This window comes from Sus scrofa, chromosome 8, assembly GCF_054392235.1.
Source record: "Sus scrofa isolate SSC_HxYL_T2T_F1_AM1 chromosome 8, Sscrofa_HxYL_maternal_Yorkshire_Landrace_v2.0, whole genome shotgun sequence".
Taxonomy (NCBI): domain Eukaryota; kingdom Metazoa; phylum Chordata; class Mammalia; order Artiodactyla; family Suidae; genus Sus; species Sus scrofa.
The window spans coordinates 52,265,810-52,337,898 of NC_139390.1; positions in this window are offsets into that span (position 1 = coordinate 52,265,810).

Consider the following 72,089-nt stretch of genomic DNA (forward strand, 5'->3'; position numbering starts at 1 on the left):
CAATTACCTTGGGGTATATTTATCTTCAAAATGGGATCTTAGAAACAGCCCAGTATGCTTTGAAATTACGTTGGGTAATAAAGCCATGTGAACCTGACAATTAATAATGTATCAGATCTTAATATCCCTAAAGATTGCACTGAAAGAAAATCTAATAATTCTCTGAAGAAATTTGCGTTAAAGAACCCTTACAAAACTTAATCATTTGCATTTCAAAAGGAGTTTTTGTACCTTGAGGCTACTTGAGGAGGATACACTGTATATGATGAGCAGTGTTAATGGTCACTTAATGCCTGCAGAGAAAAACAAGCAGATAATATATCTACAGTGTAGCAGCAGAAAGTGCTTGTAGCTTCTTTCAAACTTGATTTTTATTCAGACAGTGGGAGAGTAAAAAAGACTGAATTTTATGATGATAGCTATGGAGACAAAGGCAAATATTCATATACCTTTGGCTCAGAATAAATAACAATAATAAGACCAAAGAGTTAATTGACCAGAAATTTTTAAGTAAATGTCAAATTGGATTTTAAATCATTAAATCAAAATGCACAGCTAGATTCCTGGCCCAGGACAACGATGGAAATGAAAACACAGTTCCATTCAGCTAACACTTCTACCAAATTTAGGGACACAGAGTTTTATCATTTACATAATTGTGGATGTTAAATTCATGCATTTAAATAACTTTAACATTTCAAACAGATTTGACTTCCAGTTTTTAAAATAAAGCAAGATGAACTAAGAATTTATATTCAAATGAAATAGTCCCTGCCACCGAAAATGACGGAAAAATAATAGCTGCCCACGAAGCAAGAAATATGTTTTTAGAAGGCGAATGCTACAACAGAAAAGTGTGACTAAAAATTCATAATCTCCAAGTGGGCCATGAAAATGCAGTGCCCAGCTAGTGTCTGGAATGCTTCATGCATTTTCTCCAGTTCCCCCCAGTATTTCCTGCAAATCCTCCCCAATATCCCTTGGTATGACACCCATCTCAACTGTGACCATGTTTCTCTGTGAAAAAACATGCATCATCTATGAAACCCTACGCCTTTCTCTTAATACCATGCTATGTGATAGTGACTAAGGGGCTTTATCACTTTTTCTTTACCTCTGATTTTATAATCTCTTTAGGGCCAATCGCTGTACAAGTGCATGTGATTTCATCATCTTTTGCCCGTGCAGTGGACTCACTCCACAAATTACTTCTCTTCTCTGAATATCATCCTCACTATATTCCTCCAGATTAATTTCTTAAACTCAGCATACAAATATATTTGCATTTTAATAGGGGTATTAAAAAAAAAAAAAAAAGAACTTGCTGGAGTTCCCGTTGTAGCTTAGCAGGTTAAGAACCTGACTAGTATCCATGAGGGTGTGGGTTCAATCTCTGGCCTTGCTCAGTGGGTTAAGGAACAGGCATTGCCATGAGCTGTGGTATAGGTCACAGATGCAGTTTGGATCTGGCATTGCTATGGCTGTGGTGTAGGCCGGCAGATGCAGCTCCAATATTCAACTCCTAGCCTGGGAACTTCAATATGCTGCAGGTGCAGCCATTAAAAAAAAAAAAAAAAAAAAAAGAGGTTGTGCCTGCCTCTTCCTACATCTAGTCCTGAATATCCATTCACCTTCACTTCCACTCACGGCCCTGGTTCCACATGGAATAGTTCATACAGTTTATGCTATGTGCATAAACTACTTTATGTTTATATTTATGTTCAACCTTTCTCATCTCCCCCTTTCATATCACTACATTTCATTCTTACTCTTGCATCTAAACTTCCTTTGCTGGAGTTATGAAGGAGGCCTAATGGCCAAGTGCGAATTCTGCAATCCTTTCTTTCATGTCACCTTCTTACATTTAACAACCCAATGTCTAATTCTCAAAACTCCACTCTCCTCTACCTTCAGTGACTACACTCTCTTTCGGTTTTCCAGCTACTTTTCCAAAATCACTTTCCTTAATTCCTCTTTTTCTGACTACCTCTTCAACAGTAGTGTTCTCCAGGGTTCCATTCTTAACCACTCGTATTTTAATTTAATTCTGTATTTCCTCTACCTGTGGTCATATTCACCTCCATCCGTTTAACAAAGGTTAATAACTAAACTTTAGCCCCTCACTCAACTAATTATAAGAGTTATTGTTATGCTCTCTATCACTAACTATTAGAGATTCCTAAAATACTAAAATTCTGCAAATTAATGTATAGAATGCTTGCTTATTCTGTCACTCCCAATTTCAAGGGGACTAATAAAACCTGAGTGTAATACGTATATGTGCCTGTGTGTGCACGCGTGCATGCATGTAAGAGTTACATAACTTTAAGAGCAATCTGCTGTTGTACAAACTTAGGTTAAAATCTTAGGTCTGCCATATAGAGTGAGCAGTGTGAGCCTCAGCTTAAGCCTCATTCCCAGTTTAAATCCCCTCATTTGTCCAATGGGTCTAAATACTCCATTGAGGTGAAGGTTATAGATGTACTTAATGAAGTCCCTGGTGTTCAATAAATTTTCCAAAAAATGAAAAATAAAATGTCAAGCTCCTAATATTTTCATTTATCATTTCATCAGGCAAATCTGGCACTTAGTACAATTACATTAGCTATGCCCTGAATGTAATGAACTTCAATTTTGGTGGCACATTGAAAATGAAAGAGAAGGGGGTCAGAGGCAGAATCACTTCATTAAGAGGCTCCAGACATGGTGATTCTTTTGTCAAACAAAGACCCATTCAGACCAAAGGAGAAGTTCTTGGAAGGACTCTTGGAATAGGAAGGAGTGATGATAGCCATTGAGAAAATGCCCCACCCATAAGACCTGTGGGATTTCCAAAGACTAGGCACCTGCTATGAAGAACAGTATGGAAGTTCCTAAGAAAACTAAATATAGAACTACCATATGATCCAGCAATCCTACTCCTGGGTATTCATCCAAACAAAACTATAATTATAGAAAACTATAAATCAAAAAGATATATGCATCCCTGTGTTCATAGCAGCAACTATTCACAACAGCCAAGATGTGGATATTACCCAAATGTCCATCAACAGAGAACTGGATAAAGAAGATGAGGTACATACACACAATGGATTATTACTCAGCCATAAAAAGAATGAAATAATGCCATATGCAGCAACATGGATGCAACTAGAGATTTTCATACTAAGTGAAGTTAAAAAGAGAAAGGCAAACATCATATGATAATATTTATATGTGGAATCTAATAAAAAAAAAAGGATACAAATGAACTTATTTACAGAACAGAAACAGACTTAAAGACTTTAAAAAAACTTATGGTTGCCAAAGGGAACAGATTGGGGTGAGGGATGGACTGGGGATTTAGGACTGGCATATGCCCACTGTGGTGTATGGAATGATTGGCCAATGGGAACCTGCTGTATGGCACAAAGAACTCTACCCAATATTCTGTGATAATCTATGTGGGAAAAGAACCTGAAAGAGAATAGATGTATGTAAGCATATAACTGAATCACTTTGTGGTACAGCAGAAATTATCACAACATTGTAAATGAACTATATTTCAATGAAACTTTAAAAACAGAAAAAAAAAAAAGTCTAGGCAGAGAAAGGTTTTCTCTTAAGGGAAGATTAGACAAGAAGAGAAGAGGCCAGGCATGGGGTAGCTGAACAGGTAGTTGGTGTGGTGGGATAGTTGAGCAGCAAGTGTTAGCTTTGCTTCAAATACTAAGAGTTGTTTCTCATTCCAGTGTCTGCTTAAGCTCCCAATTCTTGGTTAAAAATTACAGGGGGTCAAAATTAGCAACACTGGGAGGAGAGAAGCCTTGCCAATATTTGATAACCACAAGTTAAGGGACATTTTGTCCAGATTGATCAGCTATTCTTTCCTGAGAAAAAGACAGGGATGGGCATCCAGCCTCATCCAAGGTAAACAAGAGGAACATCCCTCAGTCCTATCTAGAACATACAGCACAAGTATGGTTCTTTGCAGTAAGTCTCTCCCCCACACACAGAGTGGGGGAGATTCCTTAACCATCCCTATTTTCCTGAAGTATAGGGCTTAGGTACAGTTCAACATTTACCTGACCTGTACCAAAACCTGTTGCATGTTTGCTGCAGTGCATTCCATCCCAGGGGCAGTGGCTGATCCAGGCAGGGTAGGGAATCTGGTTTTGCAGGGTTCCTGGAAACATGGTGATAAGAGTGAGGCATGCATTTTGCAGGAACTTATACAATTTTTACTTGAAAGTTTTTGCCTTCTAAATGTTAGGCCCTTGCTGTTGCTGTTCTTATTATTGCTTTTGGGGGATCCACTCTCAGTTATTTGCCTTAGATATCTGTTGCTGTCATTACCCTTTTTGTGTCCTTTTTTTGTATTCTTCTAATTACTAGAACTGTCACCAGCTTCAAGTACACTGGGGAAGAAAACTGCCTCTAGACGTGCTCCGATTGATGTTAGGAGTGGACCCTTGTGACACTAGACTTTTCCTTGAGAAATATCTTCATGCCAATCCTTATGGAAAAATAATGATGACTTTCATTCACAGGATTCCTGAATAGTTTATAAGAAATGTATTTGACTCTTAGGCTTTATTATTCATGTTAAATTTCTGCCATATTGACAATTATGCTTTTTTTCCTATATTTCAAAAACCTATTTAATATTTTGTATCCTCCCCCCCAAAAAGGACTGATTAATGTGCCTAAGTAATATACATTAGTAAAACACATCAGAAGTATTGTGAGTTCATTGGTCATTTCATCAACATTCTTACAGAAATGTAATTAACCACATTCCAAAAGTTAAAGTGTGTTACTTACCTCCAGAGCAGCCTTAAGTTTCTTCCTGGCAATCTTCTCCCTTAAGGCCATGACCTCCTGTTCTAATCGAGACTGTTCCTCTCTTTTCTTCCACATGGCTGTCATCCTGTGAATTCTTGCCACTCCTCTTGTGTTGGATATACTGTATCCTGATCTTTCATATTTTTCCTTTCTGAATTTACTCCCAAGTTTTTTGTTTTGTTTTGTTTTGTTTCTTTTTCCTTTTTCATGGCTGCACCTAAGGCATACAGAAGTTCATAGGCCAGGGGTGGAATCAGAGCTGCAGCTGCAATCCTATGCCACAGCCACAGTAACACCAGAACCAAGTCTCATCTTCAACCTATGATCACAGCTTGTGGCAACACCTGATCATTAACCCACTAAGCAAGGTCAGGGATTGAACCAACATCTTTGCAGAGATAATGTCCGGTCCTTAACCCACTGAGCCACTATGGGAACTTCCCCATGCTTCAGGTTCCTGAATAGAGTAAGTGACAGCACCTTTTTCTCCATCTGTCTTTAATAGATGTGCCTACATCAATGTAAAATACTTCCTAGATTATGAAACCAAGATGTGAAAGGGGCCTAGATGATGGATGAGACTGGCATTTAAACTAGTTCTTAGTTGACTTTATTGAATAACCAAGAAGAAGTAAAATAACAATGATAATAATCCTATTCCTAAGCTATTTGGGCTCATGAATAAAAGGAATAAAAGGAATTAAGGAGGCCCCATTTGCTTTGCTCACTTATATACCTGGTGCCTAAAAGTAAATCAATAAACACTTGCAGCTGAATGAACACTCTTCATTAGCTTTCAAAGTCATTTTTGTCATCTGAGGATTCTACGCTATATAAGCTAATCTTCTGTTCAGTTCCCTTTACTGCTTCTTTCTATATCTAAAATAAGTCTTTCCCCACAAATCTTAGATTTGTGGCTTCGTCTCAAACTAGGCATTACTTCCTGATGTAAGTAAATGCTGCTGCTGCCCTTGGTAACATACGTTCTAAGAATTTTACAGCTGCTGCCATAATTATTGTTATTATATATTATAACATAATAACATAATGTATTACTATGATATTGAATATAAAAATATAATACATTATATATTACTAATGATGTTAATGAAGGATGCTGCTGCTGCTGATGATGATAATAATGAGAAGATGATTATGAAGATGACGTAGCATCACATTCTTCTTAAACCAAATTACTCTGCATTCACCTCAAGTACGTTCATGGACTATCCACTTTGCAAAGCCCCCCTCAATCACATCAAAGCCCCTCATATCTACTTTGTTCTCTTTCACATAGACACATGAGAATCATCACGATTCCTTCACTGTTTTCTATACAAAACCTTCTGTCTCTGCTGGTGTCGCACTCTTTCCTTCAATCCCCCACCGGGACAGCCAACACACTCTTTTTGACATCTTTGGGTGAATCTCAACAGGAAAGAGAAGATATAGGAAAACTGGGATCATCTGAACAATGGAGACTAATTACTAAAAGATAAGGAGGTAAGGAGGGTGCAGGAAGCAAAAAAAAAAAAAAAAGGTGGATGAGGAAACAGAGGCCCAAGTAGCTCAGCTACCAGCATCTTTGTGCTAAGAATGAGGTGGGTGGGGTCAAGAGGAAGAGTGGTGGCTAGAGCCTTGGAAGAACCCAGGGACTTCAATAAGGTTAGGGCAAACTCTCAGGACAGGAACCAGAGGAATAAGCATCTTCCCCACCCCCCTCCCTCCTCCTGATCCCTGCCAGGGCTTCTCTGCCCTTCAACCCAAACTGTTGCCAGACTGCACAGAGCTTGCTGTGTACCAACGCAGATCAGGATCCCCGGAGAGCAGGGCAGGAAGTGGAGACCATTGTAGTGAGGAAAGCTGTCTGGAGGGTCTCATCTCAGTTTCAGCCTCCATTCTCTTGCATCCTTATTGTTCATGAAGCTTGAAGCGTAGGTCAGCTTGAACTATGCTTGAACCATTTCAGGGTCCAATCTTGCTTTGAGATCCATTCAAACCTGAACTATATGTCAGCTGATAAAAAAAAAAAAAATTGGGAACAATGTGTCCAAACGTGGTATAAGTTGCTTCTGAATCCCAAAAGTTTCCCCAGGCACTGAGCCACTTCCCTTCATGATATGCTAGCAAATCCATCTGCTCATCTCTCACTTTGTTTTTATTATTATTGTTACTATTATTATTATTATTATTATTATTGTTATTATTTATAGCCACACCTGTGACATTTGGAATTTCCAGGCCAGGGAGCAGATCAGAGCTGCAGATGCTGGCCTACACCACAGCCACAGCAATACCAGATCTGAGTTGCCTCTGTGCCCTACACTGTAGTTTGTGGCAATGCCAGATCCTTAACCCACTGAGCAAGGACAGGGATCAAACTCACATCCTCACAGAGAAAATGTCAGATCCTTAGCTTGCTGAGCCATAGTGGGTACCCCTTCATCTCTCACTTTAGAAGCTCTCATCTGACAAGCACAAAGTTATAAACTCTTCAAACTTCACTGACAGACCAAGTTTCTGGATTTTCCCAGAAATTATTTTCAACCTTACAGCACATATATCTCACTAAAGCATAGATTCTTGCTGCTTCCCCGTCACTATATCTTAGTAGCATAAAGCCATCGTTGTCATGAGACAGCTGAAGTCTTGTGAGAGATCAACTTGACCAAGGTCCCTCTAGACTAGATCATAAAAAAGAATCAAATATTAGGCATAGAAGGGGCAGGACATGAATTATGAAGTCTTATCAGTGCTGTGTATCTGCAGACTAATTTTGATTTTGAGTACTGACTGTGGGAGAAAGGAACATAGTTGACAAGTACATGGCTAAATATCAGGAACCACTGATATTTGGGAACAATGTGTCCAAACGTGGTGTAAGTTGCTTCTGAATCCCAAAAGTTTCCCACTAAAAATATCACATGTTTAAGCATAGACGTAAATTACACCACTGTGTGGTTAAGAACACGACCACCTGAGAAATGCTCCATGGTGCATCTGGAATTTATTTGCCGACCAAAGTGATACATAAAGTGTGTACATGTTAGGAATCACCATCCTGCATCCATGGACTTTGATCATGTCCCTGACATCTGTGCTAATTTTAGGATTGTGGTATAATTTTTGGTACACTCTCCCTCTGCCGGTGAGGTTCTAGGAGCCTTAACTTGGCATTAACTTGTAGTGTAACAGCTCTTACTTTATTAATCAGCTAAAAACTTTTAATATTCTAACCCATACTAAAAATGCCAATTCCAACAATACATTCTGAGACTGTGGAAATAATAACGTGATTAACTATAGTCTAGCACTCACATATTAGTCCACTCCAATATTCTAGATCCACAGTTCTGGAAACTGCTCTCAATTTCAGCATCTTCACTTTCAATATAAAGAGCTTGGGTGGGATCACTTCCAGGTTTAAGAGTCTGTTTGCAGATTTCAGTTCAATCATTACTAGGCATTTTGTCCATCCTCCTCCCAACTAGAAATGCAGAGTAGTTTTAAGAGAACATAAAATATTTATCCCAGTTATTCTACAGAATAGAAGTGTTCTCCTGAGAGTCAGCTTTTCCAAAACTGACTTAGATGATACAAAGTTCCTGTCTGATTTTAAGTGTTAGAATTGTATACAGGCATCTGTATATTAAATTCTGAATTCTCATTTGGTCCACTGTTGTCAGTAAATTTTGAACTATCTCTGAGATGAACACCCCCACCCCTGTGTCTACTACCCACACAGCCTTCAGACATCATGCTCTTAGAGGTCCTGCAGCTAAGGATAGGAAAGATCCTGCAATTCTCTTAATGCTCAGGTTATACATCTCTTCTTGAACCATGAATTATACCTTTGGTTGCTGTAGACCACGCGAGGGTCAAACCCAAGTGTTTCTGGGAATAGAAAAGAGGAAGGTGGGTCCTTGAGAAGTTTTAGGAGCTCAGGAGGCCACTGACCCAGGAGAACTTTAGTGTAGAAGGGCGCTAGGAATCCTCAGATCCAAGAATAGCTTGCCAGCTACAGCCGGAGCATTTGGATGTTCAAGTTTCTCAGCCTCAACTCATTTGCCCAGATGTCTTGGTCAGTGCTCTCCAGTCTCTTTCTTTCCCCATTAGCATCATTACTGGAGTGCAAGAAACTTGTTAGGCTAGCATGTATAACCTTTGGTGCTACTTGTAGACCCTCACAAAGACAGGCTGATTCCCAGCCATATCAACCCTGTGACTACTAGATATAACAAATTTCAACTGCCATGGAGAATGTTGGCCACCATATGTGTTCTCAATTTTAGAGTCTTAGTTTCCAAATTGTCTTTGCTTTGCCATATATTTTCTCTAGGGTGTTAAGAAGGAACCAGGTGATTCCAGAATTGCCATAACCTTTTTTGTTACCATGTGTGTTAGGGGGCCCTGACTATCTCCCGTTTTAGTGATTTTCATGGAAGATTACAGGAGTTTCCTATAGTCGTATAAATGCCATCACGCTTTTACAACTGAAGGACACAAAGCAGCATCAGCAAAGGGAAAAGCACACTGGGTAAATGAGAGGAAACCAGGACCAAGCTCTCAGGATGCCTTTCCCAATGGAGTCATACAGCACCCGCTTAATTCCTCAAGCAAGTTTGTGACAAAACGTGTACAATGTCTCCCAGGGGAACTCATTAGAGACTGAGTTCCCAGGAGTTTTATTGGGGCTGGTCATGTAGGCACTTGCTACCAGCTTTCTAGACTCCCAAGAGAAACAAGGCATTCAATATAAAGTACATCATTTGTACACCTTAAATGCATGCAATTTTTGTCAATTTGCCTCAATAAAGCTGGGGGGGTGGACATTGTACAAGTAGTTTAGGCACAGAAACATATTCTCAGCTATTCCTGGGATGGTACGAACATTCCTAAACCCCAAATCCCAGATGCCAGCTGAGATCCGGACTTGCAAGCAGGCCATGTGAAGGATGCTGCTCTCAGGCCTGCTGTACTGACAGTTGTCTGCAGCCCAGAAACTCAGGGCCTAGACACCTGTTCTCCCAAGATCTTGCTCTCCAAATGAACTTTATCCTACATTCCCCTGGTGATAGTATGAGTAATTCTGGGTTCTTTTTTTTCCCTACTGGCTATACATTGCTTGTGCTTTACTTTCCCCTGCAATGGGAGTTATCCATGTATTCCTTAAATCTACAGCAAATGAAAGTCCAGAATCCAAATTTAAAGATTTTTTTTTTTTATTGGGACCATTTCCAGTGACAGTTATTGTATCAATCAGGGCCCCAGTGAAAAGCAAATGAAATAATAAAACTTTAGTTTACATCAAAGGAGAGGTATTTACAAAGGGCATAATCACAAAAATCAGAGTAGGGGGACACACAGGATCAGATGGAAACACAGGACCACCAGCTGCAGAGATGCCAGCCACCAAGGCACCAGGGGACATTAGAGAGTGAGTTTTCTGAACCCAGGAAGAGGAAGGGTCAGGCAGGCAAAGGCACCCCTAAAAAAGTTCTCTGAGCTCAGTCTCTTACCATTTTTATGCTCTTTCATGGTACTGTTCACTGGCCCAAGCCAGTTAGAGGCCAAAAGATGGATAGCATGGGACCTCATTGATATAACCATACTGGGCAGTCTTCTAGGACATGGGGCAATTTGAAAAAGTTTACAGAGATTGTCCTGGAAGAGCACAGAACAAATTTTTGGCATGATTTATAATTCATTTTTCATTTGCCAAGAGTTCTGCATCCTTTGATTCAAATATTTTCTGACATTTCACCTCCTCAAAGAATATTTCTAAAAATGGATTACAAGTGAAGAGTTTACTTTCTCTCCCTGCCTAAATATTCAAGTCTCATCGCATATCACCCACCAGTGTTCCCAAAATGCACCATTAAAATATCCTTCTGTATTTTAAAAATTTTGCAATTTTAAAAAAATCAGTATTACCTTTTCTCACTTTTTTTTTAGTTGTTCAAAGTGTCTTAATGCCCTTAATAATAATCCATTTTGTACCATATAAAACACATCATGTTTTTTAAAAGCTGTTAATTGGCAAATGCTCTATGTGTTTTGCTAAAGTAACACAATGTATTGCTGGGCATCTGTGCATGTAAATTTGTCATTAATGTACTTCTTTTCCTTGCTAAAATCTAGCTAAGTAAAATGTTTATCGGAGAAGCATTAGTTTATGTCAAGAGACTGGGATTCTAATCAATTCTGCTTGCCAGAAACACATCTTTATCTAGAAACTTCTCTCAATTTGGGCATCTTCACTTGCAATGTAAAGAGCTTGAATGGAATCACTTCTGGTACCTCTTCCAGGTTTAAGAGTCTGCTGATTTCAGGTCAATCATTAGTAGGCATTTTGTCCATCTTCTCCCCCCCTCCCAGCTGGAAATGTAGAGTACTTCAAGAGGACATAAAAATTTTATGCTATTATTCTGCAGAATCAAAGTGTTCTCCTGAGAGTCAACTTGTCCAAAACTGACTTCTGTGATACAATGTTCCTGTGTGATTATAGGTTTTAGAATATAAAACAAACTGGTACCCTTGAAATTCCTGCTGTGGTTCAGCAGGTTAAGAACCTGACATAGTCTCTGTAAGGATGCAGGTTCAATCCTGGCCTCACTCAGTGGATTAAGGATCTGGCATTGTTGCAAGCTGTGTGGGTCACAGATGTGGCTGGAATCTGGTGTTGTTGTGACTGCAGTGTAGGCTGCAGCTGCAGCTGCAGCTGTCATTCAACCCATAGCCTGGGAACTTCCATATGCCACAGGTGTGACAGTCAAAAAATAATAATTAATTAATTTAATTTAAAAAACTTTTACCAATATTGTATTTCCTGATGATCCCATTTTATTGTTTATTGGTTTACATCTGAATGGTAAGATTGTTCTCTTGTCTGGAACTTACTATGCCAATTTTCATTTTTACATTCACACTTATTCTTGCATTTAAACTATGCATTAAATCTTTTAGACTCTATTTCAAATGCATCAATATCAATAGGACAAATTTCAAAGTTCATCATGTGACCCATGTCTTTTTGGCTGAATACAGCTAGCTGCTATTTCTAGTTGAAATGTAAGCAGGCATTATTTTTGCCTATTTATGTGCATTTTTAAAATGTTATCATCTAGAATTTGGTCAAGCCATGTAATACAGGACAGCCCAGGAATGGTTTCCTCTGAGGAATAAAATAAAAGACTGGAATCAAAATCAAATTAAAAAGTGAAAAATACCAAGAAAGAAAGCAGGATTCCTGCTCCTTACCCTTCTGTGGGAGAGAATAAAACCCGGAATGTGGCATCTTCATTCTTCACACATATGAGAAACACCACTCTCTTTCCCAAATATGAAAAACCAGAGTAGGCAGTTTTTCTGTCTTTTCAAGCCCTCACAACACAGTAGACACACATGCATACACATATACACACACATACACATACACACACACATACACATGCCAAATCAAGAATGTATAACATTCAGGAGTTCCCATTGTGGCTCAGGAGGTTAAGAACCTGACATAGCGTCCATGAGGATGTGAGTTTCCTCCCTGACCTTGCTCAGTGGGTTAAGGATTCAGTATTACTGCAAGCTGTGATGTAAGTTGAAGATGTGGCTCAGATCTGGTGTTTCTGTGTGTGGTGTGGGCAGGCAGCTGCAGCTCAGATTCAGCCCCTAGCCTGGGGACTTCCATATGACCCAGGTGTGACTGTAAAATTTTTAAAAAAATGTATAACATTTGATGAAAATAAAAAATATAAGACAGTCTGTGGTTACCTGCTGCCATCAAATTCAAGTAACCCAGGAACTTCATGCAAGTAGATGCATTAATATCTAAAGTGATTTCTCTCTAAAGAACTTACTATTCACTTCACCGGACAACAATTTTTCAGCAGTTGCTCGCTTATTTTATAATGTGCTATGAGTTTAAGATATAAACAAATCAAAATTAAAATGACATGGTTATCAGAGGGCTCATCACTTATGCAGTTAAGATGCGGTTTTTCAATATATATAACTGAGTTAATCACTAGAAAAATTTGTTATAGCAGTATAGCAAGAAGGACACAACAAAGTCTGAGAGACAAAGGAAAAATAACCAGAGAAGAGGCTTTAAGGGTAGATGTAAAGAACAAGTAACAATTAGTTGGCGAGCGAAAGAAGGAAACTCCAGACTGAGGGAACTGCAAGTATGAGGGATGTATAGGTCAATGGCCATGGCTGGAGGAGAGCCACTAGGAGAAACCTTACTCTGGGCAAAGCTGGAGAAATGGAGCTTGAGGCTATGTTAAGGATTTTGGGTTTACTTATGGGAATAAGATTTACTAAAGGATTTTAACAGGCAATACCATGACTTAAATCATCATTTTGACTTCTTTAAAAAAAAAAGTATGAGAAAAAAATAGAAGAAACTAAGATTAAAAATTTTGAGACCTCAGCTAGGAGGCTAGTACAGCAGTTCAAGTAGGACATTGTAGCCTGACTTGGGAATGTGTCCATAGGAATGGAATTAATAGGATGGTTTCAGCAAATACATGGAATATAACATTGGTGGGACTTGCTAATTTATTGAATAGTAGGAGGTGAAGGAAAGAAAAAAGACAGGAATAACACACAGGATTTTAACTTGAGCTTCTGGATGCATGATGGCACCCTGTGTTGATAGTAGAAACAGCAGACATGAAACATTTTTACCCAATGATGAGGGTAAAAATCCACTGATTATGTTTGAAGAATTGATAAGAAGTAACCACATGGAGCGTAGACAAAACTGTTTCAAGATGTTACCTGTGAAAAGCAGTAGCAGGAATGAAAGTGGGACATGTAAAAAGTTTAAATGCAGATAGGAATGTTCAAATACTAATGGAAAGACTGAAGATAAGGGAAGTGAGCGGGGGTCGTACAAGGATAATTAAATGGCTAAGTCTCTGGAATAGAAAAATGAAGCTGTGCTCAAGTCCCAGGGCGAAAACTAGGGAGGGATTATAGATTTAGGTGGAAAGAAATATAACATCCTCCTTGTAATAGAAGTAAAAGAAAATATCATGTTAACATTATTTATAAATTTCATTGTTAAAAATGAGGTGATTTCTCTCCAATCATTTTTCTGTTCTCACTGTGCTATAAATTGTGTTTGAATAATCCTTTGATAGAAAGTGAAAACTTAAAGAAGACAGGCTTATGCTGTAACCTTAAACAGGGTTTGGAGCAGCTGGGTTTAAATGGGGCTTTTCCCTCCAAGCCACAGGAGGCTGATACAGATGATTTACATCCTCAGACAAGGCAGCAGCCTTGTGGTCCAGCACAGGAGTGGCGAGTCTGGGTGCTGGATGGTACTTGGAACTGAGCATGTCATTTGTCTTCCTTCCATCACAGTAAAGTGTACTTTCTCCTGGCCCTATTCACCACCCTCCGTTGTAGAGTGTCTTTACCAGTGTTTACACTCTCTTCCACCATAAGTGGGTCATAAATCTCCATTATTTTCATTACACTAAAAGTGAACAAACCACATTGCTTTCTGTTTCTCGAATGTCTTTGTGTTTGGCAGAAATGACTACCAGGCAGTTGTTGAATAAAGTCCTTAACAACCTTAATAAGAGCTGAGCCTCAAGCTGTCTTGGTGACTAATCAAGGACAAGAGATTAGTGGTACCACTGTGGGGACACTCTGTGCCAGGCCAATACTTAGTGAAAATTTTAATTTTTCATGAAGAAGGATCCAGAATTCCCACTGCTAATCTCACATCCAGATTATTTTGTTTTTAATAAGGCAGTGAAAGTCACTGGGGAAAAAAGGAACACCAAGAGAGAATGCATTTATGAAAAAACTGAAGCAAAATTTAGAAGTCACCAAATAAAGGACCCGAGGAGTCTTCCAGTCATAAAAACATAGGGCAATCTGATACCTAACACCTGCCCCTCTCCTAGCTCCCACAGACATCAAGTGTCATCCTAGAGTTCTTTCTGCTCATCACAAATGTGACCCCAAAAAACTCAAGAAGGAGATTTGGAAAAGTAATTAATGGAGCTGGTATACACGGTGATATTAATTTGCCCTCCTCAGCGAGGTACTCCTTCTTCAGCTGAGAGAAGAAACTGAGACAAGGAAGGAGAGCATGTGACTAGGGCCGGTCTGAGTGAGGGAAGGAGGAAAAACTTGAGCTCATAACCCACTGCCTTTATTGTGCTCTGCAGACCATCCCTGTTCCTCCAACACGGTAGCTGACCTATCTTCTTGTGAGGCAAGAAAATATGAGTGTTATGCAGGAGTTTTCCTAAGGAGGGGGATGAGTTAAGTCTTTCTTAAAGACCAAATTCCCTTTTCTCCTGTCCATTGATTGGCATCTCAAGAATGTCAAACCTGCAGACTGTTCCACTCCATAGTCCAGCACTTTCCTCTGAAATGCCACCTGCAATAACTAAAGATCATGTTTTTGCTTTGGAGAGAGCTTTTTTATATGTATATAGCTTTACTGTGATACAAAGGACAAGTAAAATCATATTATACTGAAAGAGTACAGTATAATGATATGATACGTGTATACCATCTAAAGGGTTCCCACCATTGAGTTTATAAACACGTTTTGGACTATCAATGAGAACATTGTGGTTTTTTATTTTTTTATTTTTATTTTTATTTTTTGTCTTTTGAGGGCTGCACCAACAGCATATGGATGTTCCCATGCTAGAGGGTCAAATCGGAACTGTAGCCACTAGCCTATGTCACAGTCACAGCAATGCCAGATCTGAGCCATGTCTGTGACCTACACCACAGCTCATGGTAATGCCTGATCCTTAACCCACTGAGCAAGGCCAGGGATCAAACCCATGTCCTCATGGATGCTAGTTTTGTTCACTAACCACTGAGCCATGACAGGAACTCCACTGTGTTTTATTATTGAAATTTGCTAAGAGAGTACAACTTAAATGTCTTCAGGAAAAAAAAAGAGAGAGAGAGAGAGAAGAAAAGAGTAAAAATTGCTAGAGCAATATTTTAGACTTCATAGACTTAATTAGGATTTTTATTGGTGTTTATTTGGTTGAAAGCATGGTCTTTGTGATGGAGAAAATGCACATTGCCTGGTGAGAAAGTGAAATAAAATGGAAATGAAAGAACATGGCATTTCAGCATTTTGTTCCACCCTGTCCCCTTTCCAGACCCACCCAAACTAATCCCCGTACACTTAATCCTATGAACACATGGAATGGTGCCCAAATATCTCTTGGGATTGAGAATCTCACGACTAAAGTGGGGCATTCATTTACTTTCAGAATAGTATGTCAGATTGTGAAAATTACAATTTGGCATTGATTTTACTTTAATATAATGTGGGTCTTAATCCACAGGTTTCAGCCTTTGTTGCCAAAACACAGCCTCTGTCTACTGGTGCTGAATAGAAATGCAGAAACAGGGTTTTGGGAGCAGGAGAAAGGAGTAGATTTTATTGCTTTGTCAGACAAAGGAGGCCATAGCAGGCTTATGTCTTAAAGACTCTGCCCTCCTTGGGGAAAAAACAAGGGACATTTTGTCATCTTAACAGAGAAAAACAGGACTGGATATGGGGACTTGGAATCTACTGGAGGGCTCCTAATGGGATCCACTGGACCTGTGGAACCAACTTATGGCCTTGGCCTTCTCCAGGGTGGATTGGCAGGTTCACTTTAGGTTTCCTTGGGCTCAAGGACATCAAGAAAAATCATTGCAATTTGCCAAAATTGATGTTGTGAGGACAGGTTAGGGCCATGTAAGGAGTAAAAGAAAAATAACTTATCTTCTTCAGCTTTGGGAACAGATATGAAAGACAAAGATAAAATGCCTACTAAAACTGTTTGCCTGTCTTGTAAGAAAACTTATTCCAGCTTGCAACAGCCCTTGTAGTGGAGTAAAAGTGACTAAGTACCCTTCTTTTAGAAGAGAAAGAAGGGAAATAAAATTGCTAATCTCCCTTTTCTCCATACTAGACAGACAAGATCAGTTTTCAAATGGTATGGTTATCTGATCAATATTTTTGGTTCCTAGAATGTCTTAAAAGTGTTTCTCTCCATATGGAAGCCGTGGCTAAATTTACTCTACAAACCTTAAATGATAGCCAGAGAAGCAATTTGCCAAAATTGATGTTGTGAGGACAGTGTTTAACTCTTGTTAAACACTGAGTTCACCCTGATGAGAAAGGCAGTTTTATAAAATCAGGTGGCATTGGACATTTTCACTGTTTTTCAGAGAGGACCCTGAGCCATCATCCATTCAGAGAGCTGCACTTTTATATCAGATGAATCAGGAAATAACACCAATTACTTAATGATATGAAAACTCAGGTACAAAAAGTGAATAGTGCAGATGCTCATGGCTCTGAAGTAATGTCTAAAGTTTTAGGTTGGTTTTCCACTATAATAGGCTGGATTCCCCAGGGCATTGGTTCAGCTTTTTCAGGGATAATTAAATTTCTTATCTCAATCCTTATAGGAATGGATATCTATGCTCTGATAAAATTGTTACTATGTTGTATCCCATGCTTATGTAAAAAAACCACAAAACTATCTTTAAGCCCCCATCTCAATGACACAAAAATGTCTGTTCCTTCCATGAGAAGAACCTCCACTCTCATCACCCCTGTTCAGCAGGGAGCAGACAGACAAATACCACATCTATTTCCCTTTTTCCATCAAAATGGAAGGAATGAATTAACAGTGGGGAATTCGATGTGTACACTTTATGCACCTAAAATAGAGAAACTATATCCCTTATAGCTTTTACAAACAACTAGCTTAGAGCTCTGCCCTGCACCTTTTCCTCCCCTGATCACAGCCTGAACAAAATTGCTTGTGAGTTAAAGATTATCCTAAGCACCTGATGTTTTTCTCATACTTTCCTAGTTTTTCATAATCACAAAACATATACTCTTTTGCAAGTATACCTGTTCTAGGAAAGGTCAGGACATGATAACCTAGAAGACCACCAGGACTGCACTGGAATCTCCTGACACCAGCTCTGATGACTAGGATTCTCCAAAAGAAAGAAGAACGTGTGCCTGCCCCAACCCTGATTTTTGCCTAAACACTTGTTTTTGTCTTTTAAGACAATAAAAATCCCTCTGTTTTTCCCCAAGGTTGGCCACAATCTTTAAGGCATGAGCCTGCTGTGTCCTCCTTTGCCTGGCAAAGCAGCCGAAGCTACCCCTTTCTCCTTCGCCCAAACTCTGTCTCCGAGTTTCTATTCAGCACCAGTGGACAGAGACCATGTTTTGACAACATCACCTTGAGTGTCAGCCTTTTAGAGAGTTTTATTATTTCCCTTCTCATTATCAGTCTGAACTGGACCTGAGGAACAGGACTCTGTCTTTGCCAGCTCTCTATTTTCTAGGCATGTAATTTGTTCCGATAATGCAAAGTTTCCCTATACCTTCCATAGAGGTAATAAGCTAGTCACAGCCTATAATTGTATCTCCTCAGATTTTCTTCTAAGTCAATGCTCTATGCTTCTATTTTCTTTTTCCTACTCCATCACGTACATTATGCTTGCAATATGCTGCAAATCCTTTGGAGATTTGAGGGTGGAGGGGATAAATGTTGCTTTCCTTCCAAAAGATTCTTGTCACCCTCAGGCCATCTCTGAATCATGGATATATAAAAATAAACTTAATTGATAGGCAGGAAAGGACTTTTTAAATTACCTATACTCTTTTACAAGTTTTTCAATTTAAAAATAATTTTTATGTATAAGGAGGAGCTTAAATAATTGAGTAATATTAAAGACCAGTAAGATTGAAGCTTGAACCCAAAAAGTAGAAGCTGTAGCTCAGTGTCATCTGATGGTCCCCATGTTCCCTGAGACAGCTTGTGTCTCCTAAGGTGTTCTCACTTTCAAGTGCTAGTGACCTTTATGGTCTTTTCTCTCAATGTATAAGCAAGAAATTTTAATTGTGTACCTGGAGTTTGGAATAAAAGGAAATGTTCATAGAATGTCACAGAGCAAACTGACCTTCTAATACTTTCCATTAAAATTCCTTTTCCCTTCTCGAATTATGGAGAAAAAAAATTACCCTTGGCTTACGTTTCACTTTTCATTCAAAATTCTACTCTCTCACCACCAAAATTCAACTAATTTGTTGGTCCTTATTCAACCAAGTTTTCCATGGGTCTGCTGTATGTCTTAAATTTTGTGTCAGGTGCTATTAACTCACAGAGCAGCTATGGCACCAAGTAATGTATCTCAGAGTCCAGTGTAGGAAAAACTACCAGGTCAAATGCAGAAAGTAGAATGTTCATGTAAGAATTTTTTGGGTTCCCTAAACTCAGGACTCCTCCTCTGTAATGTGTTCTACTGTAATCTTCTAAACCTTGCCTTGTGGGAACAGCACTTTGGTGACTGACACAAGTGCCAATATTCTGGCTACTGGAACAGTCTCTGTCTCTGAAATAGGAGTCTTCCACAACATATGTGGTGCTCTGGAAGCCTAACTGGCTGGCATCCACTTAAAAGAGGAAAAACCAGACCCTTCACAGCTCTTGGCACACAGCAGTTATCTCAGCGTCCTATCCAAATGGAATATATCTACATCCATATCTTATTTTGAAAACACATTTTAATAGAAAATCACTCAAAGTTCTGGCAGTTTATTTATTTTCCTTTTAAATATTAATGTATTAATTATTATAATGAATTGTATAATTTATTATTATATAATTTTTCTTATAAATAGATACATATATATGTTCTTTTACAGATTCTTTTCCATGATAGGTTATTACAAGATATTGAATACAATTCCCTGTGCTTTACGATAGGTCTTTGTTGTTTATCTATTTTTATATTTAATAATGTATATTAGTTCATCTCAAAGTCCCAATTTATTGTACTTACTATTTATAGGGATGTGTTGAAAGTTGTCACACAAAAAATTGAGCTTTCCTTTGTCCCAAACAGGTGTTTTCAATGAAATGGAATGCGACAAGCAAAAAAAGAACAATGGAAGCATTTCTTCAAATGTTCCTGTGTGTTTAGGAACAGTGTTAGATTTTTCCTCACTTATTGGGCATATTTAACTAGCTATTGAAAAAGGATGCAAGAGTTTTATTCCTTAATTGAAGTCCAGAAATGTAATATTTATCTACATGCAGTATGCTCAAATTGTGGTCACAGCTAATGCTTTACAAAATATGGCAAAGCTAAATGTGACCTTCAGGACATTGAACAGCAGGTCATTTGGACATGAAAATGTCAGAATAATAAGACGCCAAAACACAAAGACTTTTACTTTACTTTCTGAAAAGAAAAGTGACTTGAGAAGAAACACAAATATTACTTAGAAGCACTTAAAACAGTCAAAATAGCTTCCACAAAAATTATTGCTGTTCCCATTTTCCTCAGCGCCATTAAATACTCAGTATTCAATTAACTCTAGCTATTGCCAATGAGGTTTTCTCTTAATTTTGTTTGATGGCCCATTCATCTCATGCCATACTTTGATATTAGAAAATTCACTAAAAATAGTGAAAATGATCCCTATTTGCTAAGCTCTTATCCCTTATATGTCTGCTACTTAATCTCTTGGCCTACATAACCCTATCACATACTATGCCGTAGGTATTAAGGGATAATCACATCCTTGAATTCTATTTTTCAAAATATACTGTTTTATGTTCATTGTCACTGTTGGGTAGAGAATTGTGCTAATAACATTAAGCTCAGCTCATGAAGCTCCCCTCAAATGGGTCAGGTAGGTTTGTTGTCCTCCACAGGCAGATATTTCTGCCAAGTACATGTGGATCTTTATAGAGAGGGCAAGAGAGCTTACATGGTCATTCTTGGGAAAGCTTCCCAGAGAGGCCCCACATCCTTGAAACAGTATTGTCAACTGCACTCCTGAGGGGCAGCTCAAATTTTTTTTAATCTTTTCTTTTTTACAGCCACACCTGTGGCAGATGAAAGTTCCCAGGCCAGAGATTAAATCAGAGCTGCAGCTGTAGGCCTACACCACAGCCACAGAAACACCAGAACCAAGCCACATCTGCAACCCACACCACAGCTTTCATCAACACGGCATCCTTAACCCACTGAGCAAGGCCAGGGATCGAATCCACATCCTCATGGATACTAGTTGGGTTCATTACTGTTTGAAGCCACAATGGGAACTCCAAGATAGCAAATTTTTAAAGCAATCAGCATACCTCCCCTGCAACTCTATTACCCTTTGTCATTCTGAGTCCAATAAAAAGTCACAATTCCATAGGGTTCCTGCTATGATCTGGTGGGTTAATAATCTGCAGTGGCTCGGGTGGGTAGCTGCCAAGGTGCAGGTTCAATCCTGAATTTCTATTTCTATACATCATGTGTGTGGCCAAAAAGTATTTTTTTTTTTTTATTTAAGAAAAAAATCACCATTCTGTGAAAAGTACTGGTTGGAAATCAAAGCAGGAAAAGCCAGGATGGGCATATTGCAGCATCTAGATGGGATTCAGGTCAGGCCATGGAACATGAGGGCAGAGGTTCCAGTCACCAAAGCCTCCCCCAGTGTCAGTGTGTCAGGAGTGTAACTGGAAAACAATCCCAGTAAAAACTGGTCAGATGTAAGCCTGCCCACCAGTGATGAGCAGGATTACAGCCCCAAAACAGCTCTATCACTCACCCATTAACCCAGTTCACCACAGCAGGAACTCTAGAATGGGTAGTACTTTTAACAAAAAGACTGAAGGTTTATGTTGTCGTTTAATGTAATTTAAGGTCATTTCCATTTAATTAGTAAATGTGTATGTAAGTTTGAGAATGTTAATTAGAATTATTGTATAATCATCATTTTAAGGGTTAATTTACTTTTTGGATTAAGTTTGGTTGCAGGTGAATTTTCATTGGTAAATTTGATTATTATTTGGAAATGCTCATTTTTAGAAGTAAACAGATATTTCTTATTATCCTCCATGTTCAATCTGTATGTGTACCACCAGGGAACACAATGTAGTGGGGTAAACAGAAAGAGTTTCATCTCTGCAAGCTCTTTACAAGACTTGAAACCTTATTTGCAATTTAATTTACTTGTAAATGCTTAAGAATAGCCATTGTGTAACTTTCACGTGTGCGTTTTCTAAATTTATGGAAAGATATAAAAAAGAATGCTGGGATTGTTGCCAAGTGTAACAGACCATTATTTTTAATGCTATTGGTTAATGGTGCTGTTTGAGGTTAACACTGGTATGAATATGGAACTGAATTTAGGTAGCATTCAGAAAGTTATGGTGATTAGCAGAATTGGGATTTCAATTAACTTTCTTGCTAAAAACTGTATCTTGCTTCAAGTTCTGGGTAAGCTACTCAATGATGTAACAGAATTTGTTTGCTTGAGGCCCGGCAGTGTGACTGAGAGCCCTGAGACCATTCCCCTTGCACCTGAGCATCCTATGGAACAGACTATAGGTACAGACCCTAACCAGGCCTTTCCTCCCTCCCAATGTCAACACTTAAGATTTTCTCAATACCTTGGGAAGCTTGAGGCCTGATGGAAGAGGCAGGTTAAGCCTGGAATGCCAAGCGATGTTTTGCTGTTTCTGTTGGTTTGCTTGCAGCTTAGGAACAGGCTAATGAATAGAAAACAAGAGCCTTCACACCCTAAAATACCAACAGCATGATTCCCATCAATGTTGTTACCAGTCATGTCTATGCATTTTCCTGGGGTCTAGAAATGGAAACTCTGAAGCTAAGACATAGTTTCCCCCTTTTCTTCTTGTTTTGTCCCCAAGCCCTGGCTTCTGCTGACAGTGAGAGCTCTTTCTTATCACCAAGCATAACTGTCCTCTCTTTGTCACCATTGAGTATGGCTGTCGTCTCCCTACTGCCATGGTGTGCCAGGAGAGGACTATGCTTGGAAGACTTGCCCATTATCATATGGTGGAGACTTAACCTGTGGTATGAGACTTTGGGCTCTGTGTGCCCAACTGAATGAGATCAAATGGCTTCCATGCATGTCCCCAGCTGTATGTCATGCAGTTGGAGCATTGCCTGTTGTGAGTCAACAGCCCAGGTCAAGTGGACAAGCACCAAGATGAAACTAGCTCATTTCTGACCACTCATCCTAAGAGCTCAGAGTCCAGTATCACTCATGGCTCCCCTTGCTAAGGATGTCTGAAAAAACAAAGGTAGGAGACTAATGCAGTGACCATCTACACAGTAAAAATGATTAAAGCTACTCGCATCAACAAGTATGAGTTTAAGAATACAGCACTGATCCAAGAAGGAAGACTCAGAGTACAATTCCATTTATATAAATTCTCCAAACTTAACAATATGTTGGGTGCTACACCAAAAGACAGAGGAAGCCACATCAAGATGTGGGTGGTGGGGTTAATGCGGTATAAGCAATCCCATACTCATTGGGTGGTCAACCCACATACTGGAAAGTAAAGCACAGCAGCTCATCCATGGGAGGGAGAGTTCCAAGCCACATGTCAGGTTCCCACGCATGGGCGTTGGCATTGGGAGGAGGAGCCCCCAGAGCATTGGGCATTGAGGGCCAGCAGGACTTATGTGCAGGAGTTTCAAGGGATTGGGAAAAATGTAGAATCTGCTCTTGAAGGGTGAACACAGGCTTTCATGGGCACTGGGTCCCAGAGCAAAGCAGAGACTAAATAAGAACCTGGGTCAGACCTGCCTATGGATCTTGAAAGATCTCCTGGGAAAATAATGGGTGACTGTGGCTCATTGTTGGGGAAGGACATTGTAGGCAAAGGTCTCATGAGTGTGAACTCCTCTGGAGTTGGCCACTTTGGAAAAATCTCACCCTACCCATCAGAGCTGAGAGGCCCCAGACCAAAAAATAAACCAGGTGGGAACACAGCCCCACCCATTAGCAAACAGGCTACCTAAATAACTCCTATGCACATAACCGCCTCTAATAATACTCAGAGACAAAGCCCCACCCTCCAAGAGAGATAAGGAGATCCACCTACTAGTGGGCAGGCAGAAGTCCCTCCCATCAGGAAACATGCAGCAAGCCCCTGTATCAACTTCAGTCACAAAGGAATAGATATCAGAAGCAAGAGAGGCTACCCCTATTGTCTGCAAAAAGGAAACCACACAAAAAATCTATACAAAATGAAAAGGCAGAGAACTATGACCCAGACAAAGAAACAAGAACAAAATTCAGAAAAACAGCTAAGTGATCTGGAGATTAGCAACCTCCATGAAAAAGACTGATGATAGTAAAGATGATTCAAGATCTTGGAAATAAACTGTAGACAAATATTGATAAATTATAAGAAACACAGAAAAAAGAAATAGAATATTTAAAGATTGAGCAAACAGAGACGTAAAATAAAAAAACTGAAATAAAAAATTCATTACAAGGAAACAAAAACAGAATCCAGGAAGCAGAAGACTAGATAAGCAAGGTGGAAGACAGAATGGTGGAAATCACTGATGCAGAACCAACAAAAGAAAAAAAGATTGAAAAGAAAGGAACACAGTATAAGAAAACCCTAGAAAAACTTAAAACACACCAACATCTGCATTACAGAGGTGCTAGAAGGAGAAGTGAGTGAGAAAGTGCCAGAGAAAATATTTGAAGAGATAATAGCCAAAAACTTCCCTAACATGGGAAAGGAATCACTCATTCAAATCCAGGAAGCACAAAGAATACCATATAAAACAAACCCAAGGAGAATCACCTGGAGACACATATTAATCAAACAGACCAAAATTAAAGGCAAAGAGAAAATATTGAAAGTAGCTAGAGAAAAACAACAAATAACACACAAGGGAACCCAAGTAAGGTTATTGGCTGATTTTTCAGCAGAAACTCTGCAGGCCAGACAGAGGGAGTGGTATGGTATACTTAAAATGATGAAAGGAAAATACCTCCAACCAAGATTACTCTACCCAGCAAGGCTTTCATTCATATTTCAAGGAGAAATCAAAATCTTTAGAGGCAATCAAAAGCTAAGAGAATTCAGAACCACTCAACCAGCTTTAAAAAAAATATTAAAGGAACTTTGATAGGTGGAAAATAAAAGGCTACATCTAGAAACAAAAATATTAAAAATGACAAGGTACACAAATAAAATCATACATAGAGTAAAGGAAATTAATTATCCACAAACAAATATGCTACCAAAACAAGAAATCTTGAGAAGAGGAGGGTACAAAGGCAGGATGCTGGAGATGAATTTGCAGTTAAGAGGCCAGCAACTCAAAACAATCATATATATATGATATATATATATATTTGATATATATTCCTATATCAAAACTTTATGGTAACTGGAAACCAAACATTTTAAATGGATACACAAACGAATAAGAAAAAGCCATACAAATACAGTACTAAAGATAGTTATCAAACTGCAAGATGAGGAGTTCTCATTGTGGCTCAGAAGAAATGAATCTGATTAGCATCTATGAGGACACAGGTTCGATCCCTGGCCTTTTTCAGTGGGTTAAGGATCTGGCATGGCTCTGAGCTGTGGTGTAGGTCACAGACAGGGCTCAGATCCCACATTGTTGTGGCTGTGGCATAGGCTGGCAGCTGTAGCTCCAATTCAACCCCTAGCTTGGGAAACTTCCATGTACTCTGGGTGCAGCCCTAAAAAAACAAAAAACAAACAAACAAAAAAAACCCACAAGACAAGAGAACAACAGAAGGGAAGAAAAAAGACCAAGAAAAGCAAATCCAGAAAAACTGACAAAATGGCAATAAGAACATTTATTTATATCAAAAATTAAATTAAACGTAAATGAACTAAATGTTCTAATCAAAGGACATAGAATGGCTGAATGGATACAAAAATAAGACCCAAATATAAGCTGTCTTCAAGAAACTCACTTCAGTTCTAGTAATCATACAAACTGAAAGTGAGAGGATGGAAGAAAATATTCCATCCAAATGGAAATCAAAAGAAGGATGGAGTGGCAATACTCATATCAGAAAAAAATAGACCTTAAAATAAAGAATAAAGAAACAACAATCCAAAACTTATGGCATGAGGTAAAAACAATTCTAAGAGGGAAGTTTATAGTAACACAAGCTGACCTCAGGAAACAAGAAAAATTTCAAATAAACAACCTAGCTTTATACCTAAAGCAACTATAGAAAGAAGAACAGACAAAAGCAAAATTTAACAGAAGGACAGAAATAATAAAGAAAGAGCATAAATAAATAAAATTGACATGAAGAAAACCATAGGAAAAAAAATCAATGAAACTAAAAGCTCGTTCTTTGAAAAGATCAACAATATTCATAAACCCTTAGCCAGACTCATCAAGAAAAAAAGAGTGATGTATCAAATCAATAAAATTAAAAATGAAAAAGAAGTTACAACAGACATCACAGAAATACAAAGGATCATAGAGACTACTACAAGCAACTGCATGATAATAAAACAGATGACCTTGAAGAAATGAACAAATTCTTAGAAAGGTATGACCTTCTAATACTAAAGCAGAAGAATTAGAAAAGATTAGTGAACCAATCACAAGTACTGAAATAGAAACTATGATTTAAAAACTTCTAACAAGCAAAAGTCCAGGACCAGATGGTTTCAAAGGCAAATTCTATCAAACATTTAGAGAAGAGTTAACATCTATTCTTCCAAAATTATTCCAAAAACTTGCAGAGGAAGGAACACTCCCAGACTCATTCTATGAGGCCATGATCATTCTGATAACCAAAACCAGATAAAGACATCACAAAAAGAGAGAGATAATTATACAGACCAATATCACTGATGAACATAGATGCAAAAATCTTCAACAAAATACTAGCAAAACAAATCCAGCAATACAGTAAAAGGATCACACACTATAATCATGTGGGCTTTATCCCAGGGATGCAGAGATTTTTATCTGCAGATCAATCAGTGTGATACACCACTAAATAAACTGAAGAATAAAAACAATATGATCCTTTCAATAGGTGCAGAAAAAGCTTTTGACAGAACCTAACACCACTTTCTGATAAAAAAAAAAAACTCCAGAAAGTGGACATAGAGGGAAACTGCCTCAACATAATAAAGGCCATATATGACAATCCCACAGCTAATATCATTCTCAAAGGTGAAAACCTGAAAGAATTCCCATTAAGATCAGTAACAAGACAAGGATGTCTGCTGTAGCACTACTATTCAACATAGCTTTGGAAGTCCTATCAAAGCAATCAGAGAAGAAAAACAAATAAAAGTAATCCAAATAGAAAAGAAAGAATCAAAACTATCACTGTTTGCAGATGACCTAATAATGTACCTAAAAAATTCTAACGATTCTACAAGTAATCTATTAGAACTAACCAATGAATTTGGAAAAGTTGCAGGATAAAATAGTAATACACAGAAATCAATAGCATTTCTATATACTGACAATGAAAGATCAGAAAAATAAATTAGGGAAAAAATAAATAATAAAAAAATAAATTAGGGAAAAATAAATAAATAATAAAAATTAAATTAGGGAAAAATCCTGTTTACCATCACATCAATACACACACACACACACACACACACACACACACACACACATGCATGCCTATAAACAAACCTACCTAAGAGGCTACATTGAAAGCTGTAAGAAAGTGATGAGAGAAATCAAGGATGACACAAACAGGAGTCCTCATTTTGGCTCAGCGATAAGGAAACTGACTAGCATCCATGAGAAAGGTGGGTTTGATCTCTGGCCCTGCTCAGTGTGTTAAGGATCTGTTGTTGCCATGAGCTGTGGTATAGGTCAAGATGGATTTCAGATCTGGCATCATTGTGGCTGTAGCATAGGCTGGCAGTTGCAGTTCCAACTCAACCCCTAGCCTGGGTAAGAACTTCCATATGCTGCAGGTGTGGTCCTAAAAAAAGAAAAAAGAAAAAGAAAAAAAAGAAAGAAAGAAAGAAAAGAAAAAATTACACAGATGGAAAAATATATGATGTTCTTGGAATGGAAGAATCAATGTTGTCAAAATGACTATATTACCCAAGGCAATCTATAGATTCAATGCAATCCCTGTCAAATTATGAATGGCATTTTTCACAGAACTAGAACAAAATATTTTAAAGTTCATTTGGAAGCACACACAAAAGATCCAGAATAGTCAAAGCAATCCTCAGAAAGAAAAATTGAGCTGGAGGAATCTGGATCCCTGACTTCAGACTATACTACAAAGCTACAGTAATCAAAACTCTATGGTACTTCCACAAAAACAGAAATATAGACCCCAGTCCATCCCTCGCACCCACACCCACCCCCAACCTGTCCCCTTTGGAAACTGTAAGTTTTTCAATATCTCGACTCTGTTTTCTGTCCTGCAAGTAAGTTTGTATTCATCATTTTTAAATTAGATTCCACATACAAGTTATATCATATGATGTTTGCTTTCTCTGACATACTTCACTCAGTATGATAATCTCAAGGTCCACCCATGTTGCCACAAATGGCATTATTTCATTCTGTTATGTCTGAGTAGTATTTCATTGTATATATGAGCCACACCTTCTTTATCAATTCCTCTATTGATGGCCATTTAGGTTACTTCCATGTCTTGGCTATTGCAAAGAGTTCTGCAGTGAACATTGGGTGCATGTATCTTTTGGAATTATGGTTTTCTTTGGATTCATGCCCAGGAGTGGGATGACTAGATCATATGGTACCTCTATATTTATTTTTGACATACCTCCATACTGTTTTCCATAATGACTCACCAGCTTACATTTCCACCAACAGTGAAGGAGAGTTCCATTTTCTCTCCACCCTTTCTGGCATAGCAGCCACTGGTGCATGGGTGACTCAGTGGTAGAATTCTCATTACTCACTTTTCAACTAAATGCATGTATTCATACATTATTTTATACCATATTTCACAATTTTTTTAAAAAGGGGAAGAATTACAGAAAGTAAACGAGCTATAGGAGTTACTTGTGCATACAAAGGATGTGCAATTAATGTAATGTTAATATGATGTATTGTTTCTAAAAGAGAAAGTAAAAGCAGAACAGAGGTTTTAAGAAACTTGGCTTATAAAACAGATTCTAGCCTGCAAGGGAAAGAACACAAGCAGAATATTTGCAACAATCGCAAGTGGTATGTGTTGTTTTATTGCTACTGTTACTGTTGTATTTAGTTGGTCTGTGCTAAATAAAGATAGATTGCTCTGAGCCTTTGAGAAAACACACAGCCTTTCTTCTTTTATACCAGCCATGTTGTGTGTCAGCATGATGTTGCTCTGTGGGGAATGTTTCAGACCAGCCTAAAGCCAGTTCCACATGCTTATTCCAAAGGCCAAGAAAAAACATTCCATAATTACTGAGTTTTTTGGGCTTTGGATATGCTAGCTGGAGGCTTTATGTTATCTGTTTTGTCTTGTTGTGTTCTGACCTCTCATTTGTGTTTATTTGAGAAAATACATACATGATAACATAAGTGTGTTCCCAGAATGTCTGTCATAGTGGATTTAGTCTTGCTTTATGTAAAAAGCACCTGGCCATGTGGAAGAAAGAAAAGAGACTTGTGACTTACAACCAAGTGTGTGGGCTTATTACTACTGGAACAAAAAGTACCCCAAAGTCGACGGCATAGAGGTGAGATAAAGAGATTAGCAGACTAGATGGGGTGGTTCTGTAGGACTTCCTTGGAAGAAACAATGAGTCAAAACCTCAGGACCTTGAGATTTTATCTCCTAACACACAAAGCTGTGGGATAAAGCCAAAAAAAATTTTGTTTTTTATGCCTTAGTATGAAATCTATTTGGTGGGAACTTATCCTGTGCAAAAAGCAGCCCTCATCACACAGATTTATATCCTTTAGTTAAGATGAGCTGTGAATGACTTGTTTCCAAAGGTTGCCAGAAGTATTCTAGTTGTCGTCGGTAGTATTTCAGTTGTGGAAGTGCACCCCCCACCCAAACGTCGCTGCATTCTGTAAACTTCATAGGTATCCTAGTCCTGTAACAGGAGTGGTATTCGGCCCTGAGCCCCAGTTTATAGGACAGTGTAACAAATGAGATATATCTAGGTGGGCTTGAATCTTCTAGAACAGAGTGATGGGCACTGCCGTGGATTGCACTGTGTCCTCCATCCAAATTCCCATGGGGAAGCCCTAACCCCCACTTGACCCTGTGAAAGAGAGACAGGGCCTCTACAAGGTGCATAGGGCCACACGAGGTCATTGGCATGGGAGCCCTGATCCAAGAGAACAGGTTTCCTTAGAGAAGAGGAAGAGACAAGAGAGCTCACTCTCTCTCCATGAATGATGGAAGAAGAAGTCATGTGGGCACACAGCAAGAAGATGGCCACCTAACTGTCAAAAGAGGAAACCTCAGAATGAAACCTTCTCTGCTGGCAGTTTGACCGTGGACTCCCAGAATCCCAAACTGTGAGAAACTCACTTCTACTGCTTAAGCTGCCTGGTCTTTGGTTTTGTTATGGCAGCCTGGGCAAAACCCAAGCTTCCCACTGCAAAATGTGATGAATAATTGTATTTATATTTAGAATGCCTCCCTCCCTTCCTCTGCATTCACTTGCAGTTTCACAATATGTGTCTTTTGTATCCTCAAAATCCACCTCAGGTGACCTCTCTTCCACATCCCTTTCCCAATCTTTCCTTGAAGGTCATCGTGCAAGCCACTGAAATCACCAGCATGTTTTCACCACCCCAACTTGTGTTCCATGGGTCTGTGTGTGTTACATTATCCCTAGTCCTGTTATTATCCTCTCCATAAAAGGCAGTTGCTCAGAACAAAACCTTTTCTTCCCTTCTTATTGAATATGTTCCTAAGTCTTGGCAGCTCTGTGTCAACACATCGCTTGAGATCAACCATGTCATCTCAGATCCATCTGCACCCGTGGAATTTCAACTACTGTCACCCATCACCATTAGCCTCCCAAACACTCATCTTTCTCCACGCTAATTTCTTTACAGTTTAATCTTCTCATAGCAGCCACTGGGATCTTTTAAGAATGTAAGTCATATAGCATCACTTATCTGCTTAACTGCTAGTGTCACCATCTTGCTGCATATCACAGTGAAAAAATCAAAGGTTGTCCTAACTTGGATGACTTAATTGACTTTGATCATTTCAGAAATGAGGGACTGGGAGTGTCAGGATGGGCAAGAAGCAGCCTTAGTCACACCTGACCTGACATACTAACTGTAGAATCGTGAGGACACCTAGCTCTGATGCCATTCTTTTCACACAAAATATAGAGCACAATCTTTCCTCCTGGTAGGGATAAAAGAAAGACACTCTTGGAGAAGGCAGAGATTAATAGGAGGAAGTGCCTAGTTAGAGTGTAGAAATTTGTGATGGGTAATATCTTTTATTCTGGCTTACGGCATCTGAAGAGCATGAGTTTCCATTATGTGTGTTTTTCATTGCAGTTAATTCATGTGTTCATGCAAATTATAGACATGATAATAAATTAACATGAAATTCATTTTCTCATTCATTCCTCAAATATTATTTTATTTTACATCTACTATGTCCCAGCCATTATTCTAGATGTTGGAGAAAAGCAGTCAACAAAACACACAAACATGTGTAAGTTCAGGTAATTAAGTAAAATTATACAAATTAAATGGTTTTAAATTATTATCTGTAAGCAATCATAATTTAAAAATTAATTAGTAATTTATACCTCTGCAATGGACAAAAGCAAGACAAGGGGCAACTGTATGTTCGATCCTATTAAGTGTTAAGAAGAAAATCAAATAGGGAAGAGCTAGGAATAACCTGGGGGAGGGAAAAGAGGTGTAATTTTAGGTCGAGGATCCAGGAAAGTTTTCTACGACAAGTCATCCTTTGACTACAAATCTGAAAGAAATGTAGGAATGAGCGTCAAGTTTACCCAGGAGAAGTAGCTAAAAGAGGAGCCATGCAAAGGCCCTGAGGCATGATGTATCAGTCTGTGTGAGGACAGGTGGGTCACTGTGGCCAGAGCAGACAGAACAATGGGGAGAGGGCACAGAGAGGTGAGGAGAAAGCAGGTCATGTCCAAAGTAAGAGGTTGGTTTGGGACTTCAGCTTTTCCTCTGAGTGGGATGGAAACCCCTGAGGTCCTGGGCAGAGCAGCAAGGTCCAACTTTGCTGTCTCTGGCACAGACTGGAGCCTGGAGCCACAGCAGGGGAGTGCAGGGGACCGTTTGAAGATCATGGCAGGAACCCAGCCAACTGAAGTGCCAGCCTTTCTGAATCACCTCCACACTGATCCCAGCTGACACTGTACACTGTCCCACTAAAAACTCCTCATCTAAGCTTGTCTAGGTATCCGACCAGATTAATAAATCTTCCTGGTTCCCCTGGAAGGGAGGCCCATCTTTGTTCTCTGACACTATCAGGAAAGATGCACGCCTATCATCACGTGACTTTGTCACAAATTTTTTTAATCTTATTAATTGATGACTCAATTTATTTTAAGTCTTGATTTATTATGTAGTCCAAACAAGTACTATGTAAACAAGTTAAATGTGAGTACAAAAAAAGTTATTGTTTTCATGAAAACCAAGTGAAATTCTTTGGAAAAATTGATTAAAGTCATTTGTGTTAAAATATTATTGAATTAGGTGAAGATGATTTTAAAGACAAGGGGAGAGAAAAAAAATCTAGAAAAATGCTTTGCTCAGACTACTTTATAAATCTCTTTAAGTAGAGTGTCCACTTTTAAGTAAACCAAACTAAACACACTTGTTCTTTGGGCAGTGCAAGAAAGGTCAGACCACAGCCAGTCAACAGATCTATATTCAGATAAAAGACCTCAGGACAAAATCAAAATATTGGTAAATATATGTGCAATTATTTTTTAAATTAAAATAAAATACCTAAGCTTAACTCATTATCTTTAAATGATTCTCTGCTTTAAACATATGTTTTCAATTATTCAACCTACAGTCTCTACTCCTGATAGAAGATTTCTATTATAATATGTATAATGTCAAGTAATTAAGTAAATCTATAAAAAATAAGTATTTGGAATTAATCTCTGAAAACAATAATAACAAAAATATTAAATAGCAATTAATTCATCTACAAAATGCAGACCTACTGAAGCAAGTCTTTGCCATAGACTGTTAACACTATATTCAAATATGCCTTTGATATCTGGAAATCAAACTTTAAATCAGAACTTCTTTGATTCAGTTTTTGCCCCTTGAAAGAAACTGATGAATATAAAAAATATGCAAAGCTAGGCATTCCCATTGTGGCTCAGCAGGTTAAGAACTAGACCTAGTGTACATGAGGATTTGGGTTTGATCCCTGGCCTTGCTCAGCAGGTTAAGGATCCAGTGTTGCAGCAAGCGGCTGTGTAGGTTACAGATGCGGCCCGGATGCAGTGTTGCTGCAGCTGTGGAGGAGGCCGCAACTGCAACTCCTATTAGACCCCTAGCCTGGGAACTTCTATATGCTGCAAATGCAACTGTAAAAAGAGAAGGGAAAAAATAAATACGGAAAAAATATTCAAAGCCTAAACTGACCAAATACAAAACACATGAGCTTGTTCCTCACAAACGTCATAGTGCTTTATGTCAGAGTTGTGAATATTCAAGTGATATATTTAAAAAACCATGTGAAAGCTACAGCTTTTTAGGAATGTAGGAAGGGGTACTTCAATGGCTAGTACTCAAAGGTTCTATATATAGTACGTTTTCAGGTATCTCAGTACTTAGGGATCATTATTGTCCTCCACAGAAAGTCTTCCTAATTGAGGGGTAGTTATGGAAATTGTATAATACGTGATCTAGATGTAATATAAATATTATGTTCTGGGCACCATCATCTTCTCTCACTTTCCTAGTAAATTGATAACATGTCTTTGGCGGAATCCAATCCACCCATTAACTTAGGAGCTTCCCTCACTCTGCCACATTCAAGGTGATCTGACTACACCGTTTCACCGCTGGATTCAATGTTATCCTCAGGACGTATTTATATTCAACGGAGTGATGTGAAGAAAAAGGATACAAAGCGTCAGCACAGTCCACAGCAAATGGACTGATCAACGATCACTATAGGCATGGATTTTTTATATTTTTTCCTTTAATGGCTTTTTTTTTTTTTTTTTTTTTTTTTTTTTGTCTTTTTGCCTTTTGCCTTTTCGCCTTTCTAGGGCCACTTCCCATGGCATATGGAGGTTCCCAGGCTAGGGGTCTAATTGGAGCTGTAGCCACCGGCCTATGCCAGAGCCAAAGCAACGCAGGATCCAAGCCGCATCTGCAACCTACACAACTCATGGCAACGCCAGGTCCTTAACCCACTGAGCAAGGCCAGGAATTGAACCCACAACCTCATAGTTCCTAGTCGGATTCATTAACCACTGCACCACGATGGGAACTCCTCTTTTCATCACATTGAAATTCATTAAGAGAGGATTTTGTAGACTCAGAGCTGTGTAATGCAGAAATTAGAACATGGCCTTGGTGCCTGTGAACCAGGGTTTGTTAGCTAAGCATTTTAAAGCTCTCATTTGACCTCTTAAAGCCTCAGCATATGTTTTCACTATGAACTAAAAGATACTAAGAAAATTTAAAAGTTAAAATGGGATCTAGAAAGAATCAGCACTTAAGCAAACAATAGCTGTTACTGTTATAGAGATGACATCTTTTGGTCAAAATGCAGATTATGCAATTATCAGTGTCGGCAGTTTAATGACCCTGGACGATTAAGAGAAAAATTACTAAGGATAAAAAATAGTATTTCACAGGAAGAACATAGTCGAGTGTTATTAAATTGGCACACAATTTTGTAACTGAAAAAACATCATCCTCAAAGTATAAAAAACAAGATCTTTATGAGAAGTGTCTTCATTTTTATGTATATCCACATAAATTCTCCAAAGTCTCTTAAAATCCAACAAAACCTAAAACATGTATTTTATTCACTCTTCTCAAGCTTTCTCTGTCTTCCAGTATCTCCTTGCTGCAACACATTCGTAATCTTCAGATGGCAGTTCCCTCAGGTCTTGTGTCATTGCATTCCGTGGGCCAATGTATCCTTGAAAATATTTGTGAGGAGAAAATAAACTCCCTTCCATTGGCTGTTTAAAATGAAATCATATGCGCATATATTCTTAATAAACACCTTAAGATATAACAATTTTTCTACACACTTAAAGAATCATTTTCTTTATTCATATATTGACCATTTTGGCACTCACACTTTTAGGGAAATAATGTCCCATATGATATTTAAATAATCTAGCATGGGCTTTTAAAAAAATTATTGGAGTATAGTTGACTTACAATGTTGTGTTAGTTTTAGGTGTACAGCAAAATGAATCAGTTATACACATATATGTGCTATCCTTTTTTTTTTTTTTTAATTTTTTAGGGCTGCACCCAAGGCATAGGAGGTTCTCTGGCTAGGGGTTAAACAGGAGCCATAGCCATAGCTGCAGCAACTTGAGATCAGAGCCGTGTCTGCAACTTACACCAGAGTTCACAGCAACACTGGATCTCAAGACCCACTGAGTGAGGCCTGGGATCGAATCTGCATCCTCATGGATACTGGTCAGATTTGTTTCCACTGTGCCATGATGGGAACTCCCATATACCATTCTTTTATAATTTTGTTTTTCCTATATATGTCATTACAGAATGTTGAGTACAGTTCCCTGTGCTATACATTAAGTCCGTATTAATTATTTATTTTATATAGTGTGCATCTGTTAATCCCAACCTCCTAATATATCCTTCTCCCCACCAATGTTTCCCCTTTGGTAACCACAATATCCAAGACATGGAAACAACCTAAATGTCCATTGACAGAGGAATAGATAAAGAAGAAGTGGTAGATGTATACAATGGCATACTACTCAGCCATAAAAAAGAATGAAATGATGCCATAGATGGACCCAGGGATTATCATGCTAAGTGAAATTAGTCAGAGAAAGGTAAATATTATATAAGCTATATGTGGAACCTAGTAAAATGTGATACAGAACTTGTTTACAAACAGAAATGGACTCAAAGATAGAATGGGCTTTTAACATTGATTTTTATTCTCCCTCTCTTATTCACTTGTATTTTTCTGTATGTGAGAGTTATCATTTCCACACATAAACTTCTTAACCTTCCAAGGCTTTGTGAGTTGAATATCTCCTTCTGAAATTAATTGCAGTTCAGCACTGACCTCAGCTGATCTTTCTTTAAAACCCTCCATAAGGTGTGTCTTTTTCAATGGCCCCTGAATATGACGCTTACCCTCCAGCAACTCCTGCAGGTGTCAGAATCCTCCTCTGCGCTCTACATCTTCTTCCTTCCTACTAACTTTTACCTAAAAGAAAATGAAAGAGCTGATTTACCCCAGGCTTAGAACAATTAACCATTACTCACTAAACAAAGACCTGCAGCTCCCAAACCTTGAGTCCAGTTCAACTGCTCGGCCACCTACAGGAATGAGCTCAGTTGTCATTCATCAACCACAGTGTAAAGTGTTACACTTACCACCTTTTAAAGGATCATATCTGGATTGACTCTGTGACTTCTTTTCTTGGGGCAATCCACAGTAACATGGGGCTGTAACTGGTCCTTGCCCTCAAGGTCATTTAAAGTACATATTCAATTTGGAAATATGTGGTTGTGATGGTATGAAATGAATTGTCTAAGGCATAACAAGTTTCTAGGAAAAATCCATTCAGCTTATGCAATATCTGACTTCTATTATTGCTGGGTCTTCTCATCAAGTCAGAAAACAAGGTAAACCCATTCATTTGAATGTGTGCCCCTTCTTAAAATATTAAATTTCATAAAGAATTTATAAACATTAATGTTTCAATAGAATAAAAGACATCAACCTACATAATGATTTTCCAAATACTCTGCAGTAACTTTGTATATCACTTCATATACTAATTAAAACTGTTTATTATTAAAGCAAACATCACCAAGGAGTTCTACTGCTAACATTTTTAAGAAATGCTATGGATACAACTTTAGTTTTCTCATAATTCAGAATATCATCCTCTGAATATTTTTCCTAAAATAAGGATATTTTTGTACTAAATTAATCCTGTTCATTAACAAATTCTCTGATAAATTTTTTTTTTTTTAAGGCTGCACATGTGGCATATGGAAGTTCCTGGAGCTAGGGCTCAAATTAGAGCCACAGATGCTGGCCTATGCCACAGCCATGGCAGCACCAGATCCTTAACACACTGAGAGAGGCCAGGGGTTGAACCCACATCCTCATGGATACTAGTCAGGTTCTTAACCCACTGAGGCAGAACAAGAATTCCTGATAATTCTTTAAATGTAAAATATCAAGGTGATTTATTCTTAAAGTGAAGAAATGAGCATATTACATGTGTTAGCTCTTCTTTTTCTTTAAAGATATATGACTTCCTGATTAGATACTTAAATAGATAAAAAAAAAAAAAAATGAAAATAATCCCGGAAAACTATTGCTTGAAAATTGCAAATAATTATGGAGGACCAATATGTTTTTTAGGTGGTTCTCCCATTGTAAGCTTTTTTTTTTTTTTTTTTTTCCTTTTGACTGTGCCCACTGCATATGGAATTTCTGAGGCCAGGGACTGAACCTGCACCACAGCACAACCTGAGCCACAGCAGCGACAATGCCAGTCCTTAACACGCTGCACTATGAGGGGAACTCTTATAAGCTTTATGTTTGCAATAAATAAAAGCTCATGCAAAGTGGCGTACAAAATAATTGAGCATAGAACACACGGCAGTTGCGGCCAAGGCCCCCTGCTCTTCCCCTGGTTCTGCCTGGTCTCAGTGCAGCTTCCAGGTCTGATCCAGGCATGTTGCCAGCCCCCATGTCTGTGTTACAGTGTGTCTGCTTTCTGTCTGTGGCTCTCTCCACTGTCAGGACAAATCAACCAGCCCACACAAGCAGGACCCACAGGGCAGGAGATGGGTGTCCCTTGAGACCACCCAACCAAGGGAAACAAGACTTCTGGTCATCACCTTAGCTTCTTGGTCTTTGGTGAAACCTGGGAAATATGTACAGGCTTCTCAGAAAGCCCTAAAGGAAGTAAACACCATCAGTCACACCAGCCAGGTCATAATATACCCCCTCACCAGTTTTCCCCTTCTTCTCTCATTCTGCCCTTCAATTCCCCTTCCCACAATCACTTCCCAAATAAACTACCTGTTGTGAAGGCCATGTTTCAGGCTCTGCTTTCAATGGAAACTAAGGAGCTTTTGCTCTGGCCAGATCACCCTCTAGCTGCTGAGCAACTGCACTTTCAGGAAATGAGGCACAGGGGTGTTCTCTAAACCCCTCTCACTGCCACTAACTTCTGGTTTTGTTTTGTTTTGTTTTGCTTTTCTTTTTTTAAGCACTTTTTTCATATGGAAGTTCCCAGGCTAGGGTTCGAAGCAGGGCTGCAGCCTCTGGGCTACACCACAACCACAGCAACATGGGAGCCAAGTCTGCAAACTGCAACACGGTTCATGGCAATGTGGGATCCTTAACCCACTGACCAAGGACAGGGAGCAAATCTGCTTCCTCATGGGTATTAGTTGGGCTCGTTACTGCTGAGTCACAACAGGAACTTCCTGCCTTCCGGTTTTGAGGATGAATTCCAGCTGTCCCCGGCCCCGTGCCCCCCACCGCCACACTCTCCCGTACCATATTGGCTTGAACCCCTAAAGTTGGGGCTTTCTATTTTTTCTTAAAGAGATATATTTGATTTTGCATTTAAAGTTTGACTCTTTAGCGGGGCCACGTCTCTGATTGTCTTGCCATGTTATTATAGCTAAAGAGCATTTTAAGCTTGACTACATGGGCACAATGTAGTCGTTACAACAGAGCATTGTTTTTTTCCCATCTTGATAGGGAACTACTCTGAGTAAATATTGCTGACTTCATTTCTATAATACTGTACCTACAGTTCCAGTTAAATGTACATTTTGTACCAAAAACTTAGACTTAGCTGAGGAGCACTGACATGTCCGTGGGAGATGGCACGTTGATGGGGGAAGCATTTCTTGAACCAAGGGTAAGAGCACTGGTCTGACCCACCTGGAATGGTTCCTGGGTTCAAGACCAAGGACATCTGTGATGTGGTGGAGGCTTGTGAAGTAGTCTAGGCTTCTTCCCAAGTTCCCAGTCAATCCATGGCCGCAACAGAATGTTACTGAAACAATCATGGCTCTTATTACATCAAAGTGTGGAAAAACAAGGAAGGGTAAGATGAAAAAGCATCAGGAATGTCAGAAGGAGCCTTAAGATTTTCATTCAATAGTTAAAAGAGTGAATCTCAGGCAGGCAGAATATTTTCTTCTTTGTGACAAAGGCATGCCTCTCTGGGAAGATGAAGAAAATCCAAGAATACTGCTGAATAAATTTTAGCTTAACAGAACTGCAGTGGAGCCTCAGTTCCATCACTGAGGATGGAAGCCAGTAAGGGGTTGATTTCCTTCTCTGGCAAGAGGTCAAGCCTTGGAGGGACTAAGCTGGTAAATTAATCAAGGAATAATTTATCTTATGCAGTTCAGCTAGATAGTAGAAAAATGGTAAATGACATTATGTCTCCGTGTTGAAGGAACAGCATACAGTGGTAGCCAGTAATTGTCACCAAGTGAAAAAAAAAAAATCATTACCTAAGTGAGAAACTCCATATCTTGCCATCTAAAAATGTGAGCCTGGTATAAAAGAGGTTTTTTCTAACAAAAGTCATTAATTTGAATACATGCACCCCAATGTTCATAGCAGCACTATTTACAATAGCCAAGACATGGAAGGAACTTAGGTGTTCATTGACAGATGAATGGGTACGTATAAACCATACTACTCAACCATGAAAAGAATGAAATAATGCCATTTGAAGCAACATGGATGGACATAGAAATTATAATATTAAGAGAATTAAGTCAGAAAAAGACAAATGCCACATAATATCACTTAGATGTGGAATCTAAAATGCGCTGCAAACTTATCTACAAAACAGAAACAGACTCGCAGGCATAGAGAACAAACTTGTGGTTGCCAAGGGGGGTGGTTAATGGAGGTTGGGGTTAGCAGATGTAAATATTATACATAGGATGGATAAAAAACAGAGCCCTACTGTATAGTACAGAGAACAATATTCAATATCCTGTGATAAACCACAATGGAAAACAATAAAAAAATAATGCATATACATGTATAACTGAGTCATTTTGCTGTGCAGCAGCAACTAACACAAGTTATAAATCAACTACACTTCAATAAAAAATTTTATTTTATTTATTTTATTTATTTTTTTAGGGTCATAAAAAGGATATGATTAACTGTTAAAGAGATATGAAGATGTCATGAAAAACTTTTACATGATAAGTAGCTAGAAATATATAACATAACAAAACTGACTCTATATGAAATAAAAAACCTTAATAATACCTTTAAAGAAGTTGAATAATTAATCAAAAATCTTTTCACAAAATATACCAAGCCCAAATAGTTTCATGGGAAGATTTTTGTTGTTGTTGTTGTTTGTTTTTGTTTTTTGGGTTTTTTTTTTAGTAATAAAAATAAAATAATAATAATAATAATAATAAATAATAGAATAAAAAATAAAAAATAAAAAAACAACAAAAAATTTAATTTAAAAATTTTAGGTCACTAGTTTGACTCTTTAGGTGAATTCTCCTGGAGTTACCAACCAGGGTGATTTTCTAAACCAGCATGAGGATCACAATGAGCTGCCAGCAACTGGTAACTCTCAGGACAGAGGCTGCTGTGTTCATACATCATCACTTCCTTGGGGTTCTGTTTACTTAGGGTTTATTCTGGGATTCCACTGGGTTTCTTTTAACTTTTGAGCCCCTCTCTCTGAAAATCTGACTTGGTTTGACATCACTTTAGAATGGATCACTGGCCTTGGGAAAACTTGGCAAGTTGAAAGTCAGGGAGTCACTGTCTGAATCCAGCACAGCTCTTCAGAAGACTGTACTAGGATTTGGGCCAAAGCCATACAGTCAGACACCAACATTTCCCCCCAAAACCCTCCTTAACTGAGGCAAAAGTAGTCAGCTGGGTATAAGTCAATGATTCCTTCTTGATTGATCATCTGTTTTCGGTTTTTGGGTTTTTTTTTTCTTATTTTGCAGCTATATAATATCTAAATCCTATAAGACCATAGCAAATTACTATAGACAATGGTTCCCCACACACTGTGTTGACAGCAACATCTGCATGTTCCAGATTTATGAGAGATTTTGATCATAGCACATTCAGGTCAAAACACCATGCACTGCTGGTCTCACACTTCTGTGCATCTCCAAGGACCACACCAGCTGGGATACATTCCCTTATGGAAATTTTTTTTTTTTCACATGGCCTGTTGGTGAGGCATAGACTGTTCCGTGTTGTGAACAAATTGCCATGGCTGTTTGTTTAGTAGATGGCTTTGGAAGACAAATATCTCCTTTTGGAACAAAGGCCAAGCATGCTTCTGCCCATTATAAGAAATGTGTGTTCCTCAAATTCAACACACTATAGTGTTGGGTTGACATCCATGGGGCCCATTCACATCACCCCCATGAGTAAAGCTGACATAAAGAAAGCAGACACAAATGTGCTTGTACTGAGGTGGCAGGCCATGCGCTGAGTAATAAAGTCCTGTTCATGACCTGGGAGTCTTCTTTCATGGATGCTGTCTTCTACCAGCATCCACAACACTGTTGCTGCCCCGCCTTCTCAGCTTCCAAGGAAGTAAGACTCTCAGATGCTTGCCCGTGTTGGACAGCAGCATGCCTGCAACAGAATGCTGACCCATTCTGCAGCTGGTCCTGGGGCACTGCTGGCACATTCTCCTGCCTTGCTCCGGTAAGTGCTCATCTCTCAGACATGATGACTTCTCAGCTTGCTCTGCTTTGTGGTTGGTCCACTTGTCTAACCTGGGGCTCTCTTATTGTTCCATAAGCTAGATGTTAGAGTGCTTCACCCACCTACCATGCCATAAGATTTTAATTAATGCCCGCCTCTACTTTTATTAACTCTTCATGGTAATGAAATATGGCAGGGAGTGTGGTTCCCTGTGGAGGCTGAATCAGCACATTTTCATTCTTTCACAAAACTGTACAGTAATTTAGTGCCCCAAATATATACTTCTGATTGTCCTCATTTATTTATCATCCAGATAGCCACTGTTCTTCCTGCATCTAATGACCAAGATGAGTGCTCCCCAACTAACTTTCCTTTCACTTTTTGCAGAAAATCCAAATGATGTTCTTCCATCATTGTCTCTGAATCCCTAAGTGGCCTATGTCCTTGTCTGGCTTTGACTTCCTGACTGCTGTCATATTTTCTCTTCTAAGTCTCACAGTCCTTTCTTTATCACTGCCCTTGAATTAACTCAAATAAGACACTGAGTCCCTTATCTTGGTTTTCACTGAGGGTAAAATATACTATGTGAGATCAATGAACATGTATGAGATTTATTAAAAATTTGAAGGAATTTCATGCCACATCAAAGACTTAGGTTTAGGAGACTGTTTTGCACTTCCTATTCTGGAATGGACAACTAATGCCCACTCTACAGTCCAATGTGTGTGGTGCCTGTTCTCAATTTTTAACAATTTTAGGTCCACTCTCTGCCTTTCTCTGGTGAGTGCTGAGCCCAAGACACTGGGAGCTGCATCACTCAGGTCCATTCTGTCCAATAGGAGGCAAAGCCAGAGATCAGAGCTCAGTAAACAGAAAGCAGGTTCTTTGTCCCTTGATCCCTCTCTATCTCCCCGTGGTCTGGGAAAAGCCACATTTCTCTGCCAAGGGCTACAGATCCTGTCTAGCCCTTTTAGGCAGTGGGTGCTGATAGTTTTTTGCCACTGCTACACTCTGGGCACCTCACCATCCCTATTTGGTTCCTCTGTCTAAAGTTCTGAATAGAGCTCCTGCACTAAGCCACCTGTAATTAACTTTTTGAGTCTATAATCTGCTTCCTTTTGGTAACCCACCTGATACATATAAGCACTGAAAATACAATACTTTCATCCCAATTTTCCAGTAAAGAAGTTAAGGTCTGGGGAGAGGCCAACCCCCAAGGGAGAGATCCAGGATATAACTCTGAATGAGTTGTTTCTGAAGCCTGCACTGTTTTTACCATGGCAGGCTGCCTCTCCAACAGTGCTCTGTAATTCATCCAACTAGTTTTACTAATGAATATGCCATCATAGCAAGCATGCTATAAAATACTTTATTCTTAACATTGTTCTATTGCTTCTGCAAACTTCTTGATGTTTACAAGTTGAATAACAATGAAAGCGCCATATGAAGTTTCTGCAGTCTTGAAGGACCTACATGATTTATACTGAATAAATAAAAAGATAAAATCTTTAAAAAATATAGTCCAGCTGTCATTCCATTCTTGCTTCATATTTCCACACAGAGAATTTTATTTCTCAGTCGGAATGAAGCAGGCCCTAAAGGTAAGATTCTGCAAATCTTGCCAGTGATTTAACAAGTATTAAAATAAAATTAACCAGTGTTAAAATAAAACAAAATTATTAACCAATATTAAAGTAAAATTAACTGGTGAATTAACTTGTATTAAAATAAAAAACCATTATTCATAATTATCTCTGTTCATCGATTTACTAAGAAAAAAATTAGAGACAATATTAAGATTTAAATAAGAAAAACAAGTACTAGAATATCAGCAAAAGATACTCTTGAGGATCATTTTTAGATTTGCTGTTATTAGAACCTTGCAAGGAAGTCTTAGACAATCTGGAGAAAAAACACTAAGGGTGATTTCTGGAGGATAGAATTAACCTCAGTTCCATTAGTTGTTTGGGATACAGACTAGGTCTCCACTCTGCACAACTAGTGAACAATTGGATGCTTTTACTGACAGGCTGACAGACACCACAGACATCTTTCAGGAATTTGTTTTGTTTGGTTTTTATTACTTTATAGTTGATTTATAATATTTCCTCAAGTTCTGCTGTACAACAAAGTGACCTAATCACACATATTTCCCTATGCTCTACAGTAGGATCCTATTGCCCATCCATTACAGATGTAACAGTTTGCATCCCCCAAAACCACCCAAATGCCATCCTTCAGAAATTTAAAATAAGTTCCTTCTGATTTTCTCAATCACACTCAGTGTATTTCCCCATGTGTTAATGCCTGATTTTGCTTAAGAGGAAATTTGGAATTTTAGAAATTTGGTTGATAATTTGGCCATTTTATAAGAAATTGTGCTATGTCTCTTTTTGTTCCTTTGCATTAAAACATGAAAATATTGCTTCCTAACATATTTAGAGGAAAAAAACAACTCCCCTGTTTTGGTGACAGTGTCAGTTAAATTCACATATACCAATACTTATAAAAATTCCCCTGGCTAGAATGATTCAAAGAGCAGCCTGGAGTTACATAGTCAGTTCCCTATAGATAAGAATGGATTTTAGATATTTGTTCTCCACAAATACATATTCAGACATTTCTGGGAAAACAGAAACTTAAGGCTAAATAATTGAATTCTGTTGAAATTAATCTGCCACATCTGATAATAAGTCCGTAAACCAAAATCTTTGACAACAACAATAATGAAAGCATGTTCAATAACGAACGGTCAAAATTATGGTAAATGCAGGGAACATAAAAAAGTCACTTCAAGTACCATTAAAGAACCATAAAATATCTGTGCAAGCAGAAGATCAAAAACAAATTACTGGACTTTTCAAGCACAGTCTCAGGAACTTGAGTGAGTCATGCCAGGTACATCTCTGAGCCAATCTTGCCCTGCCTGGCACATGTTATTCTGACTTCAAGCAGCTAAGCTTTTCAGTGGACCCAACAAGATGAAGATGCATCAGGTCAACATGACAGGAAGCAAAAGCACTTCTTACAGAGGACAACCAGCTTGCTCTATTCCAGGTTTTGATGCTCCTAACAGGATGAAAATTTGGGTTGTTCTTTCCAAACAAATGCCTGCAGACCATCCCTCTGAATCTTCTCTCTAAGGTAAAGTCATCATCACTGCTTTCCTGTTAGAGCACAATATGATCCTTTCCTTTTCTTTCATCATGTGAGTGGGAAGCTATCAGGGTGTCTCTGTACAGGAAAAGGTGAGGAGGAGTGCCTATAATGGGCTTGTGTGTAAGGATGTATCTGTGTGCTGGCTGGACATAGAGAAATAGATAATGGATAAATAGATTATAGGTGATAGATAGCTAGATAGATGATAGATAATAGATTAAATAGATACATAGACACATAGGATTCATAGATATAGATAGACGATGGCTACATACATACATATGTACATACATATATATATATATATATGTAGATGATAGATAGTGTGGTAAGTGCCCTCCCATAATAAAGGGAAGGCAATGTGGCATAACCAGCATCTGTGTGCGCATGCGTAACTCTGCAGCAGCAAGACATAGTCAGTATCCATGTGCAACTTTGTAACATAGACTACCCAGCCAGAATTTATAGGTTGTATGTTATCTTATAAGGGGGACGAAGGAAACAAAATGTAAAAGGGAAAATAATGGAGGGTACACAAGATTGCACCCCACTGCATTCCGAGCTCAGCCTTTGAATGTGAATCCACTGAGCCAGCACCTGCATGAATAAAGGCTGCTTCCTGGCAAATAGTCTCAGTGTCCCATCTCTCCCTGCAACATTTCTCGGGGGCTTGTCCAGGATTCAGAGATGGTAATTTCACCTCCCTTGTCACTGGGGTGGGACCCCTGGGATGCCAGGAGAAATGGCCTTACTTAGCACCAGCAGACCAATTGATCTTTGGGGACTAGCCCTCCTGGGGTGCTGGGGCAAGGACCCTGGTAGCACAGCAGAACCTGGTAAGGCCCAGGAACCAGCCAAGTAAGTGCCACCCATCAGACTGGTAAGGACCTGGGTTGGGTTTGGTAAGTCTGCCCCTAAGAGGCAGAAGGGGAGCCTGATCACCTCCCAGAGTTGCCCTAGTAGTCTCACAGATGAAAACATAACTCTAAGGTGCTGGGCGGCTGTTTGGAGCTGTTGTGTGAATGTGAGGTAATGAGACAGACAGCAGGAGAGTTCTGACTTGATCAAGGGCTGAAGCGAATGGAGAGTCCTGATTCATGGTTCCATGGCAATCCTCATATGGCTCATGGTGGCTCTCTTTGGAGAGATCCTAACATTGGGGTCTACAGTCCCACCAATGCTAAGAGTCACCTGAAATATTTCTGCTGAGAGAGTGTCTGGAGATGGACGAAATGACTGCTTACTGCTTCCCTTTCCTTTCTTGTGTGTGACTGTCATATTTTAGGGGGAGGAAATGGGTGGCACACAGAGTAAACATACCCCATTAGAGTGTATGATAAAAAATTTCAAGTGGGGATGTTAAGGAGATTATGGTATTAAGTTGACTCCCAGAGAACTCTGGACATTCTGTGAGATAGATTGGCCTTTGTTCGGGGTGGGTTGGCCCTCTGAGGGGTCACTAGATAAAACCTAGTTAGCAAAGTGTTTAAAGTCATTGTGGGGGACCCAGGCCACCCTGACGAATTTCCTTACATTGACTTCTGGCAAAACAGTCCTCTCTCTGCCACCTTGGCTGAAGGCCTGTATGGAAGAGAACTGTAAAATCATGATGGCTCAAATGATGGCTTCCTCAAAATGCTGACTGGAACCTGAGAAACCCATTCTGTCTAGGGAGCCAGAGGAAGTTCTCCTGCCTTATCTACCACTGTATCCCCTGCTACTGCCAGCACTCCCTGCACCTACTGCAGCTGAAACCCTGCCAGAGGCTGCCCACACTCCTAAAGCCACACCTCCCACAAAGCCACCCGAGATGGCCTTGACCTTAGCCATTCCAGAGCCTCCAGTCTTAATCCCATATGCTCCAGCTGGGAGGCACTTCATAGGTGCCGAGGTGCCTTACAAATGTCACTGAGGGAAACTTGGGGACCTCCCTACCACAATTAGGACAGTCAGAGGGCCAATGTACTTTCACATATCATGCTTTTACCACCACTGATCTCCTGAACTGAAAGAACCATACTCCCTCATTCACTGAAAAACCTCAGGCTATGTTGATCTAATGCAATCCATTATCCAGACCCACAAACCCACTTGGACTGATTGCCTCCAGCTATTCTTGACTCTGTTCAGCACTGAGGAGCATAGCTGAGTTACTCAGGCCACTTTAAAATGGCTAGAGGAACACACCCCACCAGGGACAATGAATGTACAGGCTTGCACCCAGGACAAATTCCCCGAGAAAAATCCCCAATGGGACCACAATGATGCCTGGGGATTTCAAATGCTCAAGTATTGCCAAGAGGCTTATTTAAGCGGCCTGAAGGAGGGAGGGAAAAAGGCTATGAGTAAAATCTCAGAGGTGATCCAGGAACCTGAAGAGAGCCCAGGCCAATTTTATGAGAGGCTATAAGAAGCATTCTGCCTTTACACTCCCTTCGACCCAGAAGCTGCTGAGAATCAACAGATTATTGATGCAGTCTTTGTTGGCCAGGTCCAAGGAGACATCTGACATAAGCTACAAATTTATAGGGCTTCACTGGAATGAATGCCAGCTAACTGTTGGAGGTTGCAACGAAGGTATTTGTCACCAGAGACCAGGAGGCACAATGAGAGGTGGACCAAAAAATGAAAAAGAATGCAGATCTGTTTGCTGCCACCCTGGTGGATTGATAGGAACACTCCCAGAGAGGTGTCCCGCTGGGTTGGGGCCGAGGTCAGAAAAGGAACACCTTGCCTTGAGACCACCTTGCCCAGAGATAAGATTGGGATGAAATCAATGCACTCACTGCTGCCAGGAAGGCCACTGGAAGAACAGGTGCCCCCAGTGGTCAGAAAATTATTACCCAGCTTCTGGACAGAGGGGAAGGGGCTGGGTGATTCAAGGATGGTACCAACCAGTGCAGCAAACATGTGAGACCCTTGAAGACAATTTTGTTGGTCTGGCTGCTGTAGGAAACTATAAGTAAGACTATGACAGACTGGACTCCATTCTGTTAGGCCCCTAGGAGCCCATGTTCTGAATGACCCTAGGGGGCAGGCCTATTGACTTTATGGTAGACAGTGGAGCAGAACATTCTGTGGTGACCCAACCAGTGGGCCCCATCTTGCAGAGACACTGGTGACCAAACCCCTTGTCCTTTCTTACTACATTGATGGTGGAATTTAGGCAGCCATGAAGAGGTTCATGTATTCCTACACCTCCCTGACTGTCCTGTGGCTTTGATGGGTCTGGACTTATTGGAAAAGCTGCAGCCCCAGACAACTTTCAACTCCCATGGCCAAGCAGCCCTGACCCTGGGGAAACCAAGAAAAAAAATCATGGCTTATGGTTCCCCAAGGAGGAGTGGTTCCTCCTCAGTCTTATAGAGTGGCCACATCAGGGACCTAAGGGCACCCTTGGAGTACAGGGTGTTGGAGGGGCCCCATTTAAAAACATAGTTGTGGACTTCACTGAGCTTCCCTGAGTCCAAGGCTATAAATATCTGTTAGTCTTCTGTGTACTTTCTCAGTCTGGGTAGAGGCCTTCCCTACTCGCACGGAGAAGGTACATGAAGTGGCCTGATTTCTCCTAAAGGAAATCATTCCCCAATTTGGAATCCCAATCACCATGGGATTGGATAGTGGGTTGGCGTTTGTGCCTGAGATGGTACAATTGGTGACAAAGGGGTTAAAGATCACCTAGAAGTTACCCATGACATATCATCCTCAGAGCTCCAGGAAGGCGGAGCAAATGAATCAAACTCTAAAATTACAACTGAGTAAACTGTGTCAGGAGATCCACCTAGACCCACCTACACTAGGGCCAACTGTTGCCAATTCCTCCGTTAAGAATTAGGTCCAGCCCTACTAGGCAGATCGGGTTCTTCCATTATGAGATTCTTTATGGATGTCCTCCTCCAACTATCAGGGACACAGTAGGGGATCTGAAGGAACTGGGCAACATTACCCTGAAACAGCAGATGCAAGCTCTTGGCTCAACCTTAACCACTATACACCATTGGGTTAGGGAATGGTTACCTGTGAGCTTGACCACAGATGCCGACCCCTTTAAACTAGGAGATGCTGTATGGATAAAAGAGTGGAATGCACAACCTCTAAAACCCCTCTGGAAGGGTCCATTCACTGTTGTTTTATCCACACCTACTGCAGTGAGGGTAGCTGAAATGGTACCTTGAATTCACAGCAGAAGAATGAAACTGGCTTCCCAAACCTGGGAATGTACTTCTTATCTATCAACACTGTGCAAGCTGACCATCCAGAGGAAGCAAATTGCAACACCAGAGACCCTGGAGGACCGCAGCCCTGCTTTAATCACTCTGGAAGCTGACTAATCTACACACAACGGAAGCTTGAGGAATCGGCCACCTGATGGGATAAATAGACAGTTTCTGTTTTCTATTTTGGTTCTCTTACTGTAATGCACTGTCACCCCTTGTCCCTGTCTGCTATTGTGATCCTCACCATAGGGAGGATCCCTAATCTTCACCATAGGGTTGGCAGAAGCCTCTCTGGCAGACTGGAAATATGGCAAAAGGCCTGGGATGAGGTCAACACAGACAATGAATAGGAGGCCCCAGGTGGACTATACTGGATATGTGGGAGAACAGCCTATACCATAGTTCCCCCAAACTGGTCAGGATTTTGTGTGTTAAGGTCTATTCATTCATCCTTCTTCCTGCTCCCACTTGCCAGAGGGCAACACTTGGGAGTCAAAGTATATAAACGCTGGGAGACCCAGAGAAAACAGCATGCCTTACAAATTGGCAATGGAAAGATGACAAATGGCCTCCTGAACATATAATCCATTACTATGGTTCAGCCACCTGGGCAGAGGATGGGTCTTATGGATACCGTACTTCTATCTATGTGTTAAACATCATCAGGTTACAGGCGGTTGTTGAAATTATAACTGATGAAACTGCAAAAGCCCTTAATATACAAGCCAAGTAGCAAACCAAAATGCATAATGCTATCTATCAAAACTGCCTAGTCTTAGATAACCTGCTGGCCTCTTAGGGAAGGGTTTGTGGAACATTTAACCTGAGTAACTACTGCTTACAAATAGATGAAAAAGGAAAGGTCATGGAGCAAATTACAGACTGACTTAGAAAAATTGCTCATGTCCCAGTTCAAATTGGAGAGGCTAGAATCCCAAAAACTTGTTTGCGGGATAGTTTTCAACTTTTAGGGGACTCAAAACCCTCATAGGTGTTGTGTTTTTAATTTTGGGGGATTTCCTGATCCTATTTTGTCTAGCCCCCCTAGTTATAAGGTCAGTCTCCAGCTCCAGTGAGGGCATGGATGAAAAAAAAAATGGCCACACATGTAATGATGTTATGGAAATATAAACCCCTAAACCAAGATGATGTTTTTGACCCCGGGGTGGGGGGGTCTGACCATCAAAGGGGGGAATGTAGTAAGGGCCCCCCCAGAACAAAGGGAAGGCAATGTGGCATAACCAGCATCTATGTGCACATGCATAACTCTTCAGCCGCAAGACATAATCAGTATCCATGTGCAACTTTGTAACATAGACCATCCAAACAGAATTTACAGGATGTATGTTATCTAATAAGAGGGACAAAGGGACCAAAATGTAAAAAGGAAAATAACAGAAGGTATATAAGGCAGCGCCCCACTGCGTTCAGAGCTCAGCCTTTGGATGTGTATCCACTGAGCCAGTGCTGGCAAGAATAAACACTGCTCCTGGCAAAGAGCCTTGGTGTCCTGTCTCTCTGTACAAGAATCCTGCAACAATAGATGATAGGAATATAGAATAACCTTCCAAATTTTTTAAAAACATTAGTAGATTTTAACACATTTTTAGAAGCTTTAGTTCATACACAAGTTTTTTTCCCCAATTAATATGTATAAACCCTAACAAAAACAGTTAATTTTTATTTTGTTGTTAGTGTCAAATTCATTTTCTACTTCCTAGGTCTCACTTCATTTCTTCTTAGATAGAAGATACCTCCTGCAGGTCTACATTTTTCTCAGGAAATTAAGAACTTTCATATATTTCAAAGCATAAAAATAATTACAGCTATAAAATCGGGAAATCAGGTACAAGAACAAAACAGAACAAAACTTTCTTTCTAAAAAGTGACATTGTTAAATAAACTATAAGTGTAATTTGTTAAATTATTTCTTCAGATCTAAATGTCACTATAAAAAGAAATTTACTTCACATTTTACTTGAGCAAACTGTCAAAAGATTTCTCAGGATTCCCAAACAATGTTTAAAAGGGGCTTATGAGGTACTTTACATAGTTGATATTCAAAAACTGCTTGTTGAATTTTATGGCAAGAATGTAAGAAAAAATAAACAAAAATACACTTGTGATTGAAGTTACAGCTTTTCAGATAGAGAATAAAGGCTCATGGAGACATTGTATATTAATTCAATTATTTGAATTTTATCTTGAAGAAAAATAATATCCTTTGGGATTCAGAATCACTTCAAAAGTTGAAAATGCCACTTAGAATTTTAGAAAGGGATTCTTGAAATCAGTTAGTCTATTACTTTCATAGGTACTGAAATTTTGGATCAATTGAAATCTCACCCAGAACCATAAACAAATAAAAATATACCTGTTCTATTTGCAGTGGGTACTGGGGACCTGCAGTAATATCAAATACACCCTCCATCACCCTTTCCACCAAACCAACAATAGTGGAGGCTTTCAGAAGATTAAAAAAAAAAAAAAAAGCAAAGATGAGCAAACACTCCAGATTTTAAAAATTTGTTTAAAACCCACTGATTTGGACCAGTCTCCTGATACTATGATCTCATCTAAGAAGATAGTAACTCCATAGAATATAAGTTCATAGCCACAGCTGACTAATATCAAGGTCAGAACTCTAGGCTCTTTTGTTCAGTCATCTCTATTTTTATTTAACTACATTTACTTTCATATTTCAATATCAATACCAATTACTACTTATAATATGGATGTTCCTTTGTTTCAAAGAAACAGTTAACTATATTGTCCATTGAGAATAAGTACCTTTCCTTAATTTCATTATGTAATAAGAGATGACTTTACATGGTAGGAAAGTGCATTAAGGAGTTAAAAGATAAATTCAGTAGCAAAATGAATTACAGTCTAGGTAAATATCCTTTCCTCTCTACCCTTCCCCTCTCTGAACCTTGACTATAAACTTTGGAATATCTCTCAAGCCCAGGAGCAGCTCCACAATTTCTAAGAGAGTTAAGTTTGTAATCTATTTGGAAGCAGTAGTGAGAAGGGCCAAGAAAATTTTTATTCCAGCATCAGCTGTATTATGGAAGGGGATATGCCAGTTCTGTCTCACCCTGTAATCTCCTATCATCATGCAATTCCCACCGTTCCTCTTCATAACAGTTATTGTGAGTCCACCTTGGTGTTATTTCTCCCTTACCTGGTAGTCACATGGAGTAGACTCTAGTGGCCACATTATAGCTTCATTCACTCTTTCCATTAACAGCTAAGGAGCTCTTTGATGTGTTTCTCCTCTAATGTCCTATTCAGGTTTCTTAGTTTATTTTTGTGAAAGACTTGATCTGAATAACTTAGCCAGCAATTTCCCAAGAAAAGTAACCCTATATTTATCTTTGAATTAGTGCCTCTCATAGTTCCGGTCGTAGCTCAGTGGTTAACAAACCTAACTACCATCCATCAGGACTTGGGTTCCATCCCTGGCCTTGCTCAGTGGGTTAAGGATCCGGCCTTGCTGTGAGCTGTTGTGTAGGTCACAGATGTGGCTCAGATCTCAAGTTACTCTGGCTGTGGCATAGGCCAGCAGCTGTAGCTCTGACTGGACCCCTAGCCTGGGAACCTCCATATGCTGTGGGTGTGGCCTTAAAAAGACAAAAAAAAAAAAAAAAAAAGTGGATGAATTAGTTTCCCTTGATGACATCAATTCTATACAATTATATTTTATCACAAAAATTTGTCAGGGTCTTTGTGGAAGGATAGAGTCATCCATAATTTTAGCAAGAATAGAAAATATTGGTACTTACTGTAAAGAATTAAATACTGAGTGAAAAGATTGCTGGGATGTGTGGAAAAAAATAGTAAGATGTTTTAGTTTGTTTTGAAAAAAACAGAAATATTGGCAACTCAGGAATGGTGTGAGATTCAAAGGCATATTTAATCCAGGTCAGATGATTGACAAATAAAGGATTAAGAAACGAGAATATCACTAATGTGTCAGTCTATGATAGTAAGGCAGAACAGTGAAATTAAAAGGAAACTGACAGTTTATGAATAGGAGGAATTCAAAAGCTAAAGATCAAAGAGAAAATTTACTAGTGACAAGTGTGTGAGAAACATTGAAGGAAAGAGATGTTTCAAGTCCATAACACTATAGAAAATGTATATCTGTTTTTTTTTTATTTTGTAATTTTTTTAAAGCTTTATTGAAGTATAGTTGATTCACAAGCTTGTGATAATTTCTACTGCACAACAAAGTGGTTCAGTTATACAATCTTTTTAAAAAAGGGATACAAATGATTATTTGTGGAACAGAAAGACTCATAGACTTTGAAAAATTTACAGTTCCCAAAAGGGACAGGTGGGGGGAGGGGTGGACTGGAAGTTTAGGATTGGCATATGCACACTGAAGTATAATGGAAGACTGGGGAATAGCACAGGGAATTCTACCCAACATTTTGTGATGGTCTATGTGGAACTAGATCCATTTTTAACAAGCTGCAAAAGGAGAATTGTTCTTGGTGTGACTGATGAGGTGAAGATCACTAGAGCAAGAAGGTTGAAGATCTGTGAAGGCATTTAGATTTTTTTTTAAGATAAGATTTTTTTCTTAAAACTTCATAGTCAAGGATTAGTATTTTAATAAAATTTCAGATGTCTTCTGACAATTTTTAAATGTTTATGCCAACATGATAAGCCACAGAGTATCCAGATTAAACATTACTTTTGGGTCTTTATTTTTTAATTGGCATATAGTTAACTTACAATGTGTTAGTTTCAGGTGTACAGCAAAGTAAATGAGATATCCATATACATATATCCTTTCTTTTTCAGATTCTTTTGCCATTTAGATTATTATACAATATTAAGTAGATTTCCACAGTAGATCCTTGTTACTCATCTATTTTCTATAGAGTAGGGTATTTTTGAGTGAGTCTCAGGATGGGATTAGCATCTAAATCCGTGGACTTGGTAAAGCAAGTTTCCCTGCCCAACGTGGGCGCATGTCATCCAATCCATTAAGGGCCTGCAGAGGCCAAAAGCTGAAGAAGGAATTCACCCTTTTTTCCTGCCTCATGGATAGAGCTGGGGTGCCCCATGTGACCATCTCTAGCCCTCAGACTGGCATTTATACCAGCAGCTCCCCAGGTTTTGGTCCTTCCAGTTATGAGTGAATTATACTAATGACTCTTCTGGGCTCCAGCTTGCAGACCGCAGATGGGGACACTTTTCAGCCTTTCACAATTGTGTGAGCCAGTTCCTCATCTTCCAATCAATCAGTCCATCATTGCTTATGTTGTTTCTCTGGAACACCTTGACTAATATACTTCTCAGATATCACAAATGCTATTTTTGAAAGAAACATTTTGCTTCAGCAGAATATTGCTTTTTACTGGCTTTTTGACGTTTAACCAAAATATTTTTTCATCTCCACAAGCATCATGCCGGCATCTGGATCATACAGATATTTTCAAAGTCTCCTCAAAGGTTAGTTCTTTCTCTTCTGTCAGTGTTTTCCAAAATGAAGCAAACACATAAAAAAATGTATATCCCATGTGTGAAAAGCTTGGTAATTTCCATTTATAAAAGTTTGAATTTTTATTTATTGAATGTGTGTTAGAGAAAAAAGTCACTGGCACCTCAAATTTATAAATTCATTACTTAGGTATCCACGATTTTAAGTAGAAATACTGAGTCTATTTAAATAAAAATAGCAAACTCTATTACAGTTCAAATGTAGTTAAGCAAAAAATCATGAAAGCAGTAAATGACTAAATTTAAAATATTGAATTACATAATATTGACTCCTAAAGAGCCATTTTTGCTCTGACCTAGATCTGGCCCCAAACTGGTGTTTATCTGTAATATGCGAAAAAAAAAGTATATTTAAAAAAAAATATATCCCAGGAAAATGAATGTCTGGTACATATTACATGAAATATATTATAAAGAAGATGATTCAGTTATGCATTTTAACCTACTCTAGTTAATTCTTCTCTCATATCAAATTTGAGAAATGCTACATGTGGGAGCATGCACACATGCATACAATAAATACATACATAAATAGATAAATAAATAGAAGTTTAAAAGATTCTACAGCAAGAAGAGTGGAAAATCACACATCAGGGTTGTTTTATATATATTTTTATACATATATTTATATATATGATGTATATGCAGTAAAATGCACAATTTTGAATAAGGAACCATACATTTTAGGATAATGCATTATAACTTTTAGGCTACTTCATCACATATTATTTCAGAGAAGAGAGTATAGTGGAAGGTAATGAACATAGACTTTGAAGCCAGATAGCTACAGGCTTGGAGAAAATTTGTGACTGAAACTGTTTGGTCTATTTCCTCATTAGCTACAAAACATAGCTAATAGTAATATCTCCTTAGAGTGTTATTGAGGGATTTAAATGGGATAAAATATAAAGTCACATACATTGTGTTCAGTATTCATGTATTCATTCCCCCTTTACTGTTTCATTCAAGAGTATTTACTCAGCACCTACAGTGTTCAAGCACTATCCTAATCTCTAGAATATGTCAGTGAACAATACAGAAAGAAGTAATTATTGCCCTTGTGAAGAGGGAAATCTAGCATGGGAAGAGAGATCATTATGTAAAGAGATAATTGTGTGCAGGAGAGAAGGCAGTCCATTTGATGGAGACAAGGGGATGAGGAGCAGGAAGTTGCACTGTTTAATACAGTAATTAGAAATGTCTTCACCAGGAACATGAGAACTGAGCAGAGATTCATAAGGGTGCGAGTAGGCCATGTGGGCTCTGTAGGGAGAACATCTCGGGCAGAGGAGAGGACAAGTGCAGAGGCCCCAAGGTGGGGAACACCTGGTCTGCATGCAGAAGATGAGAGGGACATATGGAGGTGGGGAGGCAGCAGAGGAGGCTGCAGAGGACTAGCTTGCAGAGCCCTGTCATGGGTCATTGTGAAGACCTTGGCTTTGACTTTGAATGAGATGGGAAACTCCTGAAGGTTATTAAGCACAAGAGTGATGGGGTCTGATTCATATTTTTAAAGGATTATTTTTGCAGAGTTGCCATATGATCCAGAAATCCCACTCCTGGGCATATATCTGGATGAAACTATACTTTGAAAAGATACATGAACCCCCATGTTCACAGCAGCACTATTTATAATAGCCAAGACATGGAAACAACCTAAATGTCCATCAACAGAGGAATGGATTCAGAAGATGTGGTATGTATATACAACAGAATATGATTCTGCCATAAAAAAGAATGAAATAATGCCATTTGCAGTGACTGGATGCAACTAGAGATTATCATACTAAGTGAAGTAAGTAAGAAAGAGAAGGACAAATACCATATGATATCACTTATATGTGGAATCTAATAAAAAGGTTCCAAAAGAACTAATTTACAAAGCAGAAACAGACAGACATAGAGAACAGATTTGTGCTTGCCAAGGGGGAGAGGGAAGGAGGGATGGACAGGGATTTGGGGGTTATAAGAGGCAAACTATTACATTTAGAGTGGATAAATGATAAGGTCTTACTGTACAGCACAGGGAACTGTATCCAATACCTTGTGATAAACTATCATGGAAAAGAATATGAATATATATTTTGTCTTTTTGCCTTTTCTAGGGCTGCTCTCTGTGGCATATGGAGGTTCCCAGGCTTGGGGTCCTATTGGAGCTGTAGATGCCGGCCTACACCAGAGCCACAGCAACGCAGGATCTGAGCCATGTCTGCAACCTACACCACAGCTCACAGCAACGCTAGATCCTTAACCCAATGATCAAGGCCAGGTATCAAACCTACAACCTCATGGTTCCTAGTTGGATTTGTTAACTATTGCGCCACCATGGGAACTCCTGAATATTCTTTTTTATATTCATATTCATATATATATACACACTCTGAATTTATATATATATATATATATATATATATATATAAACTGAATCACTTTGCTACATAGCAGGAACTAACACAACATTGTGAATCAACTATACTTCAATAAAATAAATTTAAAAATAAATGATGGTTTTTAAAGGTAGGGAATAGGTAAGGGTGTAAGAAGTGAGGGCAGTGAGGAGTCTGGGGCAATAACTCAGGCATGAGATGAGGATACTGGTGCCAGAATGACAGCAGAAGAAGGTGGTTCAAAAAAAAAAAGATTAAAATCTGAAAATATTTTAATAATAATGCAGCCTAGTTTGCTGACAGATTTTACATGAATTATGATAGAAAGCAAGAAAGAGGGGAATGAAAAATTCTTCTATATTTTCAAAGGTACTAGGTTAAATTACTATTATCATCTTACTATCCCTACCTCTCAGAGCATTAAAATCAAAGTAGGTTAAAGAGACACAGCAATGAAGGACAGTTAGTTTGTGGTGCAACCACAATCCAGGCTCCAGACTCAACATCCACATGTGCTTTCCCTGTACCTACCTTGCTCCTCAGTGCAATGCTTATGCCACTTAACCTTAAATCATGAGCAGTTGCCCAATACAACATATGAAATCAGAATTTCTAGAAATCAGATGAGTAACAGCTGCCTTCTGCAGTTTACTGTTTTTGCATGAGATAGTGTAAGATTATCAAAGGGCCCGAAGATCTGATAGTATGCAGTTTCACAGCTTATAATGCATTTGCTCCATTGCTGAGGCTGAGGAATGACTGTTATGATAAAGTGTGAATGAATTAATCCTTTCCTGAATGAAAAGAACAATTCTGGGTGAGAATGTTTTCAATTTCCTCCTCACTTTTCATAAGCTCCATGGCCCTGAGAAACAGATGAAAAATGCTCCAGAAAAGCTGAGGCAAACAACTCTATTAATGCAGCTGTGTGAATTTCCGCATTAATGGCACCCTGCCCAGATCCTTCTCCTTGAGATGGCAAAACTTCTCGTTTAATACAAGAAAGCAATTTGTCCTAAGAGTCCTTGAATTAAACCTTCAGAATAAAAGGAAGTTCAGACACGCTTTGATGAGTCTTAAAAGCAATGCATCCCACCCTCTCAGGTCTGTGTCAATTGATGGCAATAAATTCCCAAGAGCTCTTTCCTGGGGTGACCTCTGATTACAAGCAGCCTCCAGAGCTGAGGGATGATCACACAGGAGTCACAAGCATCCTGGAAGGCAGCAAACTGCACCCACTCGGTCCAGTTCATCACAAATTAGCTGAACCCACTTCAGGCTTTCTCTACTTAAGTGCAGCAGGAAAAATGGTACATTGAAGTGAGTTCCCGGAAAAGAGCCATGTCCAAAATTAAAGCAATCATTCGGACTTATGCTTGTAAGTTACCAACAGTGTTTTCCTAACCTGAATGTTCCATGTACAGCCCTGAGAGCCCAAGGTCCAAATGTATCTATAATTATAAGACAACTTTATGCAGCCTCTCTAAACACTTAGATGATCATGGACCACATACCAAGAGAAAGAATAGCTTTTTTTCTGGTGCAAATGAGACAATGGCAGAAAACTAACTGGTTTCTATGTGGCATTTATGAGGACTTATCACATCAATTTATGGCTATGTCTTGTACACATCTTTTTTGTAGACAATTCAGATGGCCGAAAAGTGAACTAGGATTGCTAAGGATAGAAAAAAATAAATGTAACTTAAAGTGACTTCTAAAACATATTGCTGAAAATTAAATTGCCAGATAAAATACAGGATGCTCAGTTCAATCTGAATTTCAGACAGACAGTAAGCAATTTTTAGTATAAATACACTGTATATACTGCAGTTTTTAGTTTGTTCTGTATTATATATTCAGTATTATTTAGTTTTGCATAGCATGCAGTGTTACTATTATTTCATATTTTAGTATTGAAGTATGTCCTAAATATTGCATGGAGCACAATTAAACTAAAAAATTCATTGATGTCTATATGCAATTCAAATTGAACTGAACACGGTATTTTTACTTGCTAAATTTGGAAAACCTAGATGGAAAGATGGGGTTCAGGATAAACCTGCAAGCTTTTTAGGAGTATACCTTTTCCAGGAAGTTGGGATGCTTGGTTGAATCTCAGTTTTGTCTATAATCAGCTGTGTGACCTTGAGCTTGTCTGAATCTCAGTTCTCAGCTGTCAGTTAATCATTTGAAATACTATTGATTTCAATTTTATGATGTATCATATTCAAAACAAAAATGCTCCTGTTATACAAAAACTCTCACTCAGGTTCATCAAGCAAAACATTTCCAGCAACCACTAATTGAGACCTTATCAGGAGCCAGACAAAGCACTGTATCTATAGGACATTGGCCACCCAAGCCCTCTGTAATCTAATAACACAACATCAGTGGTCCCCCATTTTCTAGGTGAGAAGACACAGCTTCAAAGTTTAAATAGCTTGAGGTTCCCATTGTGGCTCAGTGGTAACGAACCCAACTAGTATCCATGAAGATGTGGGTTCAGTCCCTGTCCTTAGTCAGTGGGTTAATGATCCAGCATTGCCATGAGCTGTTGGTATAAGTCACACATAACGGCTGGGATCCTGTGTTGCTGTGGCATAGGCCAGCAGCTACAGCTTGGATTCGACCCCTAGTCTGGCAACTTCCATATGCCATGGGTGCAGCCCTAAAAAGACAAAAAAAAAAAAAAAAAGTTTAAATAGCTTGCTTTGAGAACACAAAGCTACTAAGTAGCAGATCAGGATGTAAACAATGATCTGACCATAGGAAGTCTCACACCCAGTAACACTGCCCTCACTTCTTTCCAGTGATACTTAAATCATATCAGGTAACTGTTTAGCCTTCTTCATTGCCTTAAGTGTATCTTACAGACTTCCAACTGTGGATGTATTCATCTTCATGAAAAAGAAAAACAATGACAAGACGATAATTTTTACCATATACATAAACAGGAAATAGACATTAACCTGCCATTTTGCCAACTTGCCCTGACCTCCAGCAGCCTTTTGTCCCTTTGTAGTTTCATTTCTTCGGAGCCCTCGAAAGAAAATTACGTAAGAGTTGCAGAGTCTAAATTAGCTTCAGTTTCTGGCAAAGCATCTATTGAAAGACCACAGATTCATAATCAGAATCCATAAAGATACAACACATACCATGGCGTCCACCAATTTGCAGTGTGCTGGGAATGGGAAATGTCAAATGTATATTAGGAAATGCAATCAATTTAGTCCAGCGATAAACCCATTAATAGTAAAATAAGTCACATGATGGCAAGTCACTGAAGATACAAAGCAATTTTTATTCAGTCTTCTAAGCATCATATAGAAATGTTGTTGGATTAATTGCTATGTCTATAAGATGACAAAGTAAGAAAATATTCCAAAATATCATGCTATCTGAAATATAACATAAATTACTTTATAAAGTCATTACAATATTGGCAGAATTTTACTAAAATGTTATTTTTTAAAATATAAAAACTCTCATAGCATGAGATGGCCCTTTCTAGAATGAGGATATTAACAGACATATACCACATGTCATTAGAAAGAAAATCATATTTGAGGTGAATCTGATCCAACCCTGCTATAAGTGAACGGAGATTCAGGGAACGAGGCCATGAGTTTCCAGCTGGAAGGGGATGTGTGAGAGTGAGGTTGCTGCTTTTTTTATTGTTTTTTTATGGGGTTTTTTTGGGGGGAAGGGTTAGTAGCTATTTTTTTTTTCATTTTTTAAAAGTTTATTATAGATGATTTACAATGTTGTGATCATTTCTTTCTTCTGCTTGTTGAGAGAGGGGCAGGAGAGTTTGGAATTCATCCCCTGCTACTGTGCGGTGCTAGGAACCAAGAAAAGGATGGACCAGCTGGCCATGCCAAACATCTCAGCCCTTGATTAAGGAAGTTGGACTCCCTTAAAAGAATTTTTAATGTATTGAAATGAGAATACATTGTATTTGAATTTCTAAAGTATTGAGAGTATAGGGAGACAAAAGGGAGTATAAATAAACCAAGACTGGCTTCTCAGAAATATGGATGCCCTGAAGGAAACAGTAGAGTCAAGCATAACAAAACAGCATTAGACATATGGGTACCAGCCTCACCAGGATGGATAAGTATCATCTCAGCACCATGGGATATGAAAGGACTTTTACTACACAAAAACAGTAGCCCTGCGGGGGGTTTCCTTGGGAATCCACCCCCTCACTGAACCCCCAGTCCTACAGTGAATGGATGTAGAGAGATGAAAATTCGTTCCTTCGGAGCCTGGCTATAAACCACCTGGTCTTATCTGGGCCCCTAGGTGTATCAGCGGCTGAGGTCGAAACAGGAGCCAACTAATGAACATCCCAGAATGAGTCATTTAGTTAAACAGAAGAAACCCACATAGGAACCAAGAGTGTGTGTTATTTCCCTACAGACCTAAAGTTACAATGTATTTTAATGGGAAAATTATACTCCACAGTCTAAGCCAGCTATTTCACCTGTGTGGTATGACTCCGCAGTGGACAAAATGGAACCCAAACACAAAACAAGCCAGAAAGCTAACAAAAAAATGCAAGGACCACTGTGGAATTTCAGCTTCATATCTGAACAGGTTCTGTGCTTCCAGAATTAAGAATATTTTCTTTTTTAAAACCATAAACAAGACACAAGCTGGGCTTAATTCATAATTAATGATTTTCTTTGGCTGCCATTTTAAAGTTAATTATCTGTTTTATATTGCTATGTTTTCCATAATTACCTCTAAAAATTATTGGACAGTAGTTACAGAGAACAGAAATCATTCCAGCCAGCATGGGAATTTACTAAAGAAGATTAAGTGTCTTGCAAAACTGTAAAGAGAAATGAAGAGATAAGCTCAAGGCTGAACTTCGAGAATGAACTTACACTATCAGGAAGCTGCTCCCTGAATCTGTTAACCACAGCTGGCTCGCGCTCACCTGAACCAGCAAAACAGATCCCCTGCATCCTGCCCCTCTCCCTACCTGGTTCCAATCCAAGTCCCAGGAAAATGCGTTTGACTGGCACACCCCTCGTCAACTATGCAGGTTGCAAAAAGACCTGAGAACCCTACCATCTGCCTTTCTAATCTCTGGCTGAAAGTCAGTAAAGAATACATGTTGAGCTAAATAATTCATAAATTTACTGTCACTACCCAAATACTTTTGTGCCTTGGTGAAATAGGCACAGAAATATTCCATCTAAAACATATAGGTGACATTGATTTAAAATGCTTTCTTTACATAATTGAATGTACAAAAATCTCACCTAAGAATCACACTGACAATTAGAATAATTAACTGCCATGATCAATGTAAAGTTTGCTGGAAATAAACCTAAAATATGTAACATATATCATTTTATACATAGATACATAAAGAGAGAACTGAATCATTTGATAATTTTCATGGAAAAATAACTGATTGACTCATTCTGTTGTAACGGTAGACAAGTTCTTAACGCTATTTAAATTCTTAAAGCCTAATTCCCAAGTTTGACCTTTCTCATTCTTTCCTAGAAGAAATGTAGCAAAATGCTTTTGATGAATTTGGAATTATTCTTTCAAATAGGATTGGTCCTAGATTCTTAGGTGGAGGAGAAAAAAAAAAAAGGACCCTACATAGTATTATATTGATTAAATATAGTTGTTAGATATTTTAAATGAGAAACCCATTTTTATAGAATTTTGTACATATATTCCATAAAGTTATTAAAATATCCTACATAAACCTCAATAAATATATCAAATTCTTATGTAAATGAACTTTAATGTACACATAATTTAATTTTGCTCACATTTATTCCATTTGTTTATTTTTAGATATTCTCTTAATAATACCCCAAACTTTACCTATTCTTTATATTGCTCTTATTACTTTTATATTTATCTTAATAAATTATTTCATGATGCTTTTAAAATTAAGTACAAGAGGCTATTGGACTTGGTGGATTTAAGATCTGCTATTTTGACATGCAGTACTGTGAAATTTAACTAAAGCTCAAAGGTAACTCTAGAGTTGCCCTCAAAAATGGCCCACATTAAGCCAGATAGAAAAGGTGGGAAAATCACAAGTGAAAGTCATAAGAAAATCACAAGGTATGGAGGTTGGATAGGATGCAGCGTGCTGAACTACAAGTAGTTCATCATGGTGCCAAGTGTCAGGCTGTTGTGGGATGTAATGGTGGGAATGCTGGAGGCACAAACAGGTCGCAGATCTTGGAGTCCATCCTACTGATATTTTGAACATTATCCTGAAGACAATGGGGAAACAAAGAAAACTATTTGAGAGATAATGTCATCACCAGAGGTGTCACTTACTAGTCCTGTGCTTTCCAAATATCGCTCTTTAACAGTGATGGAATGATTTCACAAGTATCCTTAGTAGATCTTTCTGCTATCCTCATAGATGTTTTTCAATCTCTCTCAAAAAACACACAGATAAGTACGTTTCTACTAATAATTATTAAATTCTAAAAAGTAGGAGAGATTGAAGAAACTACCATAATTGGTCTCTCTATAACCCAAGTAAGCTGGGCTCATGCAGCCCAAAAAGATCTATGAATTTGACTTGAACCCTTATTCCTATCCCTGTGTATTTCCATACTCTTTATTTTTATGAATTCCTAGATTTCCAGTAATCCTATGGTCACCATTGACTTCAGCTTTCTGTCCTTTCTGTCTGCTGAATTCCTTTTTCCTTCTATAAATCTTATTTCTAACATCAATTATACATCAATTTAATTCTGGGTGGGGAAGAGGGGAAAGAATATATATATATATATATATTTTCAAAGAATATATATATTTTTTCAAAGTGTGTGTACATAGACCATTACTGAATTTTAGTCATCCTTTATGATTCATATCAGAGAAATGTTAAAACTGAATATTCAACATCTCAGTTTTTAAAGAACTTTCAGTGGCTGGGCAGTACTTGTTGTTCAGTTATTCACTCTCTGTTCTTCTTTTGCTCCTTCTCATCCAGGAATAGAAACCCCCAAATTAATCCTTTTCCTTCTGGTGAACAAGTCAGCTCTCGCTAACTCATACTGTAAAACTCATTGCCTAATCTCCTTTCTCACTTCCAAAGACTGGCACAAGATGATAAATTACAGTCTTCCAAAGGTGAGTTTTTCATATAAGGGCCAAATTTCTTCTTGTTTATTCTAGGACTGGAAATTCATTATGTGGTGGGGGGAGAGGAGGCTCTCTCTTCTAGATATTGCCAGTGCTTTATTTTTCACAACATAAAATATTCATGCAGAAATTTTAGTGTGTGATACTAGCCAAGTGCTTTTTTTTAAAACTAAGCTTTATGATAAGCATAACAGCAAAGTAGATGATGAAAATAACCATTTAAATGTGAACCATTCTAAAGTAAAATGGAAGTTCCACAAGAACAGGAAACTTGTTTTATCCTTGTTCTGTGCTCTGGGTCCAGAATCCAGAATTCTGCTTGGCATATGGCAGAAATCTAACACACATTTGGATGACTGGATATATTATACTTAAAAATAGAGCTGTCAGCTATCATCTCTGACCTCTCCCTAAGCAGCTATCTTATAGTTTTCTAAAGGGGGAAGCTTCTCATAATGCATATGGTTCAAATTTAGTAAATGTATTTTAATGCACTATTGGACACTTTTAATATTTCTTGTATAGTAGTTCTGAATTGAAAGTGAATCTTCTATTTTCACCGTGGTCATTAGACTATTCAACATATTCTCTGAGCTTCACTGGTGTGACTTCAACATGCTTCTTTCTAAAGGACTCTCATTCTTTGTGGCACATGTATCACCAGTTCTGGCACTTTCGTAGTTCATTTTAAGAGCATCCATATGTTTTCTAGCAAGTCCACAGCTCATGCTTCTGTGCAACCCGGAGAACGTTAAACCAATCCATTGCACTAAGCAGAAGGGATGTGTATGTAAAATATTTACATGAATAGAATGTCCAAACACAAAATCAGCCAGCTCTACTACTGCATGGCACAGCCTTCTATATTCATGATTAATGATCTGAGTTATTCAGCTTTGTTTACTTGCCCAGGGCAGCTGTAACAAATTGCCACAAACTTAGTAGCTTTAAACAGCAGAAATTTATTCCCTACACAGTTCTGGAGGACAGAAGTTTGAAATCAAGGTGTCAGCAAGGCCATTTTCCTACCAAAATGTGCAGGGGACAAGCTGTTCTTGTTCAGCTTCTGGCAGCTCTAGACATTCTTTAACTTGTGGCTGTGTTGTTCCCGTTTCTGCCTCTGCGGTCACATTGAATCTTTTGTTTGTTTATTGTGTCTCTAGTAAGGACCCTTTTTGCTTGATTTAGGGCCTATCCAGATAATCCTTGATTTAGGGCTTTTCTCATGTGAAAATCCTTGTATGAATTATACCTGCAGAGACTAACTCACCCCTATCCCTAAGCTGTAACTTTCAGGGTCCAAGCTCAAATTTATGATATTCTGGAGGTAAACATAAATGCTTTGCTTCTATAGGAAGGTTGGCCTGATCAGTATTTCCCAACATCAAACACTCACACACTAATTTATAAATAATCTTAGATACTACTAAAACAGAAAATAAAAATGGCATATTTATAGATATATTTTATCTGCATAAGTTATAAGACAAGTTTGTGGAATCATAAAATACTGGTTTTTTTTACTTCTCATCTTTGCAAGAGTACATGCAAATGATTGACATACTGTAGCAATAGAAAACATTCTATAAATAATTATAACATTTTAAATATAAAACTGGATAAAAATATTGACATTTGGGAAGAAATAAATCATGAAGAAACATTCAAGTTGCAAATTAGAAACTGTCAACGGGGCCATGCTTTAATTTGATCTGTCCTGATACCAGCCATGTCTTCTCTTAATTTTCATTATCCACTAAAACTATCAATTATGCTTCCTTAATCTACAGGGTAAGCAGCCTCTTTCTCAGTCAACACTGTTTTTACTAGTTTAAATTGAGGAGAAAACACACATTAAATTGGAAGAGAACAAATACAGGACAGCTTCCTTCTTGCAGGTGATTGAGGCATTAAAAAAAAAACCTTCTCTAGATATATGGATGGCCAGTAGGCACATGAAAAAAAGAAAAAAAGCTGAGCATCACTAATTATTAAAGAAAAGCAAATCAAAACTGCATTGAGGTACCATCTCACACCAGAAAGAATGTCCATCATTAACAAGTCTACAAATAACAAATGCTAGAGAGGATGTGGAGAAAATGAAACCCTCCTACACTGTTGGTAGGGATGTAAATTGGTACAACCACTGTGGAAAGCAGTATGAAGTTTCCCCAGAAAACTAAATATAGAACTACCATATGAACTAGCAATCTCATTCCTGGGCATATATCCAAACAAAACTTTCATTCAGAAAGATACATGCACCCCTATGTTCATAGCAGCCCTCTTCGTAGTAGCCAAGATATGGAAACAACCTAAATGTCCATCAACGGATGAATGAATTAAGATGTGGTACAGAGTTCCCATCATGGCTTAGTGGTTAACGAATCCTACTAGGAACCATGAGATTGCAGGTTCAATGCCTGGCCTCACTCAGTGGGTTAAGGATCCAGCATTGCTGTGAGCTGTGGTGTAGGTTGAAGTCACAGCTCAGATCCTGTGTTGCTATGGCTCTGGCGTAGGCCGGCGGCTACAGCTCTGATTTGACCCCTAGCCTGGGAACTTCCATATGCCATGGGAGCGGCCCTAGAAATGGCAAAAAGACAAATAAAATAAAATAAAATAAAATAAAATAAAATAAAATAAAATAAAATAAAATAAAATAAAATAAAATAAAATAAAATAAAATAAAATGGATAAACAGTGAGCTCCTGCTGTACAGCACAGGTATCTATATCTAGTCTCTTAGGAAAGAACATGACGGAAGATAATATAAGGGGATGTATATGTATATGAGACTGGGTCCCTTTGCTGTACAACAGAAATTGGCACAATATTGTAAATCAACTATATATATATATTTTTTTTTAAAAAAGAATAGATGACTTTAAATTACACATTAAAGAAACCCAAAAAACAAAAGAACCATCCCTTAGCATTTTATCATTCATGTAAAATCTTGGACAAATGTGTAAAAATGAACAGGCTCCTCAGGATTGTACTGTTTCATCTGAACTTAGAAATGGCTAAGATGAGGTTCCACTTTTGCCTCCAAAAACATCTCAAGGGAGGCCACCCTTCTGGAGTGAAATGGAAATAGCTCACTTTGATCACAAAGATCTAAAGGGGCTTCTTTAAAGATAATCCTGGCTTCTCCTAAAGCATCTATGGTCTCCAGTTCTCCTTCAAAAAAATCAGATTAGATCAAATGACAGCAGAGATGCCTTAAAATATAAGATTCTGAGATACAATTTTTTAAAAAAATTTGTTTTGCCCTTCTTTTTTAGGGCCCCACCCAAGGCATATGGAAGTTCCCTGGCTAGGGATCCAATTGTAGCTACAGCTGCTGGCCTATGCCACAGCCACAGAAATGCCATATCCGAGCCACATCTACAACCTACACCATAGCTCACTGCAACGCCAGATCCTTAACCCACTCAGCGAGGCCAGGGATCAAACCTTCAATGTCATTGTTCCTAGTCAGATTTGTTTATGCTTCATCATAAGGGAACTCTAAGATACAATTTTTAAAATCACAGGCAAGCTTTAAAAGAATGACTATTACTACTAAAAAGAAATATACCTGCTATTCTTTAGTGAGTTATTTGTAATAAATTATTCAAAAAAGTCATTTCAATAGGATATGTTTGGCATTTGGAAATAATAATGACTGAAAATCACTGAGCTATTACTATTATTAGACAAAGATCTTAGCACTCTACATGAATTGCCTTATTCAATCTTCATAACATTATTAGGTAGAAATGCGATACTTTTACATATATAAAATTCTTTATGTACGTCAGCTTGTATGTGTGTGGGTACGGAGGGGAGGGAGTGGGAGTTGAAGGGAGATGGGGGTCTGGGAGAAAGAGAAAAGAGGAAGGAGGTGAGAGAGATGAAGAAAGAGAAAGAAAACCTGAAAATAAAAATAATTTGGAGCATGTTTGTCTAATTGCTGCATACATCATTTAGTTCTGGGCAAAACATACACACAAAAGTGATTAATTACAAATATCATAGATTCCTACTTATAAATATCATGATTCCTACTGCATGCTAAGCCTGGAAGGTGAGAAAACATTCTCAAGACTCCCCAACCATTAAGCTGAGGAGTGAAAAATCAGATGTCGAATTGCCTGGCACAGAAATCAATTCACTTCATTGCTATGCTACACTGCTTTTCATTCACTCTCAAGCTAGTAGGTATTTTACATATACTTGTAAAGGTGACAGTATCTCATTTTCCTGAAAATAAAAACATAAAACATCTAGTTAAAAAAATAAGGTCAGGGAGTTCCCGTCGTGGCTCAGCCGAAACAAATCTGACTAGGAACCATGAGTTGCAGGTTCAATCCCTCGCCTTGTTCAGTGGGTTAAGGATCTGGCATTGCTGAGAGCTGTGGTGTAGATCGCAGATGCGGCTCGGATCTGGCATTGCTGTGGCTCTAGCATAGATTATCACAGAATACTGGGTAGAGTTCCCTGTGCTGAATGGCAGGCTCCTTCTGTGTACCTCAGTGTGTAGATGCTGACCCCAACCCCCAGCACATACCTACCCCGACCTATCCCCTTTAGTAACCATAAATTTGTTTCCTAGGTCTATGAATCTGTTTCTTATTTGTGAACAATTTCAACTGTATCTTTTTTTAGATTCCACATACAAGTGATAATCACATGATATTTGTCTTCCTCTGATTTCATTTAGTATGAGAATCTCTGGGTTCATCCATGTTGCTGCAAAAACTCCTTTTTATATCTGAGTAATATTCCATTGTCTATATGTACCACATCTTCTTTATACATTCCTTTGTTGATGGACGTTTAGTTTGCTTCCTTGTTTTGGCTATCGTAAATCACACTGCAATGAACATTAGGATGCATGTATCTTTTTGAATTATGGTTTTCTCTAGAAAGATGCCCAGAAGTGCACTTTTATCCCCAACTCATCTTCTCCATACCCGATGGAGTTATTAAATATCTTATCACATTAATTTAAAATACCAATCTTTGCATCTGTGTGTGTGTGTGTGTGTGTGTGTGTGTGTGTATCTTAAGCACTCTTTCCAAACTTTGGCCACTGTATGTCTTTTCTTGTTTTCACTGATTTTTTTCCCCATGGTCACATGTCAACTAAATGTTTGATAAGCTTTCTATGTAAGAGATTTTTTTTAAATGGTGGGGAGAAGTAAAGCAATTAAAATCTACATAATGGCTATGGAGATTAAAGCAGACCAAAGAGTTTTATAGAGTCATAAAGACAGCAGATAAAATTTAGAAATACTAGTGATTTTAATATTTTAAAAAGCAACTACTTTAATTTGTACTAGAAATCCAAATTAGTTTGAAGAGAACTGATTTTGTGTTTGTGGTCAATATAAAAGAAAAAAGAAATGTAACTTGGTAGATTTCTTTCCAGTGCTAATGTAAATATATGTTGAGCTCCTTGGGAAATGTTATTACTTTTCAAGTCAATAAAATTCCAGTAAAGGAATAATTTATGAAAGTATCATTTGTGATACAAGTAAGAATCATAATTTAAAGGTATCCAACTCATGATTAATTTAGTGCTAGTAATTTTTTTTCATGTATACTGACTATAAGCAGTATTATAATTAAATATATTATAAAATATTATAAAATGTTATAAAAATGTGTGCTATGATAGTTTCATCAATTGCATATAGAACTCATAGATTGGCTCTCACATGTATTTGAGAAAAATGAAATGTAGAATGCTCATGCTTTCCCTAGAAATTCAGACTGGATGTGTCATAAACTAGTTTTCCAATATGCTGCAGAACAAAGTAATAAAATTGGACCATGCAGACAACTCTAAAGAATGAAATCATTTTTCAAGAAGATATATCTCTCTTACTGACTGAAAATGAAATTTGGAGCTTACCTAACATTTGAAGTCTCCCTTGGGTACCTGAGAATTAAATCCAGGCTTACTCACAGTGAAGACCAGTCCCAGAGGTTAAAGAATACCAGAACTTCACTTCAGTGAACTATTTGGATGTTCTGCCTCAGTTGCAGATGCAGATGGAGATTCTACAAATGCAATTTTTTAAGTGAACAATGACACAAAAATCCCCATTTATTCAAGAAAGCTTTAGAACATAGAAATAAATATTTACTATTTATTTTATGTATTGTTTTACTTCAAAATATGCTTTTTCCCCGTGATGTGTGTGTGCGTTTCTCATCAGATTACCTTATACATAGTGAAATTGAAGCTGTTAGGCACCATCATTTAAGTGCCTCCCTTTAACTTTTAACACACAAATTATTCACCACCACCACATTTTTTCTTTTCTCAGAGATGTAATTTGTCTGTCCCACAGGTTCATCCTTTTACATAAGGTCAACACATTCCTGCCTTACTCACAAAGACTGAACACTAATGTGGACTGTGGATATGGTTAATAATAATGGTGATAGGAATTCCTGTCGTGGCACAGCAGAAATGAATCAAACTAGGAACCACAAGGTTGTAGGTTCAATCCCTGGCCTCACTCAGCGGGTTAAGGATACAGTGTTGTGGTGAGCTGTGGTGTAGGCCACAGATGCAGCTCAGATGTAGGCCGGCAGTTGTGGCTCTGATTTGACACCTGGCCTTGGAAACTCCATATGCCAGAGGTGAGGCCCTGTAATAAATAAATAAATAAATAAATAAAGGTGACATAACATGCAAATACCTAAAAGGCACTAATCAACCTCTTTAACCTAACTTACACTTTAAAAGAAATCTACACAACACATTATTTTCACTCATATATCTATTTTGCAGATAGAGTTAGTCAGAATATAGTATCATAGTCACTGAGTTATACTATATTCTGACCTTAAAATTAATCCAGTGGAGTTAAGATGTTTAAAATTAATACAAAATATGTTTGCTAGCCACAAGATATTAAAATGAAATCCATGACAGAAAAATATCGAGTGTTCCAAAATATTTTGAAATTAAAGAACACACTTCTAAATGACCCATGAGTAAAACAAGAAATCACAAAGAAAATGCAAAAACATTTTGAGGTCATGACAATGGAAATGGACTATGACACAATCTGCAGGAAGCACTCAAAGCAGAATTTAGAGGGAAATTTATAATTTTAAATGCTTATAGTGGAGGAAAAACAGCCTAAAATCAATGATTTTACTCTATCTACCCCCGAAATCTAGTAAAATAGAAGAAAATTAAACCAAAATTAAGCAGAGAAAACTTTTAATAAAGACAAAAATGAATGAAAGTCAAAACTAAAACTAAAAACTGAAATCAGTAGAGAAGTATCAACAAAACAAACAGCTGGTTTTTTGAAAGGATCAGTAAATGTTCCTGACCTGAATTTAAATTAAGAAAGATTTTTAAATAATCAGGAGAAAATAATAAACATAGTTCTTTGCCCACATTAGGGATATATAACATTTTGGAGTTCTAGTTACCAATTTACTGCCTCTCAGTTTCAAATTCAGTCAGATTATAATAAACTAATGAGACTTTGGGTTGGAACCCTAGATTAAACTCTGAGTAAGTATGAACAGGAAATAGAATGCCCTATTCCTTTACAGGGAGTAAATCCAGCTTTGAGTCAACCAAATTCCTAATTTGATTGAACCAGTCAGGAATTAGTATCTAGCTAAGTCAGATGCTGGTCAAAAGAAAACAAAATCTTCTCTTCAGGAAAACAAAATCTTTTGTGTATTCTGAGTACTTCCAGAATTTCTACAGTGCCTATAATGTGTGATAAAAATAACCAAGGGTAGAAAACAAGACACATGATGAAAAGTCATGCAAAACAGCAGACTATAGAATCAGACCCACAGGAAACCCAGGTATCCATGGAATAGAGGAAAAAATAGTTATGTTAAAATAAACATATATAAATAAATAAAATACATATGATAAATTAAAAGAAATAAAAGATAAGTCATAGACTAGCACTCTTTTATTTTTTAGAGTTTTATTGAAGTACAGTTAATTTACAATGTTGTGATAATTTCTGCTGTACAACATAGTGTTAAGCAAAGAGAAAAGTATAAACCAGAAATATTATAAATTAAATTAAGTATCAATTGGATGTGTTTAATAGCAGAACAGAGAATTAGTGACTGGAG